The sequence below is a fragment of the Neodiprion pinetum genome, chromosome 5, assembly GCF_021155775.2.
Source record: "Neodiprion pinetum isolate iyNeoPine1 chromosome 5, iyNeoPine1.2, whole genome shotgun sequence".
Lineage (NCBI taxonomy): Eukaryota > Metazoa > Arthropoda > Insecta > Hymenoptera > Diprionidae > Neodiprion > Neodiprion pinetum.
The window spans coordinates 15,732,418-15,804,506 of NC_060236.1; the positions used below are offsets into that span (position 1 = coordinate 15,732,418).

The 72,089-nt window shown below is 38.9% G+C and overlaps 3 protein-coding genes across 5 annotated transcripts; 2 read left to right on the top strand and 1 right to left on the bottom strand.

The window, feature by feature from the left end:
- Positions 1-16,150: 16,150 nt before the first annotated feature.
- On the top strand, positions 16,151-19,503 carry LOC124219377 (peptidyl-prolyl cis-trans isomerase NIMA-interacting 4). Its single transcript, XM_046626835.1, has 3 exons — positions 16,151-16,322; positions 16,773-16,892; positions 19,261-19,503. The coding sequence occupies exons 1-3, from the start codon at positions 16,230-16,232 to the stop codon at positions 19,417-19,419; spliced, it is 372 nt and encodes a 123-aa protein (XP_046482791.1). The 5' UTR covers positions 16,151-16,229; the 3' UTR covers positions 19,420-19,503.
- A 2,797-nt stretch (positions 19,504-22,300) lies between these two features.
- LOC124219386 (uncharacterized) lies at positions 22,301-31,040 on the bottom strand. Of its 2 annotated transcripts, XM_046626853.2 has the most exons (13): positions 30,574-31,040; positions 29,216-29,343; positions 27,559-27,771; positions 26,803-26,907; positions 26,634-26,726; positions 26,460-26,567; positions 26,275-26,385; positions 25,503-25,674; positions 23,686-23,768; positions 23,395-23,611; positions 22,876-23,040; positions 22,518-22,640; positions 22,301-22,418 (listed from the first exon to the last, which is right to left on the bottom strand). In XM_046626853.2, the coding sequence occupies exons 1-13, from the start codon at positions 30,746-30,748 to the stop codon at positions 22,381-22,383; spliced, it is 1,731 nt and encodes a 576-aa protein (XP_046482809.1). In that variant the 5' UTR covers positions 30,749-31,040; the 3' UTR covers positions 22,301-22,380. The 2 variants fall into 2 exon arrangements, with proteins under 2 accessions (XP_046482809.1, XP_046482810.1); XM_046626854.2 differs by lacking the exon at positions 30,574-31,040 and having other exon boundaries at positions 22,302-22,640; positions 29,208-29,537.
- On the top strand, positions 30,848-38,765 carry LOC124219385 (uncharacterized). 2 transcript variants are annotated; one of them, XM_046626850.2, is made up of 3 exons: positions 30,848-31,059; positions 32,393-32,630; positions 35,550-38,765. In XM_046626850.2, exons 2-3 carry the CDS (start codon positions 32,474-32,476, stop codon positions 38,024-38,026), a joined length of 2,634 nt encoding a protein of 877 aa, XP_046482806.1. In that variant the 5' UTR covers positions 30,848-31,059; positions 32,393-32,473; the 3' UTR covers positions 38,027-38,765. The 2 variants fall into 2 exon arrangements, with proteins under 2 accessions (XP_046482806.1, XP_046482808.1); XM_046626852.2 differs by lacking the exon at positions 30,848-31,059 and adding an exon at positions 31,390-32,022.
- Positions 38,766-72,089: the final 33,324 nt, after the last annotated feature.

Consider the following 72,089-nt stretch of genomic DNA (forward strand, 5'->3'; position numbering starts at 1 on the left):
GCTGAAGCAAGCAGGCCTAAAAATGAGCCCGAAAAAATGCCATTTATTCCAAAGAGAAGTAGTCTTCCTCGGACACATCGTCTCAGCTCGGGGTGTGAAGACGGACCCGTCCTAAACTCGAGAAGGTTTCTGTTGAACCAATTGTCGAGTATAGTTGTCGTGACTATACGAGTAGAGAAAGCAGGAAGCGGGTAAAGAAACATACAAAATATATAGTACACGAATAGAAACTTTTTGTTAAAGTTTTATATATGTATTTATATAGTACGTGACTCCTGCTTGAGATTTCGAAAGCGACTAACTCGCCTCAGAAGGAGACCGAGGTACATGTGCGCGCGCAGGCGCTTACAGTCGAGCAGGATAGCCAACCTCAACAGTTTCTTCTTGGCCGACACCTAAAAATAAAGAGCAAGTACAAAGCTTTTTAGGTCTATGTACTGTAACGCTAAATTCTGTTACCCTCTGATGAGTACTTACTGTTGACACTTTGGCGCTATTCTCCACTTATTCTGAACATTAAACCATAACAAAATCAATTACGTTGGGCGCCAGACGCGTTAGCGTCAATTTTCAAACAATAATACCAATCAAGAAAAATAACACGAAACCATACGAAAAATAATTAGAGAACCCGTTGTATGGCTGGCTAGGCTCAGGTACTCACACGAATTGGTAGAGCGGCGGTATTCAAAGCAGCTAACAATAATTAGAGAATCAAAGAAAATAACGAAAGAAAGAATAACTCAAGTCAGGAAAAATGAACAGGTCAATCAGTCATATATTGTCGAGTAGGTTACAGGGTTAGAGCAGGCAAATGAACTGGTATCGATAGCGGTGGTTAATAAACTAAGCAATAGTTTTCGACAGTGAAAACTGAGCGTAGGTCGAATGAAGCGATGTAATGCAAGAGTTTACTTAAAAATACACGTCACTGGGCGACGTGATCTTACCCAAGTTGCAAATGACGCTACGAAAATTATTATTCTGTTAATTCAAAACGAGAGTGAGAACTTTATTGCAATCGGTAGAAAATAAAGTAACGATAGCTCGGTGGACAATAACGCGAGAATACGACGAATTTACCATAGATTCTAAGCAGTACGAAAGATTGACATTCATTAACAATTTATAAAATCAGTAGCGTAAACAATCGACTAGATATACGGTCAAGTACGATAGATAATTTTCGGTAGAGTTATTCATAAACGATAGAATCGATAATTTACAATAATTACGGATCCAAAGAATTAAACAACAAATTCTTAAACATAACTTTCGAGAGAATACAAAATCACCAAAAAATACAAAATCATGAGAGAGTGAGAAATTCGGAGGGTTCACAAAATAAAGAAATACACTAAATACATCGCACTACAAAAGAATCAAGAATGTACGAAAATTATTAATTACTGAAATCATGCAGTCACACGGTGGCTTACCGAAACTTTAAGCCATGGACCATGATTCGCACAAAATACGCAGAACTTAAATTATACAGAGAAAAGAATAACAAGCACAAATAATATAGAATTGCCAATAGCAATAGAAAAAAGGTGCGGCAATATTTAGAGGCTGATTCTACGCTCGGTTATACTCCAAAGAACTCGATATGCGGTACAATAGGCAGGAAATAAATATAAAATATAACAAGCAATAACAGAAATAGAATATAAGGCACACTATTACTACAAAAAATTATGAAACGAAAGAGAAAGCCAATAGGGCTCAAAATTCGATAGAGACTGCAGAAACAGACTAATAGAATTTCACAAATGATCAGAAAATTCATAAATACAAAAGAATTAATTATTCGGCAGTTACGAGGTCGCTCCGACACGAAAATTATTAATTACTGAAATCATGCAGTCAGACGGCAGCTTACCGCAACTCCAAGCTGTGGTCCATGATTCACACAAAATCGATAAATACCATAAGTAAAGAATAGAAATTATGAGCAACTACGTAACGATACAATACAAAGGCAGAAGCCTTACCTTAACAGACGATCTCAGGGACACGACACTGAGTCTAATTTAACAGAAACTTATAATGACCAAGAAAAAACAGGAAGGAAGAAAAGAACTTGAATTTATAGGAAGAATCTAACGGTAGAGCAAAACGATAGTAATAACGAAACGGTAGCGGGATGAAAAACGGTAGTACGATAGAAACGGTAGCGGTAGAGGAAGAAGTATCGAGAGCTTATATCGGGAGGATGCTTGAATACGTAGCTGTCACTCAGCGGGTCAAGCGTAGAATAGACGGAGGTCGGAGTTCGGCTCGCCAATCTCACCGCTGCCGTGAGGTGACTCTTCTTCCCGTTGATTTATTGGTTGACCCCCACCGCGAATAGGCCATCCCCCTGTGGCGAATATCGGTTACGGCATGGTCATGTGTTGTCGAAGATTACCGCTAGATGTGGCGTAATGTGCTGCTCGTGATTTCGTCATTGACACCAACTCGTATGATTTAATAGCTGCTTTAGTTTACTGTCCAAGTTGTCTATCATTGGGGACTTCTTTGACAGAGGCATACACAGGGTGCCTCTCGGTCAAAGTTACCGAGTGGAGAGTGACGCCTCACTGTTCACTTCCGCCGGCTTTATTGTATAGGCAGTGGCCGGCTGTCTATAGTATCAAGGAGATCATGCAGTCACACGATTGGCTTACCGCAACATTTAAACCGGGGACCTTGATTCACATGATTAGTCCTTGCTGATAGGAAGGCTGCGTTGATCCTCAGAACGAATGCTTTATCAATCTGGACGTAGTGGTCTGGGATCGGTCCGGCACCAGGCCAGTAAGTCGGAAGATGGCAGGCTACGGTCTGCCCTGTATGCCGTCCTTATGGCATCCCATAAAGCGGGTGGCTGGTTCCTTCTTGAGGAGTGCTGCCCTTGGCTGTCGAGAGGATTTTCATCTCCCTGTTCACCGGCAGTCAAGGTGATACGAGAGATTCGTGTGAATGCTACCACAGGTGTGTAGAAGTGCACCAAGGTAGTCAGTGTAGTTTTATTAGACCGTCAGTAGGCGAAGTCGTCGAGAGCTAGAAACGGTATATATCGGTAGCTGTAGATCCCTCGGTGACCAGAATCGTTGTCGTCGAAATACCTTATTTGCGTGCGCCGAAGCGCGAAGTACAGAATTTACAAAGAAAGAATTAGTTAGGAGTAGGTATTGCCCATTTTGTATCGAGTTCGGTTAGAGTACCCCGCTGAGGATGCGTTTTCTAGAGATAAACAACGCTTGTGTGCCCTTGTGACTGGCGACTCTAAAACGCGACGTTAAAGTATATATTACAGAAGGTTTGCAAAAGGTTTCGCTAGCATAGCTAAACCTCTCCACCACTTGACCGGAATCAAAATTCCTTTTGACTGGACCCCGGAATGTGAAGAAGCTTTTAAGAAACTAAAGGATAATCTTATTTCTTTGCCGATTTTAGCCTGTCTAGAGGTCGAACTTCCTTTTATTTTGGATACAGACGCCTCTCTTTCAGGAATAGGTGAGGTTCTGTTACAAATGCAGGGAGGTCGAGAGGGAGTGATTAGTTATTTAAGTAGAGTTCTGAGTGAAACCGAGAGAAATTATTGTGTCACTCGTAGAGAACTTTTAGCTGTTGTAAAGACCGTGGATCATTTTCATCATTATCTGTACGGCGGGAGATTTTTGATACGAACAGGCCATGCTTCCCTTAAGTGGTTACTTTCGTTCAAATCTCCCCAAGGTCAGGTAGTTAGATGGTTAGAGAGGCTCGGACAGTACGATTTTGATATTCGTCATCGAGCAGGAATTCAACAGGGAAACGCCGATGCTCTCTCCCGAAGACCCTGCGAAGAAATGTCAGAATGTGAACAATGTGCACGTCTAGCGAAGAACCAAAACCCTCCTCCTTTATTACGGAACGTTTCCCTTGAAAAAGACCTAGACGATTGGAGAAAATCTCAGCAAGAGGACAACACTCTAACTCAAATTAAGTCCTGGAAGGAAAAAGAGACGCGCCCGGACTGGCAATATATATCTTCAGCTGAACCAGACTTGAAAATTTATTGGGTTCAATGGGACTCTATCCTTTTAATTCACGAAATTTTATACCGAAAATGGGAATTTACAGACTTCAAAGAAATCAGGCGGCCACTTTTGGTTCCTAGGACTCGAGTTTCAGAGAATCTTGCTCTTCACCATGATTCTCCTACAGGCGGACACTTTGCCTCGAACAAAACTCTAGGCAGGATACGCAACTCCTACGTTTGGCCGCGTTGCCGGACGGACGTTGAAGATTGGTGTCGAAAATGTCGAATCTGTACGGCAAAGAAAGGGCCTCGAGCTAAAGGACATAGCTCTCTTCAGGTTTACAACGTGGGAGCTCCTTTCGCGAGAATAGCAATGAACATCCTCGGACCTCTCCCTACAGCCTATTTTGGAAATAAATATGCTTTAGTCATTGCAGATTATTTTACCAAGTGGCCCGAAGTGGTCCCACTTGCTAATCAAGAAGCCTCTACTGTAGCTCATGTGTTCGTTAGAGAGTTTGTCTGTACACACGGAGTTCCCCTAGAACTTCATACCGATCAGGGCCAAAATTTTAAGTCAACCTTAATGAAAGAGGTTACCCAGATTTTAGGGGTTAGAAAGACTTGTACGACTCCTTTGCATTCTCAATCTGATGGCATAGTAGAGCGTTCGAATAAAACCTTACTTCAATATTTGTCGTCCTTAGTAGAACAGAATCGAAGAGACTGGGACACCTGGATCCCTTTCTTCCTCTCATCTTACAGGTCTGCGATTCATGAGACAACAGAACAGACGCCAGCCATCATGCTTACAGGAAAAAATCTTCGACTTCCGTCAGATTTAGAAAAAGGTCCTGTTCCTGTGCAAAAACAGCACTAAACAGATTATGCCTCTCTTTTACAACGACGATTAGAAGGAATTCATAGTTTTGCTAAAAATAGAATTTCTATGATCTCGGATAAATTGAAAACTCCCTAAGATATTCGAGCCAGAGATTCAAAGTTGAATCCCGGAGATTCTGTCTGGCTCTTTCAACCTCGAAGACAGAAAGGACGATGTCCAAAATTACAAAGAAACTGGGAAGGCCCCTATTTAGTAATCAACCGGATAAATGATATTGTTTATAGAATCCAAAGATCTCCACATTCACGACAAAAAGTTGTACACCTGGACCGACTAGCTCCATTTGAAGCTCAAGAAGAGAATGGAATTTAGCACGTCGTTTTAGGTCAGGTCGTTTAGTGAGACTCCGAGTTTACACGATGTTAAAACTTTTTGAACAAAACCAAAACATCATCGGAGTTAACCTCTTTCTTTGAAATATTTTGATTATGTGTGACGGGCATTCACAACCTATTTTATTGCCTGTCAAAGAAATGAAGACGTCGATGATTAGCTTTTGTTTCTGTCGATATCTGTTTCCTTGTTTGTTTCCTTCTAGAAGTTTTCTTCTTCTGAATCGGATTTTCCAGAGGATGACTGGTGGCCTTGGTTTTGAAAAATTGCATGGAAATGATTGAGATAAGATCGTTTCTTTTCTCTCTTAAATGAATATTTAATCCAACTTATTCGTGCTGTTCCCAAATTCGCCTAGTGAATTTGGATTGATCTGCGACCACTCACATTTGTCCTCCCAAACTCTAGGGTGTGCTGTTTGTGGAAGAAGTCTTGGATCCAGTAACCCATTCTTTTTCCTGTTTCCTGATGCCAATTCACAGAAGAAATCAGCCTTTCCCGTCTGGTTTACCTTACCTAGTCCCAGAGTTTTCCCGGTTACGATTTCCCGCTTCGTCGTACTCGGCCGTGTCTGTTTCGACCTGTCCATCTTCCCTGAAGAGGAATGGCTGTCTTTCCGACGTCGATCCGGATGATCTTTGATTTCTTCAAATTCATGAAGATACATAACACTAACAACACTTACCATTATAAAACAAGGCACATCAAATTTTTGAAATTCAATTTAATGCTCAACTATCTGCTCAAGGTTTTCTGTGGTTTACCTTGAGACTGTGGGCAAATGCCAGATAGTAAAAAGGGAGTCTAAATTTTTAGAGCCACGCTAGATCACTTCTACAATCTAGTAGTCATCATAGATAAAAGAAGTGTACAACCTCTTATGTCTTTAAAAAGAATAAGGTTGCTGTGTCAACCAACATTATTGTAAAAACAGTCTTGTTTCAGACTTTAAACCAGAAACACGTTCTCTGCTATTAAAGCTTTTCCATAACATTTTATTTGCGTCTTCAATTTGACTCACTAAAAGAGCTCGCGAATCCATATTTATTTTACAACGTCTTAAAACGTTACACAAAAACATAAAATGGAATACTTATAATAATGATATTTCGTGATTTGATTGCATTATTAAATTTTCAAAAAGTACTATAATTTTTGGTTCGGTACTATAATCGTATGGCCCTGGTCACATAGTCCCCCACCAAAAAAGATGGGAACACTGATTATGCGTTTCTTTGCACTTCGGGCACAGACCGGAATCCTACACCTACCCACTTCTCTGTGCGGCGCATCTCGAGCGACGGTCACGTATATCGGATCGCGGAGCGCGGCCGAGTGTACACAAAGTAACAGTTTTACGGTATGAACCAGCCCTATTCGATTACTTTTGTACGGGGACGTAATACTTTATCTCTGGATCGATTTTGGCCATTCTTTCACGTAAGCACTCTTCTTTTGTTCAACATGAACATTTCTTCCGAAGGAGACAAGTATTATGCATGTACAGTTTTTTACTAAAACCGAATTAACTAAATGGTGCTAATTTTTATTTAATTCTTTCAAATATTTAACTTCGTCTGATAGCTTCATTCGATCCCAACTTCATACCGTTTCATTTTCAATCTTCTCGGGACTTGGTTTCTCGAAGCAAGTTTCGAAGTTCCCTATCATTTCGAACCACATTAGTTTAACAATGAGTAACTTCTAAAGCAAGGTTATGATTTTTGAGACGGGGGATTTCCCACATCATTCTCCCATTACCCCAAAGGTCTGCAAAATAATACAAAAATAGAAAAACGTGATTTTCAACCTATTGCTGGTGATATGTTAACGTGAGAATCTTGTCTCAGAAAAGGCCAATGGATTGTTGGAAACAAAACACTCTTGAAATTTCCGAAGGGTCTTACGACCTGCTCTCCATGTTTTTTCGACACAGATATCGTACTTCAAAACTTGCACGTGTCCAAACTTCTTATATCGACCTTTGACGCATTCATTCGAGCGATATACTGTTCAAACTGAAACCATCCGTATATAATCGATCAAGATTTGATAACAAAAAAAATCCGGAAAATCTATCTTTAAGTGATATCAGTCGTTAGTTTTTTGTATTCAATTTAAAATTGTGATTAATTAACATCACTTTTCAAAAAAGTTTCATGAATGTTTATTAAAATTAATTACTATTAATTTACTTTTCATTGGCGTCCCTTATTTGGGACTATTTATCAATGTAACTTTTTGTCTATGTTTATTTGGATTGCATGTTCCAACTATTGGAATGATACTGTAACTTTTGTCTCTCGGATTTTCAACATTTAACTAGTAATTAATTATCTACCGAATTGGTCAATAAATGATTTCGCTTGATGTTTATGCATAAGAATTTATAAATTTAACCTTCTCTACACTACAACGCTCAGTAAACTTTCAACTTTCGTCATTAACGACGAAATTGCTAGTTATATCATTATTAAAATACGGAGAAACTTCTTGTAACAAAAATTCTCGCTCCGACTGGTAATTTATGCACACTGCGTACATTTTGACAATATTTCTTGGTGAAAATAGGAGAAAAAATTATTTTGTTCTTGTTACAAGAAGTCTCGATGATAATAAGACGAGCCAAGATGGCGGCAGAGTAAAGTCACATTTTATTGCCGTGTGATAAATTCGTAGCTTGTGTAATTATTAGTGCGTCCACTAGCGTAAAATTGATTTCCAAGTGTGAATTTAATCCTTGTTATTATTCTGTAATATAAACATACACCTGGAACATTACATAACGAATTAATTCTATATTAGAAGTAGTAACACTACTGTGATACATCGTGTAGTTCCTTGTGCTGATACCGTTGCCTTGAGATAAATTCGTATCTTGTGTAACTATTAATGTGTCCACTAGCTTAAATCCGATCTCTAAGTGTGAAATTAAACCTTGTTATCAATCTGAAATATAAACATACATCTGGATCATTGCATAACTAATTAATTCTCCATAATTGTAACTCAATAAGTCAATAATAATAACTGTAATATCTCTACTATGATACGTCATTATAGTGGCTGATGCTGACACCCGTGGTCTACTTGTAGGTAACAGCAAAACATCCTACATGTTGTTATTGACTGGCTTTGTTTACAAACATCGAACATGTTTCGTATGTGCCGTGGCTGCTCTAGCACCATTGTCACTGACTGTGTTGATTGTCCTAAGTGTAATGCTACATATCACCCCAGTTGTGCGAAAGCAACCAGTGTTTTAACCCATGGTGCATTTCAAAGATGCTGCGGTGCAAAGAAAACGCTTTCATATGGAGATCTACGTACACTTATCAGAGAGGAAAACACGAAATTGCAAACAGACATCGCAGCTGCGTTAGATAAAGTACAAGGGAGTGTAGATTTTCTGCGTGAGTCTGCAGATGGTAGATTTAAGAAAATAGAAGAAGAGAATAAGAATCTTATTAACGAGGTTGAATCGCTAGAAGGCAAAGTTAAAATAAATACAGACAAGATCAGTACTATTGACGCATTTCCGCCAGGCAATGAGGAATCTGTCTTGGCAGAAGTTGAAGAAAGATTCTCCAGGCGTAACAATGTGATATTATACAATGTTCCTGAATCATCCGATGCTGAGTTAGAAGCCCGAACTAACCGAGATTCGGATTTCACCACTAGACTCTGCACTGCGCTTAACGTTGATTCATCCGTATATTCTCAATCTCGTATCGGTAAATATTCTCCAGCGCTTCAAAAACCGAGACCTCTGAAAATCACATTTGTTAACAATTGTTCCTCTGATATAATAATAATGAACTTCATGAAATACAAGAAAGCCAACCAGCTCCCTCCGGATCTGAACTTGAACAACATAGTAATAACGAAAGATCGGACTCAAATGCAGCAGGCTCAACACAAGGCTACTCGCGACGAACTTCAACGGCGTGTAGCGGAAGGGGAGACCAATCTTCGTCTGGTGACTCGGAATGGCAGAACGACAATCATCAACAAACAATCACATCTACAGTATCGAGCAGGGAACACTGCTCGATCCTAAACACTTCCTTCAAGCAGAGTTACATTTATTATCAAAATGTGTGATAGACGTGAGGCATTCAGGGGATCAGGTGGCGGTGTACTTATAGCCTGTAAGTCTATGATCACTTCATAACAGCACAATCTGGATGATTTAATTGAACTATTCCTACAAATTGATATAGTTAGTATATCTATTGCCCCTCACGGCCAACTCTATTGCGTCAACTCTCATTTAACTAAGCGAAAACAGTTAAATAAATAAATAACTTAATACACTAATAAACGCAAATTAAGCTATTTGAATCAATATCCAAATCTAATGTAATCAATATGTTATATCAAATATTTAAATTAGAAATTTTAGTTTATATAGAATCAACATACAACAACACTATATGTTAACTTTGTCTCTGTCGATGACTATCTAAATTGAGTAACCCTGTTATTGGCCCTTTGGGCTGTTGGGTTTTAATAAAGAAAATAAAATAAATAAAATAAAATAAAATAAATAAAATAAAATAATGTAGTTCACTTTCTTTAAAAAGTAAAATTCACAAATTATCCACTATCCCACAGGTAAAATTCAGGATTTTAAATTATTACACAATATTATTATTAGAGGTTACCGGAAGAGTACTGAAATTCTGGGTAAAATAGTATCGACTTTTTCGGGAATACATATACTTATTGTTAGACTCGAAATTCGTAATAATCAACGCGGGCTCTGCCACAAAAGTATAATGGAGCGGACAGATATGGGCAATTATAATCTAGGCTACTTAGGTAATAACCTTCTGAACAATCTTGTTTTGGGAATCGAATAGAGAATTGCATCAAGAAACGGTTTCTAACCATATTTACAGTGGCTCAGGTGTATGTTTATTGTGCATCTATTCAGATGAAAATATTTTTGTCTATGTGATGGAGTTGCATTAGTATTGCTGAATTTGGCTCATTGTCAAATAAATTTGCATAGTTGAAAAGTGTACGGACTTCTTACGGGGTTATATGAAAATTTCAGTCTGTTCCCGTTCGTTATTCCATATCCATAATAATATTCGACTCCGCATTGTCTGGGAACACACAGTGAGCGGTGGTAACATCAGTTCTTGTTGCCTTTACATACCGACCCCTTGTCGTATTGGGTTGCGCGTGTAAGAAAGGATGCAGAGGGCGCTGCTTGACGATGAATTTATTTCGCCAATTTTCCATTACGCAAAGTCCCATACGCTATGCACGTAACTCTGGCGCGGAGCGGCAGCGCTATCTCCCGAAATTTTATTTAAACGGTGGGGTGACAGAAACTAATATCCCATAAAGAAATACGTGTGTGTAACATATGGGACAACTTGTTTTATTAAATAACGTTTTTAGCTTTAATATTCGTATGCAATCTACATATAATGGTCGTTATCATTAGAAGCGGATTTCAGGAGGTTGTTTTAGATGTATTTCGAAAGAAAAGTGTATCGAAAGGGCAAAAATTATTAAATTCTTTTCACGTATCCGATGTACGGGACGAAATCTATGACGTAGGATATCGCCGAGTACTTGGTACTGTTTTAAGGGAAACGCCAGGGGCAGAAAGTAAAAAAAAACATGAAAATCGTTACCAAGTAACAATTGAGGTAAGGCATGGAAAAAAAAATAACCTTAAGGGGACCCGGTGGTCTAGAAATTTCAAAAAATCGATTTTTTTTTTTTCGATATTTCGAAAGTATAGTATCTTAAGAATATACTGTGAAATTTTCATGCGGAAATTCCCAATATTATAGCTTCTACAGCCCATTCCAAGTAGAGAGCGGTCCGCGCGCTCCTAACGGGTTCAGCACTCGGAGCGCGGCAGCTTCCCGACCCTTCTCCGCATTTTACCTTTACATTTGTAACCGAATACAATATAATCCTTTCGGAATACAAACGTTCCGAAAGGATCCTCTATGGTGTCGGAATCGCGGATTAACTGTAAGTATTCAAAATTTGCTCAATTTTTGAAAATATTTGTACCTCAAACTTTAAACTCATTTATCTCGAAACGAATTTTTTCGGCACTGCGGGGGTGAAAATAAAAAAACTATTCAACCGAATGACTTGAAATTTGGATATGTTGTTCACAACATGTATGGCTATCGTCGGAACTAGAATCATAATTTTATTTAAATAATTTCCTATTGTTTACACTAAAAAACTAGTGAAAAAAACCCGATTTTACGAACTTTTTTTTTCAACGCCCGCCATTTTGTCAATTTTCAATTTTTTCGATTTGTTCTAGTTCCGACCATAACTGCACTCTTTCTGATTAAGAATGTCTTTGAATTTTTTGTTTCTGATGAGTAGAAGTCTCGAAATCACCTCCGCAGTCCGGATCCGATTTTTCGAGAGGGTCATCTTTAGCGGCATTTTTATAATAATAAATATTGTTTTTAAAAAGAAAAAATTTTTTTTTTGTATGATTAATAAACGTAGTAATAAGCTCGAAGAGTTAGAACATCGTTTTTTTTATTTTTAATAGCAACAAAAAATCGTGAAAATAGGTGTCATTTTCGTGCGCTAGATCACCGGGTCCCCTTAAAAACAATTGGCGAGTTGCTTGTGCACATTAAACGCCAAAACTTAACGAGTATTGTATCGAAAAAAGCTTTTTGTATCGGTTTCTTTTCTTCGGTGGCTTTAGTTTATTTTCTGTAGCGATTGTTTTGTTTCTTTACTTTTAAGCTAAACGCCGACCGAACTGTCAGTAATACCGTATGCAGCAGTTGCAAAGGTGGAAAAGGGTATTGCAAACATACAGCTGCTGTTTGCATATTCGTTAACGCGGAGAACACGTGTTCAAAGACTGACGTGCCAATGATTTGGAATAGACCATCGGATGCGCAGCTTCAAAAATACGCTCATTTTCACAGCTTCTATAACCTACTGATTCGAACGGTCTCGCGCAGCAGGAACTACGTTCTGCGCGTACGATCCTATCATTTTGACGGAATTTATCAAAAAGAAGAGACCGTCGAATACGGCCAAGGCTATCAGTCTTTATAGGTATATCCCCAGTCAACGTATTCGATATGGAAATTTTACAATTCACGGTGTTGGACGAGCACTTTTTACACTGCCAGTCATGCCCGTAGACTCTTTTTTGTTCGCTGCTCAGTTTGAGGTGCGCGGCCAGCAGTGCAAACGGTGCTCACCCAACACCATGGGTCGTCAAATTTGTAGGATTATTGAACAGGTGAGAAACTATCCCAGAAGGTTTCTCTCTGCCTATCCAACTTTCCGTGGCGAAATTGTACATAACGATATAACGGAGCAGATACATATTTGTGCTGTTCGGCTTAATTTTTCTGTTTAGATGAAGCTTTCATATCATTAAATATAAATATAATTTATATGATTAGTTCTTATGTAAGATTAAATTTTGTATCTATAACCAATTACTTCATAAAATGAAAGTTGACCCTGCGGCTTATCGTTCGGGAATTCGGGTACATCGGAGCCAGGGAGATGTCAATAGAAGGAGCGGAACACGGAACTTGTTGTAGACACCTACGACAAGTATAATCGTAAAAATACTAAAGATGGCATTCGTTAGGACTCATGATTAATACTCGCACTGGAGAACCTTTTATTTCATATTTGTATATACGATTCCTGCAGACGCCGTAAACAGAATGTTATAATATGCAGATACCGGACGTATCCACCATTCCGTAAAAATACGACTGGATGAAATCACCGGTACGTGGATTCTAGTGACTTATCCGTTCATTTAGGACATAACATTAAGGTGCATGCTGAAATAAGCTCCCAGTACTGTCAGTAATCTTTCATTTTTTTTTTTTTGCGCTGTCGAATTCTTGAGGGTGCATTCCGATATTAGCTCCCAGTGTTGTGAACAGTCTTTCATTTCTTACGCTTCCGAGTTCGTGATTAACTTAGCCTCTGTCCAAGGGAGTTTTTAGTGCTGTGAGCCAGAGATCATCTCTGCTGTCAGCTAATGTCAGGTCTGAGCACTCCGGCTGTAAAACCGTGCTCGAAAATGAAGCCGATGTTATAAATTTTCGCCGCTAGCGCTAGTGACGGAGGAGCCTACTTAGTACGCATGCGCGGCAACTGTTTCTTTATTTACAATCCGTTAACCTCTTTCGACAGTCACTCAATTCGCGATTCGATTTTACGGGTTGAATTCAATTTACTATTGATGCACTTGTAATAACCTTTTTGTTATTATGAGTCTTAATTATGATCTGAATTAGAATAAATAACCCATTAAAACGTCATACAAATCTGCAAGTCTAGCACGCAAGCGCACGGAGAAACAGACGGCTGCCCCATATTCCTCTCTTTGTTGCACACCGGCCTCGGAGATTGTAGCGCTCCGGTCTTTGGTGCACAAATTGAGAAACACAGGCTTGAACACGGTGTGATGTCGGTACGATACCTGGTGAAAATTTCCAGATGTTACACACTGGAATCATTCACACAGCTACAGTTAGACTCACATCAGTAGTTTGGGTCACCAATTACCGATAAAGTATTGAAATACACCGGACAACGGTCATTCTATCGCTCTAATCGAACGAACCGAGGAAAGAGTAATTATTGGATGAAAGATTTAATTAGTTGTCTTACCATTTGAGAATAATCTGTATATGTTGAATTGCAGCGTAGATTGGTGAGAGGATTTAACGGAATAACTGATTTTAATATATTTGGATACTTTGATTAACTTGGATTTATTTTATAAGTTCGATATTTTAAGTCACGAACAACGGGGTTACTTAGATGTAAGATCTTAAATTAATGTGCCAAAATGGAGTTGAAAGCTCGATGGATTTTTGGAAAGAGTAACGTCGTAGGAAAAGTTTGAATGCATAAGGCAAAAGGATTTCACCGCGAGACTGTACCGGGAGAAGATAACGAATCTAGTGGTTGCAACCAAGAGGACGATCCGATGATCGGTCGCCGTTTTTATGGGTATCGATCACTGCGCAGAACAATCCTCTTCTTTAGCTTTTGTCAACTTCTGCGCACCATCCCCCTTTTTCTAGGAATTAAAATTATGGCACGACATCTTCGCCGCATGTTCGCCCGTGCTCTTAGCTCTTTAGCTATTACTATATTACAACCTTTTTACATATGGTATAACGCTGTGTTGGTGCGGTTGTATAGACGTAGGGTCATTGCGCTGTAATTTTCCACTCTGCGTGGGCTTTGATGTTGGGGCAGCAAGCCCCCCCTTGGCTACCGTGCTTCTTTCACCCTGTGGACGTTAGGACCTGGGCCGGTTTTAGCAGCTATTTCCTAATATGGTGATCTCAGTGCACGTGCGCTAAAGGTGACCCATGTTTCGTGGTGGACGTTAGTGCCGTGTGTATTTTCGGGATCACGATGCGCCGGGTTCTAGTTGTAGTTTACTTCTTAAATATTCTTACTATCCTGTTCGTTACAAGGTCTATATATTAAGATTACCATATCGGTTACTTGTCGTTTTGTTCGTTTTATAGCGTGTAAATATATAGAATTGCATATGTATCATAATTGATTACTATCGTTATTCGCCTGTAGTACAATAGCGATTGTTTATGAGACATAGTTGCTATTTGCTTAATATTATCAGGATTGCGCTGCTGCGAGTATTCTTAGGTGTTTGTGTTATAACAATCTCAACAGGTTTAGGGTATTTAACAATTTGATAATTCGTAGTTTCAGAGCAGGTTTACATGTATGCTTTCGTATATAATTCTCTTCTGTAATTATTAATTCTTATATTGATATAGATCGGCTTGGAAGGTATTAGAATGTTGTTCTCATGTTTGTTGGTTGCCTGTTACTGGGCGTTGCCACGTATACATCTTTGAGTTTATTTCTTGGTGTCGTACAATACTTGTAAGGAGCTAGGGATGTGTTTTCTTATGTTTTACCTCAAAACTGGTACAAGCTTTGTTCACTTAAAAGGGTTGATTGTTAGTGTATTGATATATTTATTGTAATTCTGTTTGGTTGTTTCGCCTTACAGCATCAATCCGTGAGTTGATTTACCTTCAATCGTTTCGTCGTTAGGTTTCCTAATGTGTTCTCCAGATAGGGCTCTGTATGGCTCCACATTAGAGATCTGCATTGCTTTCAAGACGCTGCACGTGTTGCCTACAATACGGCGTTACGGAGGAAAGTATAATTCATGCTGGATAATTGGTATTCACGGTTTTGAAGGTTTTGCAGTCTTTGGTTTTATGAATTGTTGCAGCAGTGCATCTGTCTTTACATTATATAGCTTATACACATATCCAAGGTATTACAGTCTTCTATACTCCAGGCAATATGGTATAGCGTAAGTTGCTGATAGTGTAGCTCTCAGCTCCGAATGCGCAAATGGCATTGTCGAGTGTTATATAATAATTGGATATAATGGTGATAGTTAATTATGGTGTTAATATGATAATGGTATATAATAACGTACAATAATATTATAGCTCTTTATAGTGCGAGAGTCTCGTAACATGGTTTTTAACCTCTGGTTAGTGAATTTCGTAGTTATTTTTATCTAAGGATATTCCAAATAGTTAGACAGCTGTTTCAATGCCTTATGGTTACAAGATTCGCGTACTTCCAGTTTGGTTAGATGATGAAAAAGACATGCAATAATAGTAGTCCATAAAACATACCGACGTTCTGGTCGGATGTTACAACGGTCACGCTGCGTTATATAGGAAGGGTCTTGGTGTGCCCAGACCCGTGTATACGACCGTGGTCGGAACACACCCTTGAGCAGCACTGCCTCTGCCTAGGGAATTTTCAGCGTCGTCAGTTAGTTTTGGAACGCACTCGTGTGCTCTATGCCTATGGTATCATCACATGCGAACAATGTATGTTTAAAGCAGTTTAGAGGTTATACTGGAGTGATATAGGTCTTGTATTAAGTTTTTGTTTTGTGGTGTGTAAATCATTATAATGCCTCCAAAAAAAAATGCTGCTGGAAAATCGAAGGGTGGAAATGAAGGCGAGAAGGGAGATAGCAATAAAAAAGGGGGGGCCGCAGTCAAAGTGATTATATTAACCAATTCACAATAAATGGCGCATTTTTTTTTTTTTTCGTTCGACTGACATCTAGACTAGTAATTCAATGAATCTTACAATCTCAAATGTTCACTTGAGAAGACTTACAAAACAAAATAATCATATAGTATAAAATAATCATATATTACAAAATAATCATGATAGTGAATTTCAATTACTAATGAACGTGAATATCACACAAGTGGATTTTCAATAGAAATGAATGTGCAAGCTATCTGATCGCTGGTTATGTATTCATGTCAGTCATTTGACGAAGGCTCTCAAATCACAAGATGTGCATAGATACCACAAATTTAATGATCATTCAAAATGAACTGCTGTATATTTGTATAGTATATCACTGTGTAATTAATTGTCGTGTGTATGTATAATATATTAATACCTATTTAATATATGCACCAATGAATATCATCCCAGGTAAGGCACATTCTCTGTGAAAAACAATCCAAGGTTCTAGAGGCAATGGACAAACTCAAAGCTGGCCAAAAATTTAACGAAGTAGCCGCTACCTACAGTGAAGACAAAGCTCGCTCTGGTGTAAGCATTAAATCCTTTTCATAAAAATATTTGAAATTTGTCACTTTTTTTCAAGAATGATTTTTTAGACAAACATCTTACCTATTTTACATTAGCATTGATTGAAATTCACTAAAACGTATAAATGAAACCAAAAGTATCACGCAAATTTTGCACATTCAACTCATTCAGACATTCAAAAACTTCAAGAAATGATTTAACAAAATAAAAGTTCTCTCATGTTAACGTCAGTAACTTCAACCTTATTTTATTAACTAGTTCTCTATTTAGCAAACCCACTTTTATCTGAAAGAAGTTCTTATCTTTCAAAATTATTTCAATTATCTGTAATAGATGTTTGAAATTACAGAATGGAAAGTTTCAAATTTATGGTTTGTTAGTTACCCAAGGTCCATTTCTGAACTTTTTATTAAAGGTCTAAGATCTGTGTGTCTACTTTCTTACCTATGAATGCAGCATGAATTATTAAACAGAAGCTGAATCATTGCCAAGAATTAATTTTGAGGTCTTGAGTCAAATATTATCATCTATCCCTTGATATCCTCTTCATTGACAGTGAAAAAGAATCCAAAGCTTAGATTTTCAGTGCAAAGAAGCAACTCTTGAAGTTTCACTCGTCATGACTCGTGAGTCTTTACTGGGTGCTGTGGTAAAAAAAATTCGATTTGGAATCAATATTAACATTCCAGTGGTGATGAAATATTAAAGAATTTTATTTAATCCCAAGGCTTTGTAGTTTACTACCCAAAGAATATTCAGTCAAGGTGGCAGTAGACAAGGAAAATTCAAACTAGGCAGGCAAGTTTGTTGGCCTCGAACAGTATTTTACACCTTAAAAAAAATTACGTCTATCTACAGAGACCACATACTTTTTTTATACGAGTGTCGAACTTCAATATTCAATGTGCTCTATGTTCCGAACGTTCATATGTTCGAGACTATAAATGGACTTACATCGTTGTTTTGTAGAGCTTTCTCGTTGGCTAGGGCTGTTTTATCAGGAATTGTTACAAGTAGGTAACTTTTTACCATAGTTAGCGAGACATTCTGTTAAGAATCAATTGTGCTATAGAAGTCGCTTGAATTTTCATTCAAATGAATACTCGGAACCTCAAGTAAATAATACTTGATAATTTTGTCCACAAATGTACAATAATACTGTATCGATCGTAAAGTCGTACTTTTGTAAGCCTAACAATAAGGTTCAACTGTATGGCCGAAAAAAGACTACCGAAAAGGCGGATACTTTACATATACGGTATACTCGATTAAAAAATGTTGTTTGCACCTCAGTCGTAAGATTTTATGGCCTAAGTAGGACAAATACCATTTTGAAGTTAGTCTCGCAAAGCTAGCTGACGTTCGCCGTACTACGACCAAAAGTGTCAGGAGAAGTCGAGTTTTATTTCTCACAATGAGCTCATAAGTTTTCATGAGTACTTAGATAGAAGGATAATCATCATATATTTGTTGACAGTTCCAAATATATAAGTGATATTCTAATAATTCTTCTCACATTAAGCTCGTTACTTTTTTAGGTACTAGTAGGCTTTCTATTGTGACACTAATGTTTCTATTTTGCTACTGTTTCGGAATATTGCCTTCACGTGCCTCTTTTCCTCAAGAACTGCAACTGCAGGCCACTATTTTAATGCTGAGTTAGTATTATATTCAGCGTAATTGAAAAATTAGGTCAATCAAATTATAGTCATAATAATAGTCATGAATTAGTATTACCATATTATTAAAATACTAAAGATAAGACTTGAGGTTGTTCACACTACAAAAAGACCAGATTAATGTCAAACTATTAACTATGGCTAAATTTACTAATTATAAGATGATTTACTAGTAGATAGACTGATAAACTAGCATTTGAATACCGATTTCTTCACTCTCCCATACTTCGAAATTTTTGTCTTCCATGGGAAATTTGTATAGTTGTGATATATTGGTTTATCGTTAGCCTAATTGTACATAATCATTAAGTATTTTTTCTATTCGTCGAACGGCAGCTACAATTGATTGAATTCATCCAATAAGTACAATTTTAAAGAAGTTTTTTCCGATACAAAAAATCACATTATGTGAAAAACGAGAGAATACACTTTTCTATAATATTCCATGCAATTGAGATATGAATGAACCAAACGTCAATCGAACCGAATAATTGATTGTCGATGTATAAATTCCCAAAATTCATTCACGTTTTCAGTCACCTGCTTGTGCATCTGTAATGTATAACCCTACACCAATGCTTGATGGTTGGTTAATTAGCAACTACGAATGATTTGAATTCCGTGTTTTTGAATTTGTGACCAAGAATTTTTTGTACCAGAAAAGTTCACTAATAATTGACTGAATTTAGGGAGATCTGGGCTGGATGACTCGCGGCTCTATGGTTGGGCCGTTTCAAGAGGCAGCCTTTGCATTGCCCATATCGAGTATTGGTACTCCAGTATACACTGACCCGCCGGTTAAAACGAAATTTGGTTACCACATAATCATGGTTGAAGGAAAAAAATAGCAAGATGTAAAATAACTTCCTTGTATACACTCAGCTTTCAATATTCATAAATAAAACGGTTTAATTTTTTCACTTATGAACGAACATTGCGTGATGAGTAAATCTTTAAACCCTTCAACATTTCCTGTAATTGAATCATAAAAGAAAGTCCTTCATACATCCCAACAGAATTTTTGAGTCATCATTCCTGAAAATTTCAAGAAACGTGTTTATTCCCGTTTTTTATAGGTATTGTGATAAGAATGTCACTGAACGTCGATGGAAAACATTTTGTCTTGGCAGCTGCACGATATATATCCATTTTCAAAGTATTGCCAAAGATCTTAGACTCACGATTTGATGCTGATAATGACACAGTAAATCAGAATAGAAAAATCCATTATTTATATTCTTAACAATGCAAGATAACTGTTGAATACAAAAAGAGAGCTCTTAGGGATTAAAATACGCTGATCAACTATGAGACCAGTCTCATCTGTCAATATACATAGATCGGAATATTGAAGAGTACACGACAAGCATATCAAAATTTAACTGCACATATATGCAAAATTCTGAAGAAGTGTCTCAAATTTCGAACATTCATTTGAACGGTACTTGAGACGACTGTTACATGTGATTTGAGAATCCATGGAATGACAAAACCGTGAAATGAATTCGTCTTTACACTCGTCCAGGATCCTTCCTTCACTTTATACCTGGCTGAATTGTTTTCTGGAAACACTTAAACATCAAAATATAATTTCAGAAACCCATACCCAGTCTTCACCCTCGTCGGAAACCATCCTTTGGCCCACCCCAAGCTACTACCTATCTTCTAACTCGTCGTTTATACCCTGCCGCTTTTTCACGGCAATTTCAGAAAAATCAAAGCATTCTTCGTGAGTACTAAATCTTTACCATCAGCCTAAATTATCCCACTACTAACCTTTAGATTCAGTTAATACTTTTTTATCGCGCAATAACAACCCTAAGACAAGTCCTATGATAGAAAGAGTTGCTATTACAGTTGTAACCTAAATTTCTCTACGCGATCACCAATCCGGAGTAACCGACGACCGCGAATCCAGATGTACAATAATTTGGCACCCGCGATGAGCCCTGGTCAAATGTTAAGACGTAATTAAAGTGGTTGAACGCCAGGTGCATTTTTGTACATCACTGCACAGATTTCTACTCGAACTTTACCTTTCTCGGTTTTATCGCTATGCATCTGCTCGTTCAGTATTGCGGTGAGGGGGTAGGTGATTTGAGGAGAGAGAGAGAGGGAAGGACGCGATTCGCTAATTTAAAACAAAAATGATATATTCTGTAAAGATCAGCGATACAGAAGACAAAAATAATAAAACAAAAAGCTTTCATAATGCTACAGCAATTCCAAAAGAAATCAAACAAAAATCATCTCGCCTTTCGCGAACTATCAGAATCGAAATAACAAAAACATGGCACTTAACCCATTAACGCCCGAAATGACACTTTTCATATAGTCATGTTTGACCGATTGCCAACAACGCTAGGACAATGGGATTTTAATAAAAATTGGTACCCGACTATTTTCAAGGGTGCTCTTTCAGAATATCGTGGTTAGAAGCCATGAAAATTAGATTTTCTATGGAAAATTTGCAATTAAAAAAAAAAACAGCGAAAATTTGGTGTAGTTTTTTTGAAAAACTATTTATATCGAACTGTTACGGGGTAGAATGCGTAGCCCTGGTTAAAATTCTATCAGAAACAGACAGAAGACGAATCCTGTCTGAATCGAGTGTGTTTTTGTCACGGTAATTTCAGACAGAAGCAGTTGGATATGCCCGTTCTTATACGCATCTATGTGCAACAGCAGACAGAATTCCTATCCACTCGTGTCCGATTCTATACGCATTTTGCTATTAAATGGACAGAATTTTTATCCGCATCTACCGGTTTTCTATACGCAGACGTTGTCCACCTGGAATAACGCGCAGATGGATTCTATCGGTTTCTAATGTACCTCTATCAGCACTGGTTTAAATACGGTCCACAGATGCATTCTGTCCGCATCTATGCGCTGCTGATGAACTATTTCATTCCGTCTATTTCTATCAATGTATCTACCCTGGTGTTGCCCATGATCACGTACGTATTGAGAAAATAGCAGTACCTTTGGAATGACAAATCAACCCTGAATTACTTTTTTGGTTGAAAATCAAAGTTTTCATCCCGTCAGTATTCAGATCATGGACAAAATGTGATTTATTGTTTTCATACAGTAATGTTCATATATGCCTACTGCCCACGTCCGGCTGACTTGTTACTGCGCAGAGACAAAAAACTGAGTCGTTTTTGGTCTTTGCGCAGGAATGGGTTAATCCAATCCCTACAAAAAATGTCGTATGAAGATATACGGTACTATCCCAATTTAGTATGGTTTTCGTATCCGTATTGTATGCGAACCTATCCGAATGTATCCGGTTCGTAGCGATTTGTATCTGGACCTATCGTAAACCTATACATTCCGATAGGTTCACATACAATGAGGATACAAAAACCATATTGAATTCGGATAGTACCTTATATCTTCATCCGACATTTTTTGTAGGGATGTGGGTAGGCATATCTGAACACTACTGCCCAGCATTTATACTAATATGCGCTATTATACATATACCAAAAACAAACTGCAAATCGATGTGAAATCAAACGTGTGACCTTGTCGTGATCGCGAGAAAGCTGAATATAGGTCCCACGGCAGGAGCAAGATCGATCACCCGATGACGTCTTTCATTTGTTTCAAGCCTGCAATATATTAACATCCACCTATGCACTGAAATAACATACATGTACATAATAAGCGGGAGTGAAGTATATACACCTAGAATGAGCCATACGTCGCAGAGATAATTTTTCTTTGAATTGTTTTTATTGCGAGAATACAAATATGACAAAATCATCCCGTGACTGTCTCTACGTGACTGACTCTCGCTCTTACTCGCTGAGTTCCTCATTCGGCGTGTGTTCCGCATCTAACAAGTATGTTGAAAAGCAGAAGTCTTCATAAGTGGCACGGTTTTCGTTTCCTACGAAGTTTACATATGTTAATCTGACGTTATAAACTGACAAACCTGTATTTTCTTCTTTATTGTCATGATCTTCAAGTATCCTAATAGGGGAGTTTCCGACATCGTCAGTAATGTTGGAGTTGGTGCCTATATCATCCCCCGCGTCTGATTTCTGATCATCCTCTTCTAGAGACAGATATAAATAATCAATATCACAGAAGCGCCAATATATGTCTATATATGTATAATAAGAATATGGTTAGTGGTAAACTCAAATGTCAACTGTAGGAAAGTGGAGATGGTTCGTACAAATGTACAACACCGATGAAATCTCATGATTATACATGCTAAGGCGATATGTAGCGCTATGGTTAAATGTATTTAATTACGTGCACTCTATCATGATCAAGTTTTAATTTACCGGGTACACTTGATGTCATCGATGATGTCGATGGCTTATCAGTCTTTTTCAGTTTGTTTAGGTCGGATATCTTCCTAGTGACGTAAAGGTTTACTTTTGATAATTCCATTTGCGTATTGAATTCAGAAGCCTTCTGTATGGCCAGTAAGCGGTGACGGTAGATATCTGTAAGAATTGGTTATATTGTGCGTAAGTTCGGAAAACGATTCGGAGGCGATTCAGTATATATGCCTGTCTGCGGGCCAAGAATGACGATATTACGAATACGCGAGCTGGCGTATAATCAGACTCATCATCATCGCGCTTGAATTGCGAAAAAGGATCACAAACAATGGTTTTGGGTAACAGATACTTAGATTGAATACGTATGCGCTATTATGCCAATAGGGTATTATCTCCGTTGTGGAATACAGGTATTCCTTACTGCATACTAACACAGTTACTTTTCCTACTCGGGTTTATCTCTGGGGATGTGTATGTATAGGCTTGATAATGTAGTCCAGATGATGAAAGACGTACCACTTATAGCGAGCATCTTTGTTTCATCCAATTTTGCTTTTGCCGGTTTGTCTTTGAATTTATTTGATTGTGTACCAGTGATACTGCTATTTTTCAGAACGTCGTATCCAAATACTGCTACGGCGATTTCCTTCACGAACATCTGATTCGACTTTGCCCTGTTGACGGCACCATTGTACGTACTATAGGGGATCCATACGTTATGTCCCAAATGAATCTGTGAAATGGTATATGGTCGACAATTAATTCATGTAAATACATTACCATTGCCTCGTCAGTGTGCAAACTTACCTTGTCGTTTGAAATATGTCCAGGTGGTGGTGCATTACAACCTTCCAAGTTACGTATGACTCCGTCATATTGTTCCGACATAACTGTGGACACGTATATACTACTCAGTGACTGATACTTATGATAATTCATTTCAGGTTTTGTTTCACGCTAAGGGGAAAATACCTCAAGATTCCAGTGACAAATTGATTATTTGGGATGAAATAGTTGAAATTAATGAATCAAACTCGAATTTATTTATTGCAATTGTAACCTAATTTTGAATAATTCCAATCATTCACTTGTTTTCGAACGATTCTCGATAATTCACTTCAACTAGAGTAAATATCTTATTGTTTTTGTGATTTTTATTCGTATTTCTGATCAGTCAAATGAGTTCGTTTCATTTAATCCAATTGTTTGTGTGATTTTGTTTTTTCTTATTTGATTTATTTCTTCGAGAATAATTATCGATAATATACTCATTGGGGTGAATATCTGAATATTTCAATCTTTCTTTGGTACTTTCTGTGTCTTCAAATGAGTTGACCTTATTTTTTTCAATTCAATTTCAATTTTCTTTCGGAGGTTCGATAATTCACGTACAGTTTTTTGATCTTGTTTAATTTTTTTTCTGTGTTAATTTTTATTATTTAATCAAGCCGCTGTAAATTCTCGTCAATTTATGGACCTATTCGTAATTCGAATCAACGAGTCACTTCCCCCTCGCGTTCAAACCAAGCAGCCGGTGGAGGGCATTCTTTGGATTACATGAAATCTGATCTGTGGTATCTTGAATATTGACAGCTATGAATGCGATGGTATCATCATGTTTCAAACAATTATTTCCCGAGAAATAGCCGAGCTAAAGATACTATACTTCCAAAATTGTATAGAAATCTACTTTCTTTTTTTTCAACGCTTCATAAACTTTGAGCACAATAAAAACTGATAAGCCGTCGTGAAAAGTAGGAAAATGAAAGTGATTCTTGTTCTCGATTGTTAGATACTTGTGCAATAGACGATCGACAGTTAGCTGATGCTTCTACAACCCGCCATATAAAAGGTAATGATTTCGGCAGGACTGACCATGTGCGGCCGCATATGTACCAATTTATAGTCGAAAAATAATGAAAACCTGCCTCTTCGAGACAGTTCAAATTGAACCGCTTTTAGCTTTCCTCCCACCAACATAGCTAAAAGCTGGTTTGAAAAACCCCTTTAACAAAATTCTCAATCAGAAAACGTAAGGTTATTGTATATTTCGAGCAATTTTCGTAGTTTCGCAAATTTGTTTTGCCACCGTGTCAGGATCCCCTCCCACCTCCCCTTCACTGGGAAATGGAGCATAACCCAAAATACCCCAGGAATTTCCGGAAACCCCCACCGATCTCTATAGTAACGATTACTCTGGTAACCAATCATCATAGTAACGATTACCATGGTACCCAATCATTATAGTAACGATTGCCATGGTAACCGTTACCATGGAAATCGGTTGCCACCATGGTAACGGTTACCATGGCAACCAATCTCTATAGTAACAATTGTCATGGCCCAGCGTAAAACCTCCTACCCTCCCCGCCCCTCTGAGCGTAACGGGCCCAGCGTGACGGACGCAGCGTAACGCGCCTGGCGTGGCGTTACACGTGACGCCCCCCACCCCAGCCCCCCACCTTCAGTAAAGAAGGTTTTTCAAACAGTCAATAATAATCGTAGTGCTGTGTAGGCTTAAGAACATTTTGAACGATCAATTACATAATCTACAATCGATTTACACTGCCTACCTTGGTCTGCATATCTGTCAAATCAATTGTCAATGAATAATGTATGCGTACCTTTGAATTCTTTGAAATACTGGATGACATCGCGCTGCAGTTCCATGTTCAGTGTTGTAAGTTCCTTCATCATTAAATTTTGACTGGCAATCGTAGTTTCATCTTTGGAACATTTCGCCTTTAGATTTTTAATCTGTTGCAAGAGGTCTGCATGACTAAGGTCATCACATCCCTGTAAAATTACCAATTCAATTACTATCATCACATATGTCATTCAGGTCCAATCCAACCATCAATTTCGTATGCATAACACAATTCAACAAAATATATATATATATATATATATATTTTTTTGATACGTCATTTGTTCGTTGCATCAGTCACGTAACTACATTGGAAAAGATTCACCAACTTGATTAACTACTGCGAGGTATACGTATGTATGATAGTTTTTTTTCAATATCAATGTATAGTCTACACATGGACAAAACGACGTACAGATTTGTAAAAGAATTTGTCTTGGATCTTTCTTGAGCGAATTTCTGCTGTACAATTTTAGGATTGGAAAATTTTTCATACATCGCAATAATTCTCGAACAATTTTGTGAAAAAGATGCAAGTTCCAAATAAAGTTTAGCAATTTAACACACAGTATTGAATGTCAGTGATGTCTGTGAAAGTAACTAATTTGAAATCACTATACAGACGGAATCATTATTCTGGGCTTCTTTCATATCATTACGCAGTCCGCAATGGAGCCCAAACTGCTCATCGGGAATATAACGGGTACCTAATAGAATTTCAGTTCGAAATATGCGATTGAACCAATTACCGAATTCATGTTTTTGCTGTCCAGGGTATTATCGGTCGTCTTTCGTGCCGCTGATGTATTACTGTCCTTCGCCGTCATACTACTGCTTCGATTTCCCTTCTTTTTAACAGCCTGCATTTTATAATTATGAAAATGAGCATTGATTCACCGTAACAATAAGTGTGTATGAGTTACTCTATATTTACAGACGAATCGGGCTTCTTTGCAGGTTTAACTATTTTTTCGACCATTGGTTTATCTAAGGCTTTGGGAGACTGAGCGGATTTTTTACCTACATCAAGACCACTATCCGGCTGCAAATAATGTACATAGCATATACAATTACATAATCAAACATGGCTTTCATTTGAAGCACTCACCGACTGCTTGTTTTTGCTAAGTTCTACATCGTCTGGTGTCATCGCATTAGGCTCCGTCAGAATAGAGCTTTGAGCCTCTCTCACTTTATCAGCCTACATATCGTAAATGTGAAAACGAGCATGTCATTTATCATCATAAAGTGCGTATGGGTTACTCTATAATATTTACCGATGAATTGGGCTTCTGTGGTTTGGTCATTTTCTCAGCCACTGGTTCACCGAAGGATTCGTGAGATCTTGTAGATTTTTTCCCTGAACCGCAGCCGTCTGCATCCTGTAAAACATACAAATATACAACGGCTGAACGGAATAGTGCATCGTGTGACAGTGTGGAGTAGGGTCGATTTCCGTCTAGTGTGTGAGGTTGGTAGTGCGCGCCGAAGGCGAGTGCTGCTTTCACACGAGCTGGCTATCGGCCAATCTACACGTGTTGTACATGCTATTTTTCATCATTCCTGCAATAGGGGAAAATAGGATTTTAGTAACCTGTGTGGCGCGCGTAATGCAAGTGCCTCATTTTCGCCTGAGGGTAGGAATAAGGCACTTTACGCACGCTACACGTACTTCGAAAATCATACTTTAGAAGCAGATGTTGCAAAAAATATGTAACGTTAGTTCTGCATCATTAGTGGGTTGAAATATTGAAAGACGTACCTATATTTGATACAGCCTAACCTTGTCTATCAAAGACAAAAATTGGGGACAGGCCAGTGGGCCGAACTTGATCATTAAATCCATGAAGCTACTTTCAAAAAATTTACAATAGAAACAATTATTGATCGAGATTGAATTTCATATCTCATCTAAGAATCTCAATTGCAATAAGTTCCACTGATAAAGCATAGTGTGATGACTTGTAACATTCGTGCTCAGAGATATATTCAAAACTGCAAAAAAAAAAAAACAAATCTTCAAAGTAACCTACCGTAGCTTTTCGTTTAATCGGGCCACTTTTTTTCATATTCTTTTTATCATTGTGGACTTCACCAGGTTCGATATTCTCCTGATCATCTTCAATAGTGTTCACTTCATTTCCTACAGGTGTCATCGTATCTTCTGCAACGTGTTTTTGTCGAAGTGCTTCTAATTTTTCATTCAACTTTAGTTTTATCTTCTGAGATTCATGACGCGATGGTGCCTTTATGAAATAAGCGTACAATCATGAAATCATTATCTATATGGGGTACTCCAGCCATAATCATCCAAGATTTGACTCGACGTTTTTTTATTATTCTTTTTTTATAATTTTACACGATGTAGTTCTATATCGTGTACATCAAAGAAGCATCTATGAATTTTTTCAGATTCTTAGTTGGAACCGGTTTTTCAGGATAAATATTACAGACGTCGATTAATATACAACCTTCGATCTTCCTGCAACGAAGCACAGGTATTCTACGTCGAAAAACTCAACCTTTGACGCCTAGACCATCGTGGACCATATATTCACTCTTTCTACGACTTTACCTACAATTCAGATCAAAAAATCGTTTTCCAGTGCCCATAAATATTGGTGTTAGTGATCAGAGTCTACACTATGACTTTTTCTGTTCGAAAATATCATATCTCATCCTACTGGGTTGCAAAAATTCATAAATTTTAATTTTTTTAATAATAAACTTTTTAAATCAGTATATTTCTAATAATAAACTTTTTATCAGTAATTTTCTGAACCTAATGGGATGAGATATGATATTTCCGAACAGGAAAAGCCATAATATAGACTATGATCACTAACACCAATATTTATGGGCACTGAAAAACGATTTTTTAATCTGAATTGTAGGTAAAGTCATAGAAAGAGTAAATGGTCTAGGCGTCAAAAATTGAGTTTTCTTTACACATGCATGCGAAATCCTCGTTTGCCCACCGCTAGGAGGCACCCAAAGCCCGGCCTTCGCGCACCGCGCGTGAGAATAATTTTTCCTACCATCAGGCGATGCGCAAAATACTTTGCCCACCGCAAGCGGTGGGCAAAATGTTTTGCGTACCGCCTAGCGGTAGGCAAAATTTTATTCTCACGCGCGGTGAGCTGAAGCCGGCTTTCGCTGCCCCCAAGCACTGCACAGCGCGGACTTTCGCATACATTCACAAAGAAAAATAGTGTTCGATACGCGAGGCCAAACTCGCTTCTTGCGCACTACTCGTCTGAAGGGCGCACGAAGCCTCGGCTTCGTGCTGCCTTCAGACTCGTACTGCGCAAAACGCTTGTTTGCCCTCTTGTATCGAAATATACTATTTTCGACGTGGAATACCCGTGCTTCGTTGCAAGAAGATCGAAGGATGTATACTAGTCGACGTTTGTAATATTTATACTGAGAAAACGGTTCAAAGTAAAAATCTAAAAGAATTAATTCATAGATGCCATGACATACACAACTCCTGCCATGACACTCCTTTGACATACACAATATAGACCTCCATCGTGTAAAACTATACAAAAATTATTAAAAAAAACGTTCAGTCCAATCTTGGGTGATTATGGCTGGAATGCCCCATATACACCTTTGTGTAGGTGCTGCAACATCTGGTAGTAAACAACAACAACATCGTCAGCTTCGTATCTATATGTACCTATATACCTTTTTCGCACGTTTAGCTAATGCGTCGGAGTCTTCTGAAGATATTTCCGAAGCTGACAAAATCAAATTCGAAGGAGGTGCAACTTGCCTTTTCTCTCCACTTTTCGCTCGTAATTTTTCAATAGTGTCTGAAAACAGAATAATCAAACGTGTTCAAAATAGCACACCATCCTATACATTATATTTTCACTCTGGTTTGTGATAATGATTTAAACATGAATTATCGTGAATTCTTCAAGTGACGATCATAAATAACTACTGGCAATCCAAATTTGTTCCATGTAACGTTGGATCATTGTTCGGATGTCGAAAAAATGCGAACTTGTTAAGCATTGAGCAAGCCCGCTAAATATTGCTTTTGAAAAAAATAAACTTGATTTTTATGACAAAAAAAATGACTTTCCACTGTCTAATAATTTCTTGATAATTCATTGCGAAAGTATGTAATGATTTCGTTGGTCAGTTTTCGAGTACATCGAAATCCTGAATCAAGGGATCAACTGAAATAACCGACGGAATAACCAGAATAACAAACCTTCGAAGTGAAAAATCTAATTTACAATAAAAAATTGATGAAAAAAAGTATAATTTCATGACATATAATGTGAAATGACAAAGGAAAGTTAGAATAAAACAAGAATGATTTGAAATACATGAATTAATTTCTATTATTTCAGCATTGAAAAAAAAACATGTTCAGCTGACTGGTGCATGTCGAATCATAAGTTATTTCCCCCTTTTAGAGAGGTGTCAAAAGTCTGAAAAATTGTGTCAATGCTCCTAGCTCATCCCCAAATCGGCGGTATGAATTTTATCATCAAACACGAATATTTACTGTCGAAAATAAATAGACAATTCATGCGCACCGCCGTCTTTGACGCTCAGGGCGGCGGTGTCCTTTGATACTTTCTTTCAAATGTTAATATACGCGTATATATGATGGGAATTAGGATAATATATCGCTCATATAAACATTTGAGGGCCTGTCGTATAGTTCTGCGAACAGTGAGGATTTATCGATTATATTAACATTTTTTTAACTTCACTCGAAGTTGTATTTTTCTCATTTTATAGCGATAAAAAAAAATATACCATAATTGTAAATACTTGCATAATAAGTAACGGAATGTATGAATTATCAAACGTCCGGAATATAAAAAAAATGAATGAATTTCGGTTTTCTTTGTGTATAATTATTTAATATATATAGGTCTAATTGGTAATTCAATTAAAAAATCTCACTACAAAACATCCGTTCGGCATATGTAGTATTATTCTCAGACCGATGATATGGCTCGCGTATTAGAATATATAACCCGATAGCTGATAAATAATGGTGTTATTTATTATACACTTACCGTCAACACAGAGTATGATAGCCTGGCAGTATGAGCCTGCAGGTCCACACTTGATATTATAATACTTTCGATGATCGATGTTATCGGCATCAAAGTGATTAATTTTTGTCACGGGAACAATGTTTTTCATATCGTGACGTGAACATTGCACTTTGAACTTCACCAACGCGAACATTATCCCCAGTAGCTCCGCGCTACGTGTTGATATTGAACAAACACTGTATGCCGGTGTAATAACTTAGAAATTGTCTCGTGTTATTATATTCACCCGTCAGTTCAAAATATACACGTGGTCGTGAAGCTCGTGTGAACTACCGCGCGCGCAACTGCACACAGCCCGTGAGCCTTATGAGGCGAGGAGGGGGTATGCCGGCGTTCAGGCCCATCCACGCGTGCTACAACGAGAACGCGTCAACTCGCTAACTAGCGAGCTATCGCGTACACAGTGGTTGGCGTGAGTGGAACTGGCGTGACTACTATATACAGGTAATAACAAGTGATTATTCTAAGGTTCGGATGCTAAATAGCAGGGATGTAAATGTAATAAGGATGAAAAACAATAACGAATGATTGAAATATTCAGATATTATTTGGGCGCTTCACGAATTATCAACCATTGTCTGGGCTCGAAAAATTCGATTTGCGTAAATTTTTTTCCTTACTTTCTGTGACTCGAGTAAATTAGTAAATTCAACAAGTTTCAATCCGATATAGGACGTCGTATGCTGCATGTTCAGGCGAGGAATATGCTAACCAGTTCTTTAGACAAAATTGCTATGCGTATTTTTATCGTATATTTAGCGTGACAATAAAAATTTGAAGAAATATATTTTCTGTGTGAAAAACTCTCAGCTTTCCGGAACTATTTTCTATCTTTCATTTACTCTGCTCAAACGACCTCCAAAACACGTTTTTTGTCAAAGAATAACGATTTCTATTGCCCCGCAATGTTGTATCATTCTTTTGAATTTTTATTCTAACAGCTGAGATTTTTTTACTCATGAACACAAATTTTCAGAATGGAAAGGCTACGCGGTCGCGCGCGTTAGGTACGATTGATTTATAAAGACAATTGTAATAAAGAGAATTTTATTTACCGTTCTTTATTAATTAATCGTAGCTCACGCGCGACTACTATATTATACAGCCTTCCCACTCTGAAAATTTGTTTCTTTTATGACTGGAAAAATCTCAACTGTCAGAATAAAAATTCGAAACAATGACAAGACATTGCGGCGCAAAAGAAATCGCTGTTTCTGTTTTGTCAAAAATCGTGATTCTTGATTGGTTATGGCAGAGTCAATGTGAACTAAAAAATGGATCCGAAAAGCGGAGAGTTTTTCACACATAAGTTTTTTTTTTCAATTTTCATTGTGACTCGAAATCTGCGATAAGAATGCGCATACAAATTTTGTCCAAAAAAATTGGATATCGCATTCCTCGTGAAAGGTACGTCCTATTGGACTGAAGCTTGTTGAATCTACTAATTTACTTGATGGGTCACAGAATAAGAGGAAAATAATTATGAGGCAAATCGCATTAATTTTTCGGGCCGAAAAATTGGTTGATGATTGCGGTGGAATGTCCCATTCACTCATAAATGGAATTGAATTATCGAGAATAGAAAAACTAGTGTATCAAATAGTATCAATTGCATTAAAAGATTTATCAAGTGAATTATTATGAATATGATTTCGATCTGCAACTATAAATTTGTATAACACACTTAAATTATGATTTATCATTTCCTATCGCGGAATTTTCCGTGCGGATTAGTGAATGACTGCGTGAATATCCTTTGATTATCATGTATTTTCAGTGTGACAGTAATTAACTCCGATAATCTGGAATAAATACCAGTGAATCATCGAGATAAAATTAAAGGATATTTATTTCCAACATGGAAAATGAAAGAGCAGCAGATCCTAAGCCACGTAAACGTTACAAACTGTTCTTGGATCCAGAGTACCAACCACATTGGGTTTCTACGAGGACTCATTCATTTTGGGTTGCTGATGCAACTGTTCCGCCACCAGAAACCGACGTCGACGCATCAGGTATTGGTCCAACCAAAGACCGTTTAATTGGTACAAATGTGGAGTATGCAATTTTTTTTTTAACACACGCCAATACCACGCGCCTATAATTTATCCTATACCAGGTTGCAAGCGGAACATCTATAGGCTATTTCTGTTGGAAAAGGTGGAAGATCTTTTTTTTGCGTCATCTATGCTCACGCTATAATTATAGTTACAATGAGCCGTAAAAATTTATTAACGTCGAAATTCGTACATTTGTCTTGGATGATGCATATGAGTTTATACTACTTCACCTTAGGGATTTTTATTATTACAGTTAATAATTTATGAACTCGTGAGTTCGAAAAGTATATTGCTTAGAATTTGAAGGATATTACTGTATATCCAGCTCGCCTAGAATGCTTGAAACATTTTTGTTTTATGTGAGAAAAAAATCACGATATATCGGTTTTTAAATTCTTGGAAATAAAATTCAAGTTAGAATATGGGACATAGGACACGTTTTAGGGTCAGCTTGTAATTGTTTCATATTTTCTTCGGTTCTCAATCTTTGACGTCCCTGTACTTAGCAGAGCAATGTTGGAGAAACCGAATATAATTGGTACCATAATTAGGTGCTTTTTAGGTGCTAATTAGGTGCCCGATTCAAAATTTGGTGCTTGATTTTTTAATTAGGAAAAATCGATTTTTGCCGCGCGCTGCCAGCGGGACGTCAGGCTAGCAGAGCACCCCACGTAACTCGACAAGTACCGGGGTTAGGGAGAAGTACTCTCCGTAGGAATTAAGTGCTTTTTAAGTGCTACTCGGGTAGACTATCTAGAATTTACGGGATCAATTTTTCGATCAGTAAAAATCGATTTTTGCCGCGCGCTGCCAGCCGGACGTGAGGCTAGCAGAGCGCCGCATGTAACTCGACAAGTACCGGGATTAGGGAGAAGTATTCTCCGTAGGAATTAGGAACTTTTCAAGTGCTACTCGGGCATGCTATACGGAACTTCCGGCATCGACGTCTCGATGTACTTTGATACATGGTAAACGTTGTATATCAACACATACATTCTAAAATCACGAGATACGCTGTATACGTATTATATCAAAATACCAGCAAAATTTTTCAATTCTTTCCGCATCTCGTTTTTACGACGGCAAAAGTTATTCGATTCCAACCAAGTAAATAACCCTTCGTCTGCACACACCCGCCACGACCCTCCGCCACGACCTTTCGACTGCATATAGGGTCAATCTGACTCTAACCGTTTTTCAACCGATTGTATCGTACTAAATGAACCGACTGCGTATTTTGATGACGGGACGCCATTAGAACAGAGTAGGAATCGGACACTTTGATGACTATGCGGTCATTTTGGTGACTGTCACGAATGTGTATTTGTATGAATCGGATATTTTGATGACTGGGATTTTTTGGCGTGATCCTGAAAATTCAAAAATTCGAAAATTTTGTTGCCAATTTCTGCCCAAGGCGAAACCACAATTGCATAGCTGTGGCTGTTGTGATAGCCTTCCTTTCCCATGGACTCGCGCGCGAAGCGCGCGAGGCCAGTTGCTCATCAAATTTACAACAAACCTCGTAACTAGGCACCCAAAAAGGTCCGTCATCAGTATATATGATACATGTAAATATATAAATACGCATTATTAATTTTTTTTTGCACATACACTTTTTGTAATAAATTGTTCTTATTTATGGCCCAAGCGTTGATTTTTGAGAATACTAAAATCGAAGTGCCCAAAAATAGGTAAAATACAATTGTATGTGCAAAAAAAAAAATAATAATGCGTATTTATATATTTACATGTATCGTATATACTGATGACGGACCTTTTTGGGTGCCTAGGTACGAGGTTTGTTGTAAATTTGCTGAGCAACTGGCGTCGCGCGCTTCGCGCGCGAGTCCAGGGGAAAGGAAAACTATCACAACAGCCACAGCTATGCAATTGTGGTTTCGCCTTGGGCAGAAATTGGCAACAAAATTTTCGAATTTTCAGGATCACGCCAAAAAATCCCAGTCATCAAAATAACCGATTCATACAAATACACATTCGTGACAGTCACCAAAATTAACGCATAGTCATCAAATTGTCCGATTCCTACTCTGTTCTAATGGCATCCCGTCACCAAAATACGCAGTCGGTTCATTTAGTACGATACAATTGGTTGGAAAACGGTTGGGGTCAGATTGACCCTATATGCAGTCGGAGGGTCGTGGCGGAGGTGTGCAGACGGAAGGTTATTTACTTGGTTGGAATCGAATAACTTTTGCCGTGGTAAAAACGAGATGTGGAAAGAATTGAAAAATATTGCTGGTATTTTGATATACATACATACAGCGTACCTCGTGATTTTAGAATGTATGTGTTAATAAACAACGTTTACGATGTATGAAAGTACATCAAGACGTCGTTCCCGGAAGTTCCGTATAGCATGCCCGAGTAGCACTTAAAGAGCACTCAATTCCTACGGAGAGTACTTCTCCCTTACCCCGGTATTTGTCGAGTTACGTGGGGTGCTCTGCTATCCTGACGGCCCGCTGGCAGCGCGCGGCAAAAATCGATTATTCCTAATTAAAAAATCAATCCCGGAAATTCTGGATAGTGTACCCGAGTAGCACTTAAAAAGCACTTAATTCGTACGAAGTGTACTTCTCCCTAACCCCGGTACTTGTCGAGTTACGTGGGGTGCTTTGCTAGCATGACGTCCCGCTAGCAGCGCGCGGCAATAATCGATTTTTTCTCATTAAAAAATCAAGCACCAAATTCTTGAATCGGGCACCTAATTAGCACCTAAAAAGCACCTAATTATGGTACCAATTATATTCGGTTTCTCCAACATTGCTCTGCTGAGTACAGGGACGTCAATCTTTGTACGTTATTATATTACTTGTGCCAAAGTTATTGTTAGTCAATTAATGTTTTCAGATCAAAATTCTGTGGGATCGGGCGAGAATATGTTGTTAAATACCGAGGATGATACGTCACATTGTGTTTCCGATTCTAATCAATCATCTGCTGCATCTTCGATGGAGCCTGATCTAAGCAATGACTGCTGTGGAAATATGTCACATGAGGAGAATGATGATGTCTGTGTGTCGGATGAAGAGCACTTGACAGATCCCGATGTAGAAAATTCTGATGACTCACAATCAGACGATTCCCACGATTCGCACGACAATTTACAAAATTTTGACGATTCTGAAACTTCGGAAAAAGATGAACCTCACGAACGAGTCGGGCGAGAAGACGGTGTGAATGACGACGATATTATGTTTGATCAATCTGTTCTGTCCGTGTCGGATGTTATGGAAATGGTCATGGCATATTGTATGCGTTTTTCTGTATCCCATGAGGCCCGAAAAGCACTGGTGGATATGATACAATGTTTGGCCGGACCAAGGTATGAGAATTGGTCAATTAGCAAATTCCAAATCAAAAAGAAGTACGAGCCGCCTGAAGATGTTATGACTTACACTTTTTTTTGCTCTTCATGCAAAATACCTATTTTGGGACCAATCACAAAAAGGGAATTTGAAAATAATTCAGTTACTTGCGAAGAGTGCCTTCAGCTACAAAATCTGACGATGCAATCGCCGAATAGGTTCATTTACATTGATTTGAAGTACCAATTTAAGCAACTCTTGAGTAGTCGAAAGATCCGTGAGAGCCTAATGGAAAACTTAATAACACGAGACGCTGCGCTCGCTCGTGCACCACCGACCGTAATGACAGACATTTATGACAGCGAGCTGTATAGAGCGGCAATTGGGGAATATTTTCAGAATGCTGATCATGTCCTCACGTACAACTTCAATACAGATGGAATGCCGATTTTTAATAGCTCCAATAGAAGCAGTTGGCCATTGCTATTAATTGTGAATGAATTACCTCCCCATCTGCGATTTAAGCACGTCCTTCTAGCTGGATTATGGGTTGGAAATAAGGAACCCAGTCCTACCATGATGAACACTTTTCTCCAACAGTTCGTTTCACAGGCAAATCACCTAACCGAACGAGGCCTCAAATTGAAAAATGACATGGGCCGAAAGACAACTTTCAAAATAATACCACTGTGTTGCGTTTGTGACTCCGTGGCAAGACCTATTGTCCAGTGCAGGTTACAATATAACGGATATCGCAGCTGTAGTTGGTGCTATGCTCATGGGAATTATGTACGTGGAGCTGTGCGCTATTTATTCGGCGAAGTAGACGCAGACGGGAGAACACACGAGTCTCATAAAGAGGATGTAGAAAATGCCACACGACTTCGGAAACCTGTGAATGGCGTCAAAGGAGCTAGCATTTTGTTACAGTTGCTCCTATTTAATATGGTGTGGGGATTTCCCTTTGAATACATGCACGCCATATTACTCGGTGTAATAAAACTTCTGTGGGATATTTGGACAACTCCCGGGAGTCCAATTTATCTGGCCCCAGCCATTCAAAATCAAATCAACGATAGATTGATGCGAATGACTCCTACACACGAAATTCATCGATTGCCGAGAAAATTATCGAAAAGAGGCAAGTGGAAAGCTTCTGAATGGCAGTCATGGTTATTATTCTACAGCCTCCCTTGTTTAGACGGTCTCATACCAGACGCTGCTTTGGAACACCTATCACTTTTAGTAGACAGTTCGTTCATACTTCTGCAAAACAAAATTTCCGAAGCAGATTTAAATAAGTGCGAACTGAATCTCACGAAATTCGTAGCTGAATTTGAAATTTTATACGGAAAAGAATATGTGACATTCAATGTACATAGCTTACTGCATGTGGTGAAATCCGTGAAATCGTCAGGACCGTTGTGGACGACTTCTGCTTTCAGTTTTGAGAGTACCAATTACAGACTAAAACAACAAGTCAATGGACCGAAAGGGGTTGACGATCAAATCGCAATGGGATACCTCAATAAAAATATGTTCCAATGGAAATTGGGGGAAAACATGGAACTCTCGGAAGAAAGCCAGAATTACTGCAAGCGTCTCTTTGCCGGCCGTCCTCACACTTCGAATTGCACAATAACACCTGACAATGTAGTTTTGCTTGGCAAACCTGTCGTACATGATAACGGGGAAGTCATATACGCTCGGTGTATATTCAAAAATACCCCTTTTCACAGCGCACGATATCGGCCGAACAAAAAAACTAACGATTCCGTAGTGCAATTGGTCACAACGGATATAGTTCAAATAACTGGATTTGTACTCGTTGATGGTCGGACCTATATCGATGCACAGAATATTGATGTGGTTGTAGAATTGCACGTACCGCACATTGTGAGAGTAAGGCGAAGCGATGAATATCGAAGAATCCCCATGGACGATATCCAAGAGAAACTGCTATTTCTGAGCGTCAACAATTTGACATATATTTGCAAATCTCCTTGCATCATAGATTAAGATAAACTATGTACAAAAAAAATTTACAGCTATATAGCATAGACAGGGTTTATAAACTTGTCAGACAATATTTACTCTTTGCAGGGCTGATGTTAAAATTTGTTCAAGATGTTTAAAATCCTACCATAAGTTAAAATTTGTGTACACTGATTATTATAGTACAATACAATTATAATAAAGACTGAATTGACGAAGGACAAAATAAATGTAAAAAAATACTGTATATCCGCTTTGCTTAAAATTATATCATTTAATAATGATTTATTTTTTTATACAAGTGACCGGAATGCGAAACTGAAGTTATCAAGAAAAGTAATTTTTCTTAAATTCTGAAATATCGTTCTGGTTTCTACAGAAGAAAACTTTGGCTAACAAAACTATTTTTCCTTGACTATAGTTGGGTGAAAGAAACCGAAATCCGACATGTAAAACCCAGACTCAAATTCCCCGTTTACCGGTATTATATTTTAGAGTGAAAATTACGAAATTGAAATGCTGCAATTAAAAACGCATCGTGTCGATAATACATGAAAACCGGACAGACAGGCTATCTATCGGATGCAGATAGAGGCCGATAGAATTTGTATACGCGATTGCGGACAGAAGAGGGTTATTCGTTGTCGGTAGCGAATGCGGATAGAAGCCGATAGAATTTGTATACGCGATTGCGGATAGATCCAGATGAATTCGCACGCTGCTCAGCGCTGCGTACACATTCGGACAGACGGGCTGTCTGTAATTGCCAACAGAAGCGGATGGCTTGTTGTAAAGAGCGAATGAGGATAGAGGCTGATAGAATTTGTATATGAAATTGCGGATAGACGCCGTCAAGCAGTTAGAAGTCCAATAAATACCGTCTGAAATTCATAGTCATGCGTACATGAAACTGATAGATGCAGACAGAAATTCAATGTTGGATCACTTGTGCGGATAAAGCTGACAGAATCCCGTCAAGTTCTTATACATTTCAGTTACATATTCTATTGGTTTCTGATGGAATTTTAACCAGGGAGGCTCCGATGAGCGGTAATCGGAGCTTACTCCACGCCCAGCCAAGGTGTTATTTGGCTATTATAGGATCCGTTCACGTCGACTATGCACTCGCACGCTACTACTCCCAATGCAGGAAGTGAATGGAATAGGAAGAGATCGGTTTTAAGGGAAGGTAAACGATTTGAAGTATATGATTGTTTATTATTATCAAGTAGTTAATGCAAAAGAGTCGGTCGAGGGAAAAAGGTGTGGTTTTGGTTTAGAAGGATAGGTGTCTTGCTTGAGCGCTAGGATGGATCTGCAGAGTTTAGCGGGATGTAGAAGGCAAGCTAGCCGCGAGTTAGAGAAGAATCTGCTGACTCGCGGACGATAAGGGCAGACTACAGAGCGAGGGGCTGCTCACTCGCTTATTCCATGGTTCATCGATTTCCGAAAGGAATCGATTTCTTGTGATTTCGATTGCGATTTTCGTAACGCCTGAATCGATGAGATTACTCGCGATTTCATATGATTTTTCCTAACTTCTAACATTACGAATGATACCTAAACTTCAAGAATCACCGATCTCTAGATTGAAAATGAGAAATAAATATTGATTAATTATTATAGATAGAAATTAATTGATATATGGTTCAGGATACGTGGATACTCATTCAATAACATAGATTATTTGAGATATTAGAAGAATTTTTTTATTTTCTTAAAAATATTGTCATGAACACTTAAACTTTTTTCATTTATAATAGGAGATGACATAGTCAGGTGATATTGCTTAAGGTGCCGCTGGCCTGGATCTAAAAGTTGTAATCGATCAAAGCGCCCTCTGCGTAAGTTTCCTCGGTTCCAAACCATTCGAAGGTGGTACTCTCCACCGGGGAGTAGCGCAACACAATATTAGACAAAACACGGTTGGAAAAGGCCTGAATCTGAGTCGGTAACCATACCAACAGGATTGACTCGAATTTTGCATGCAAATGATGACGTCATGCGTGTAGCGATTGCATCACGACCGAACTGATTATTTTGATAGTTTTACGGTGAATATAGCAAATTCAATTTATTGTACCGTGAAACACCCTTGCATATGGGACATTCTTTGACGAATCGGACAGATTTAGATAAAAATCGACCGACACAATTTTGATGTAGCTTAAAATTTTTTCACGGGTTCTATATTGAAAAAATAGGGATACGTATTCGAGGATTTTTTATTTTACATATTTCGTAACATAGAGGGGATCGAAAATTTGATAATTTGGTGTTTTCTGGCATAGAGAACTAATTTTCAAAAATTCATAACGCCGGTTCTGTTTGAGCTGAAAAGTTCGTTTTTCAACCCAAAGCTAATGAATTTTAATGCAACAATTGTTTCATTTACGATTATTCCGAAATTTATATTGTTACAAATAATTAATAGTTTAAATCGATTTTTAGCAATTGCCTTCACCTCGTAGCGAGTTCTCAGTACGACCATCGTATTCTACGTCAAATTATTTATCAATAACGCTTTCTATTTGATGGAGAAATTATTATTACTGTAGGAAAAAATTAATTTATCCAGCGCGGCACATCACATCGGCGCGCGGGTTCCATTGCACGCCTCGTTATCTTGCCTCGTATCGTTTTCTTCTGTAATATAAATGATTACTGTATATTCTCAATTGAATAATAATATTCAATAGCAAGTAAGACTTTATGAAAAATACAACAAAAAAATAATCAAATACAAAATATTATTGTGTTAAATAAAAAATCAATTTATTAAGATTTCAATACATTATTTTTAGTTAATAAGTACCTCATCCTGCAATACGTCGTACAATATTTACATTTATTCTTGAAAATTTGTATGATTCCAACCTCTCCTAAAGAATTGGAAGCAAAGCAACTCTAATTGTGTCAAAAAAAAAAAACGGTTGTACAAATTTTTAAACGAAAAATACTATACATATTAAAATTGAATGTAAATATTGTGAGACGTAATGCAGAACGAGGTGTTTATTAACTAATAATAATGTATTAAAATCTTGGTAAATTAATTTTTTATTTACCACAATAATATTTTTTATTTTATTATTTTTTTGTTAAATTTTTTATAAAGTCTTATATGCTAATAAATAATATTATTCAATTAAAAATATAGAGTAATCATCTATATTACAGAGGAAAACGATACGAGGCAAGATTATGAGGCGTGCAATGGAACCCACGCGCCGATGTCACGTGCCGCGCTAGATAAATTCTTTTCCTCCAGTAATAATAATTTCTCCATCAATTAAAAATACGTTATGGTTAAAATATTTGACGTAGAATACGATGGTTGTGCTAAGAACTCGCTACGAGGTTGAGGTAATTGTTAAAAATCGATTGAAACATATTAATTGTTTATAACAGTATAAACTTCGGAATAATCGTTAATGAAAGAATTGTTGTAATAAAGTTTGTTTTATTAGCTTTGAGATGAAAAAAAACAAACTTTCCAGCTCAAATTGAACCGGCGTTATGAATTTTTGAAAGTGAGTCTTCCAAGCCAAAAAATACAAAATTATCAAACTTTCGATCCCCTCTATTTTACGAAATATGTGAAATAAAAAATCCTGGAATACGTATCCCTATTTTTTCGATATAGAACCCGTCAAAAAATAATTTCAGCTAAATCACAAATGTGTCGGTCACAAAGGTGTTCGGTTGTAAACGAATGTCCCGTATACATTAAAACATATCACGCAATATTAGTTTTATACGAGTACAGCACGAAGTATTTTCAAAATGATTTCATAAATATCACCATTCACCATTTGTAGATATTTGGAAATATGTTCGAAAAATATGATTGAAACAAAATTGAAACGTTTTATGAAGTTACGCCATCGGTCGCCCCCCCCCCCCCCCCCCCAACTCCGCTTCTCCCTGTCGCAAACTTGAATGGACATGTTTATTTTCCGTCCGTGCATTACATTGAATTCGATTATTCACTCAGTCTACGGATAGTGAATGTGCGCGAGAAAAAAAAAATCTTTGTGTCGTCAGACGACTGTGCTCGAACATTTTGTATTTCGAAAATAAAGAGTATTTCTCATTCTTCTTCAGAGGTTTTCTATGAGGTACATACATGAATATCTCTGGTGAGTATTTATACATATATATATATATACATTATACAGTTGTATAAAACGTGCACCCCGACTTACGTTTTTTTCGACTTACGCCGTCAATGCCGGAACGATCCATAGCGTTACTCTTTCACATTCAATAAACTAAAGGGAGCATTATAATATAAACGAGTGGTATTGAATTTCAAAAAAGGAGGGATAGTACTTGGAATCCGAAGAAGTTGATTCCTTCGAGAGTTCCAAATTTCTGTGAAATCTTATAGGATTGCAGTGAATCCGTAGAAAATTGTGACGTCTTCGAATGATTTTTTATGGTTTTTTGTAGCAATTTTCAGTAGGGCGCATGATTGACCGTGACGGACTTTGATGTACAGCAGTAACACATACCCTGACTTTTCGTAGGTCGTATACGATGCAGGAACCAACCCAAAACTCACTAGCGTATCCGTAGCGTATACCATCTACGAGAAGTCACGGTATATAGTTTTATAACGATTTCTACCAAATAAGTAACTTTCAGGTAACTCGTCTAATGTAAAAAAAAAATTTGGTAGCATCATTCAGAACTAGGCGTAATTGACAAATGAAACGAAGCAAATTTTAGTATGAAATCCTTATTTGTTGAGAATTAAAAACAAAAAAAATTGGCAAGCAAATCTTCATCAGAGTTTTAACAAGGATCGGCCCTGTAAGATATTTGCCACGAATCTTGAACCATTGTATGCAGTAATTGTATGTATGTACAGTGACATAGATTTTTTGCGGGATGTATTTCTAGTATTGTTAAACACATCCGGTTCAGAAACAATTTCGCGTATATATTAGGGTAATCTTTAAAACAGGCTCGGACGATTGTCAACCGGCCCACCCCCTCCCCCCCTCTCCCAAATTTTCTATAAATAAATAAATAATGGTCTGTTCAAGAGCACAATTTTTTATCTCAACCCTAAACCCTCACGCCTATACTTGCGTGTTTCCTGCAATTTCGGTATTTATTTTACTGCCGCATCTATTCTTTCGGTCAATAATCTGTAAGTATGACAATTTTGCGGACATCGATGCTACTATTAGATGAGGATATCCGGAGCGTATATGGGGCATTCTATGTAAATTATTCGCCATTTATATCTGCCTTTTCGACGAACAGGAATTAATGGACAGGTATTTTCGTTTTTGTTAATGATTTTCTATGAAATCGATGAAAAAAGTCAGATTTAAGTGGTACGTACTCGATGTAGAATGCCCCAAAACCCTTCAATAAAATAAAATAGAATAATTTTCTTTGCGGAACTACGACTCAAAACGAGAAAAGAAACAGTATGTTATTTTAATATCGGGTTTTGGAAAAGCCATGAGCATTTAAAAAAAAATTATGTGATATTTTGATAAATTTATGGTGTTTGGATGGGTTGAGACAAACATCTAAAATATTTCAGAAAGACTGCTTTTGGCAGGTACAAGAAAGTGTAAAATTTTCAATAGAATCAAAATTGGTCGGGGTCACGGGTTGGTCGGTTTCGCATGGAATGCCCCGTTCACGTACAGTCGGGCTACGTGCGATTACGAATAGTTACGGCGATTGTAAACTGATGTTACCATTTCCAAACGATGCCTTATAATATGCACGAATTTCAAAATCTAACGGTTATTCTGAGTGAGTTCCACCTGAAAGCCTATGCTCTCGTCGGCACTGCAGATTGTTGCTTTAACAGAAACATAGGACGTGTGCGTATTACCATGTCGTTTTACCACTTGGTACCGCTTCGGTCGACTGCAGCGCATCTGGAGGTTCAACGTTGAACTAAATTACAGACTTCTCGTGCATCAGAACGGGCTCCTGTCACCTGAAAATCGCCCGCACAAATCGTGCCATATTTACAGAAAACTGACTGGTGCTATAGGTTTTCCCGGATTACGTGTGTGTTTTTGTACGTCGGTATCTCCCTGGCAAAAGTGAAAGAAATTCTGATATCGTACAAGCGGTCAATATTCAACAAGTCGCTAGCCCGATCGGCCATGTTTGACGCGACGTGATTTTATTGAGTTCATCATCATTTTTATTAGACGTTATCAGTGATCTGCGATAGTAGTGACTGAGATACAGACGTACAATTTTATTCAAGCTATGTTTTGAAAATTTTCCCAGTCAGATTCGTACCCCCGTTTTATCAGGATTTGTGCGGGCGATTTCCCCGCTTCTGACGTCACGAAATATACCAAGAGAATAATCTTGAAAGTTAACACTCGGCACCACTCACGTTCTTCGTCTGTTTTTCGCAGGCTGGCCATCCCATATTTAATTTTAACCTGCAAAAAGCCGAAAAATGATTGCATCGACGACGACGACGATTATGTTTTCATTTAATGTATGGGGCATTCTCTGTCAACTCGTCCATGAATAATAATTTGAATTTTTATGGGTGATCACACCTAATGTGATAAGCTTTAAGGACTTTTTTCGATTTTCGACCTTTCGCAGTTTGAAATTAAATATCGGATGGCCAGCCTGCGAAAAACAGACGAAGAACGTGAGTGGTGCCGAGTCGGCGGTGACCGAGTGTTAACATTCAAGATATTCTCTTGGTATATAGGACATGCCAGGTCAGCGGCACCTTAATATTTATATAACTGTGGACATCCATCGGCAGGAACTAAGACTTTTTCTAACGTTAAATCATACCATTCGCACAGCACTCCAATTTCTTTGGTATTGTTTGATAAATTTACATAAGACCTGGAGTACTCGTGGCTTTTTAACGTCTTTCCTTCTATATAAGCGAAACTTAAAATCAATCCGACAAAACACTTACAACTCTTAATCCTTAATCTTTAAATTGTCCACGACAAAAAATCTGTCGGAATGTTATTCAATTTCCGTAATTAATAAAAAACACACACACACACACAATCTATTATGGTATTTCGATACAAAAACAACAGTGAAGGTCAACGTCTTTTTCTTGAATTTATTTTGTATCAAATATTAAATTCGACAACAAAGTAGAAATATTTTGGTACTTACCATTAATATTCACTCAACACGGATTATTAGAATGAAGAGGTATTTATCGGTTATTTATTATAAAAAGATATGCGAAGATATGCTTATTACACCACGAGAGCCTCGAAGAGATCACTGTCACGAGCAAACGTTAACTGGTGCGGTACGAGTGAAATCTCTGAAATACGATTGAAGCGTGCAAGATGCGTGTTTGATCACGTTTTTAGTTTTTTCGCCAGAATACATATATTTGTCGGGGTGAAGCCTCGGAAAGGCGGAGAGGATGTAGGATTTGCATTTCGTCGATTGCTCATTGTAAAAAGCGCGATGATCCCAACACGTCAGGTCAATTCGCTTGCTTTTCCGTGACTGTCGATTTCATCCAAGCGTTGTTATAAACAGACCATTTGTTTGTTCTATATTCAAAGCATGTTGAATAACGCTTGACGCTTGATACGACGGACTCATTCAAAGTTCAAGTTTCGAATTCACTTAATGATGTATCCTCTTTATTTTTTTCCGACATATTTATACATAAACGTTGGACAAAGGCTTGTTTGCATGGACAGGGGATTAGCGATTCCCAGCGATTCCGAAAATTTCGTGATTTCTTGGCGATTCCGTACGATTTCCTGTATATTTGGAAAAATCATGAGAAAATGAGGAATCGTGCGACTCGCAGTATTTCCAGCGATTCCTAGCGATTGCCTATCCGATTTTTTATAAAGTGGTTCAATGATTTCCTAAGTGAGCAGCCCCTCGCTACAACTAAGAGTGTGGGAAAGGAATATGAAGTCTGGAGGACGTAACAGAACCTTTATAATACTCAAATCAGACTTTTTCTGCAAAAATCGTGAAATTTTCATCTGTACTTCAAAAACCTATTGGTTAGGAATTTTTTTTTTTTATCAATTGTTTGCAAAATAGCGGCGCGAAAAGGGTGAAATTTTACGTAACAATCAAATAATGGTTTCTTGCTTGATTTCTCGAGCTAATTGTTATATCTTGGGTTCAACTTTGGATATAACCTTGATTCAGTGTTTGAATTTTGAAAATTAAAATTGGCGGATTCAAGATGGCGGATGAAATCATTGAAAAAACGTTATTTGGCGCAAAAACTTTGTCCCTAGGGTTTTTAGGGTCGCTGATTACGAATCTGAGGTCAGTTTTGAAAAAATACAAAATGGCGGATTCAATATGGCTGACAAAAAATTAAAATTACATGATTCTGCCCAAAAATATGTGATGAAAATATGTGATTATGTACCGAATATATTATGTAAAGTGCAAATAATTGAAAAAAAATTCATACCCATATATATCAATACCAATAATAATATATCCACAATTTCAAATTTCTGAAAACTGACTTCAGATGCGTAATTAGAATCAGAGATCCGCAAACCCTAAAGAGCAAGTTTTTGTGCAGAATTATCTAATGTCTATTTTTTGTCCGCCATATTTCATCAACTCTTATGAGTTTCCTATACCTAAACTCATATTTGTAATTAGAGGCCCCAAAAACCCCTGAGAGCAATTTTTTGGCGCAGGATCGTGTAATTTTGATTTTTGGTCCGCCATATTGAATCCGCTATTTTGTATTTTTTCAAAACTGACCTTAGATTCGTAATCAACGACCCCAAAAACCCTAGGGACAAAGTTTTTGCGCCAAATAACGTTTTTTTAATGATTTCAGACGCCATTTTTAATTTTCAAAATTTCCATAATTTTCGAAATTCAAACACTGAATCAAGGTTATAGCCAAAGTTGAACCCAAGATATAACAATTAGCTCGAGAAATTAAGCAAGAAACCATTATTTGATTTTTACGTAAAATTTGACCCTTTTCGAGCCACTATTTCGCAAATAAGTGATAAAAAAAAATTCCTAACCAATAGGCTTTTAAAGTACAAATAAAAATTCCACGATTTTTGCAGAAAAGAGTCTGATTTGAGTATTATAAAGGTTCGATATAAATAGTTTTTCAAAAAAACTACACCGAAATTTCGCTGGTTTTTTTTTTTAATTGCAAATTTTCCATAGAAAATCCAATTTTAATGGCTCCTAACCCTGATATTCTGAAAGAACACCCTTGAAAATAGTCGGGTACCAATTTTTATTAAAATCCCATTGTCCTAGCGTTGTTGGCAGTTGGTCAAACATGACTATATGAAAAATGTCATTTCGGGCGTTAATGGGTTAATCTAGTCTAGCCTACTGAGCGTAATTGCTCACAAAACAAATCCTAATCCTAATTATTATAATCAAAGGCGATAATCACTATAAACTGCAAAATTCTTATTAACTAGCGTTCTAAAACGAGAAACTAACTAACTAATTCTCCGGACTCAAGACAACTGTGTGCAACTTGTCCGAATTAACAAACAATTTATTAGGGCTCAAAATTTTCTACAAGACTGCGCATCATGTCAATGCATGTTCCTACCACAGGCGAATATTGTATGGCTATTAATATTATTACATTGCGTGTTCGGAAAACTCTTAAACGAGTTTTTAACTCGGATATACTATTGAATGTCCTGTATCATTATATTCCATGTGACATGCGTCGTATTTTCAATTCGGCTGCGGTTAATATTCCAAACTGCATTGTATTTTGAATGCTCTGTTTGTTAAGAATAGGTTAATATACAAATATTGTAACTTTCAGTTAAAACTGTATCATTACAATGCATGATTGGGAAATTTCTCGGCGGGTTTTGATTTCCACTATCGTGTGTATTTATAACTTTGCAGTAATATATGAAAATTGATGTGCGAGTAGAAATTTATCTATACAAGGGTATGAGCGGTTATTTCATATACCTTATTTGCAAATGTCATATGACTTTATATTGGGATTTTTTTTGAAAATTTTGAATAAAATATCTGTTTTCAACAGTGAACTTCCTCACGACTTTAAAACGCATCACAAATCCGTAATTGTAAATTTTCTGTAACTTATCACTTGGTGTAATTCTACAATATTTATCTTGCCAGCGGAAAACCGCTCTACTAACAAACCAACGAACTCAACATAACTGTAATAAAACTAACGTAATCGTATTTCTTACCAATTATAGCGCAACTACACGTTACTAAACTAATTCTCGTCGGCGTACCGACCCGGGTACCGAACAGACGGCATTCTCCATGATAACCCGACTCGGAGCTTGGACAGAACCGCCCGTAATCCTTAAACTACTGACTCACTCAACACATTCGTAATCGTAATTGCATAAAACAAAGCGTAATCATCAACTTCCATCACATCGAACCTAGCTCTATCAGAATCCAAAATCATATCCAATAAAGCAAAATCAAATTCATAAACCGTACTAACAAAACGTAATCGTAATCGTAATCCGAATCATGATCTAACGTAAGCTAACCTTAACTAATCGTATTCGCAACGCGTCCTAAATTCGTAATTTAACTTAATATCGGAACTAACACATTTAATTTAATATCGAAATCAACACAAACTCTATTCCGAATTCTTACACATACTTATGCTCGACACTACTCCAAAAATTACACGGAAATTCTGCAAACGCGACTCGACCCAGTACGAACTTACAAAAAAATGAATTCTATACAAGATCGTGATTCTAACTGTAATTTTTTGCAAATAACAAATTAACTCGAATTGGAAACGTGCAACTTAGGCTACAGATATCAAGCAACGAGAACGGCAAACGAATCTCGAGCAATGCTCGTAATCGTAATTCAAACATGGCTATCCGTTACGTCGGTAAGTCGTGATTAATTTTCTTTCGAAAGTTTATCGCGAGGAATAAAACAACGCTTATCGTCTCACAACCATCAAACGAAGGACCCCAATTTCATGAAGCGATAATTCGGCGACATCTTAACCTCAAATTGTCCGACTCTCAAGAAAAGGACAACTCAAATCTATGTTGATAGATTGTGTGTTGACAAGTGTTCACTTGTCGTAACAAATGCCAGAACTAGAGTAATTTCAAATCTATTGACCTGCCTCAACGCGGTTCTCTTTGCGCCACCTCATACGTGACGTCACGCGTACAATTCGCAACAATCTATTGTAAAATCAATTTTGCCTATTGCGCAATTTGATGCGCACCAGACAGAACGTTTCGACGCAGAGCTTATTGATAGATCGTAAATTCGTCGTTTGCGTAAGTCCTCGGCGATTCTGTTCCAAAGGGACGTGAGGTGTTCTCTCGTCGCGAGTCGAGCTGTCCAATTTCGCGATTATTAGACTCCCTAGCTGCGGGGATATGCATTGGCTCCCCCTCCGTATCCTCGACATCCTTCCTTCGAAATTGTCACAGACTCCTTGCTTGATGCCTTCGAAACTGGAAAAACAAAAAGTTGGAAATAAATGTGGATAAAACTAGTTATTTAGATATATAGATAATTGAATTTGACTTACATTTATATTTTATAATTACAAGATAGCGATGCAAGACACGTGCGAGGATACGTAATACAAAAGTATTTGTCCATTCGTGAAGGATTCACGTCCATAAAAAATAATGCACATAAGTGAACAACGGATTGTGCTTCGAAAATTATTTGAAGATTGACATCATAGTATGTAGCACCACCATTCGGTGTTCGCACCTTAGCACCTGTCGCATCCAAATGCAATATAGCTGGCTGAGTTTGGTTGATAATTTTCAATTGTTTTTTTGTACACATTAATTCCCCAAAAGCACTTTTGGTGAGAAAACCTTGCGCTAAGTACAAGTAAAGTGGAAACTACCAACAAAAACATATATGCAGTATATATGCTGTATATGCAATGTATACAGTACATATATGCTGCAATGCCGCTGATTTTTTATTGTACATGGTTTTGGATAAGAAATGACGTCCCACGTCGCAAAATAATTCCGTCAATATCTTCGCTATTTTCGAAATCGATATTTTTGAACGAAGAAGAGCGTCGCAAACTCTATGCGTGAAGTTGTTCGAAATAGTCAACAAGCCATGTGAAAGAATCGACGAATCTTGATATCAAGCGTTGACGGAGGAGATATGTTTTTAAGTAAATAAAAACCACTAAAAGGCCGTTTTTGCAACACCTGCATAGAAAGTTCATTTTTATGCACCATTTACAAGCACCGAAAGTAGTCTTTTATAAACATGTGCGGGAAAAACTTTCGCGCATTGCTAGGGGTGTGAGAAAAAAACCTTTGCACATTGCCGGCGGTATAAGATAAACCTTCGCACATGGCTAGCGGTGTGCGAAAAACACGGTCGCGCTTTTATCCACAGTTGCGCCTTTCGCAAACAGCTGCACCAGCGCCACCGACGGAATAGTTTGTCACTCTTTGTAAATGGTGCATAAAAATGGACTTTCCATTACAGGTGTAGCAAAAAATAGAGTTCGATACACGTGCGAAAGTTGACAATGCCTATCTCGCGTGAATGCGCCACACTCGCCCTTCAATTCGTCTACGGGCTCGTGCTGCGCCTTCACGCTTGTCCGGGCATTGCCACCTTCGCGCACTAGTATCGAAAAACACTATTTCCGTACAAGTAAGCTGATCAATGTGTTCTATTAGATCTACTGTCGTGAGATATACATCTTGAAGTAGCGAAAGTAGTAGAAAGTAGGAGTGAGACGGGAAAGTCAAACAACATTTCTTGTAATGAGGTTTGTATACACATATAATTTACAAATTTTTTTTTACTTTTCCGTCGTACTCCTACTACTTCCAATACTTCTAGATCTACATGTCATGACAGTAGAAGTCATAAAACATGAAATTGAGGTTGCTAGTACGAAAAACGGGCTTATAGTGGTTTTTATTTACTTAAAAATAGATCTCTTCCTTCAATACTTGATATCAAGATTCGCCGATTTTTTAACATGTCCTCTTGACTATTTCGAACAACTTTACCCATGGATTTTGCGACATTCTTCTTCATTCGAAAATATCAATTTCGGAAACAGCGAAGATTTTGAGGGAATTATCTTTGGACACAGGACATCATTTCTTATCCAAAATCATGTACAAATAAAAATCAGCGGCTTTGTAGCATACCGAGAGAATATCTTGAAAGTTTGCACTCCGTCACCGCCGACTCGACACTACTCAAGTTTTTCGTCTGTTTCTCGCAGGCTGGCCATCCCATCTTTAATTTTCAACTGTCAAAGGTCGTAAAATAATTGCATCGACGACGACGATGATTATGTTTTCATTTCACTTATGGGGCATTCCTTGTCAATACATTATCGTCGTCGTTGTCGATGCAATCATTTTACGGCCTTTGATAGTTTAAAATTAAAGATGGGATAGCCAGCCTGCGAGAAACAGACGAAAAACTTGAGTGGTGTTGAGTCGGCAGTGACCGAGTGGAAACTTTCAAGATATTCTCTCGGTATATGTATCGTAGGGCTAGAATTTCACTTGCGGGTCCCCTCAAATAAGTACTAGCAACAATACCCTTACTGCCAAGTACATAACTACTGCGCAAAAATAAGAAATCAACACTGAAAATATAGAATTAAGGACGAAATGAAGAATTCGGGATTAGATTTATTTAGCGAAGAAGCGAATGAAGTATGAACCACGGGGCACGTTGATTGGTACGCCCTAGTTGATTAGATGCGCCTTTGGCAAATATAGAAGTTCGCTACCATCGAACCTCTGAGAAAATATATTTGATAAAGCGACTGTATCTCGCCATTTCCGCGAGTTTTTCACCTGGTTGGCCAAATACCTGTTTCGTTTGGCATATTCGATCCACACCAATGCTTTCTGTACCACAAGTTCGAAGAATACTATTTAATTTTCTAAAACCCAGCTCAAAAAATCACCGAAACATTTGCCTATGTGTTTCTCAGAAATATGTGCGAATGCTTGCGTACATCGGTTGAACTAATGAGCTGTAAAACGGTAAATTGAATGCCGTGTTATAGAGGTAGTTTACGTGTAGTTGCACAAAGATGATGTATAGGTAGAAATAGTCACGGTCTGGTGCATATAAGAAACAATACTGTTAAAACTTTCAAGTTATTTTTCTAAAAAGGCCCGTCAAGTATCACTAACTCCGAATTCTTCATTCCGTCCCTAATTCTGTATTTTCAGCGTTGATTTCGTATCCTTAGTAAGAATTTTGATTTCACTATTTTTTTTTTGTAGAAAGGGTACTGCTGCTGCTACTTATTTCAATACACATTGTCATTTTGGTGGTTTCTAAGTTGCAAAGTGAATTTTTGTTGGTAGTTTCCACTTTTACGTATTCGGTGCGAGGTTTTTGCACAGTAGGAGATTCTAGGGGATTGCACTACTTTCAGTAGACATCGGTAAATTCGACATGCGGCGAATTATTTTAGAACAAAATCATTGTTATTCTAAGATAATTTTATCGCAGCATCCAATTTGTTCGAGGGCGTGATATATCAATGCAAGTTTAACCGATCACGTAAGCGTAAACTGAGCTTCGCAAAACTACTAGCTGTACGTCTAACCTCATCGATAAGCTTCGCAAATTATCAAACTAATTTTAATTAGTGTAATAATTATCACTAATTTGTATATTTTTACTTACATGACGAACATCATTTTTATTTTTTTTATTTTTATTCATTACGAATTGCATTAGTGTCCAAAAATGTTCTCAGCGCTGTGATTAGATTTATGTTGTTTTTATTGTATCAAAACAGTTCTTTCTATAAAATTTATGAATTTGTTGTTGGGTTTTTCACAGATACAAATAGATTGCACTTCGGATATACGAGAAAGAAACAGATTTATTTAGAGAACATAAGGATGCGTTTTGATTACAAAAAGGATGATAGAGGGGGGAAAAAGGCGCAGGACCAAGGGAAAGCAAGGGGGTGCTAAAGGAGCTGAGAGAGGCGCTGAGATCGCGCGCGGTAAAAACAAATTATCTCCAACACTCCCGCTTTTGTTTTACAGTTTGAGCGTTAGGTCTTCTTGGCTTCTTTGCCGGAGATGATCCTTCGTCTGGATCCCGAGGGCTTCTCGGTGGTATTCGTACAGCTGCCGCGGCAGCGGTTTCGTGAAGATGTCGGCATGTTGTTCCTTCGAGGCAGTATACTCCAAAGCGAAGTCTTTTTCAGCGAATCGCTCTCGGACGTAGTGAAATCGTACGTCGATATGCTTGACCCTTTTGTGGAACACTGGGTTTTTAATGAGGCTTATCGCACTTTGGTTGTCGAGGAGCAGCTTCGTCGGAACGTCCTCCACGTTCAGAAGCTCCTTGACAAGCCTCTTCATCCAGACTATCTCCTTCGCCGCCTGACAGGCAGCCATGTATTCGGCGTCGGTGGTCGAGGTTGCTACGGCCTGCTGTCTCTGCGTGTTCCAGGATACGATTCCCGAAGCGAAGATCAGAGCATATCCGGTAGTCGAACGTCGAGTCTGGAGATCTCCCGCGTAGTCAGAGTCGCTGTATGCAAGCAGCTTTTTCGTCTGGTTGCGCTTGAAGTGAAGTCCGTGATTTATCGTGCTTTTGAGGTATTTTAGGATTCTTTTGACGGCCTTCCAGTGCACCGTTGACGGATTCTCCAGGAATCTGCTCGCCCGATTCACTGCGAATGTTATATCGGGCCTCGTGGCAATCGACAGGTACATGAGACTCCCGACTGCCTCGCGATACGGCGCCGTGGTCGTGTCGTGCGTGTCTCCCGCTGGCACGAGCGAGGACAATTCCTGGTTTGGATCGGCCGGGATGCTCACCGGATTAGCCTCTTCTACTCGGAATCGTTCCAGGACTCGTCTTGCGTACGTCTCCTGGTGAAGAAAGATGGATCCATCGGTCTCTCGTTTGATGTGAATCCCCAGGAAAAGATTCGCCTCGTTGTGCGTGATTTCGAACTCCGTCTCGAGCTCGGCGAGAAGCTTGTCGATTAGAGATCGCTCCTTCGCGACGATCAATCCATCGTCGATATATATTGCCAGAATCAGCGTTTCCTTTTTATTCTGGCTTACGAACACGCACGCGTCGGCGTCTGTGGCTTTCAAGTTGAACTTCTTCAGAAAGTTGGTGAACCGGCGGTTCCAACACCTGGACGACTGCTTCAGTCCGTACAGGCTTCGTTTCAACTTGCAGACTTTCCCCGTCGCGTCGTCGTACCCCTCCGGCTGCCGCATGTAGACGGTCTCGTCGATATCTCCGTATAGAAAAGCGGTTTTAACGTCGAATTGTTTTATCTGCATGCTCTCGGACGCGGCGACGGCGAGGATGGCGCGAATTGAGTCGAAACGAACGACTGGGCTGTGCGTCTCGTGATAGTCGATGCCCTCGATCTGTCGAAATCCTCGGGCCACCAGTCTCGCCTTGTGTCGCTTGACGTTCCCGTTTGTGTCTCGCTTCATTTTGTACGTCCACTTGCAGTCGATTATCCTCGCGTTAGCCGGCGTGTTGACGAGTTCCCAGACGCGGTTCTTCGTGAGAGACTCGAACTCCTCATCCATCGCTCGCTTCCACTGCTTGGACCGGTCACTTTGTACAGCTTCTCGGTACGAGAGGGGCTCCTGGCTCTCTGCTAGGAACAGAAGATTCATGATATCGCGATATCGTTCAGGAAGTCTCAGAGCTCCTCTGTCTCGGATTCCGTATGCTTCGATCGCCGGACGAGCTTCCTCGTTGTTACCCGCGGCTTCTTCCGCGGCTGCTTCGGGCTCTTCGACGACGGCCGGTGCGTCCTGCGCTAGCTCTTCTTCGACTTCTCGCTGCCGAGCTCCCGCCGGCTCTTCTACGTTCTCTTCCGGCTCGACCTCGGTGTCCGAATCTTCGTGCTCGCTCACAGATCGCTCCTCTCCGAGCCAAACCTCCTCGTCGTCGCGTTCGCTCGCGGCGACGGTTTGCTCGAATCTTCCCGAGAAAACGACGTCTCTCACCGTCTCGACCTTTCCCTTGTCCGGAAACCATACGCGGTATCCTTTCGTCTCGTCTGCGTAGCCGAGGAAGAAACCTTGTCGCGCTTTTGCGTCCAAAGTTTTTCGTTTTTCTTTCGGGATGTGGGCGAAAACCTCTTCGCCGAAAATGTGCAAATCTTTTAGGTCCGCCTTTCGCTGAAACCAGAGCTCCGATGGCGTGATTCCCTTGATGCTGCTCGTTCCCGTTCGGTTCAAGGTTTCACACGCCGTGTTGATCGCTTCGGCCCAAAACTCGGCTTTAAATCCACCGGCGAGCATCAACGTGCGGCCCGCCTCTTTCAGCGTGCGGTTATCCCTCTCGGCTGACCCGTTTTGGCGTGTATGCTACCGTGCGCTGGTGTCTCACGCCGAGTCTGTTGGTGAGCTGCTTCATTTCGCTGTTGATGAACTCTAGTCCATTATCGGTACGAAGCACTCGTACTCCGTTCGGACATTGTTTCTCGCTCTTCTTGAGGAAATTTTCCACGCATTCCGTTGTCTCGGCTTTGCTCTCGATGAAGTACAGGGTGCGGAAGTGCGAGTAATCATCCTTCAATAGCAGATAGTATCGCGAGCTACCGAGCGATCTCGTCGGCATAGGCCCGCAGAGATCCGCGTGTACGAGCTCGCCGATTTCCTTCGTTTTCGAGTCACTCACCGTAAAGGGAAGACGGTGCATTTTTCCGACGGTGCATGCCTCGCAGAATGGATTTTTCTTCTCGTTTATCGGTATCTGGAACTTTTGGAGAATTTGTCTCACGTGTCTGAAGTTTTGGTGCGCCAGCTTTTCGTGCCAGTTCTTCAGTGTGTCCGTCGCGGTCGCAAACGCTTGCGGCGGGTCGCGTCTCCATCTCGACGACTTCGGCTCGGCGATATCGAACTGCAGTACGTACATTTTTCCTTGTCGAACTCCGGTTGCGATGGTGTGACCGTTTTTCGTCAGCTCGCAGGCGGCGTTCGTCGACTGCATCTCGAGACCTTTATCTAAGGCTGCTCCGACTGAAAACAGATTATATTTCAGCTTGGGCACGTACAGCACTTCGACAAGGTGGTTTTCATTCCAATCTTTGCCGTCGAACATACTAACGTTGATGCTGCCTTTGCCGTGTGCTTCGATGCACCCTCCGTCGCCTATGCGAACTGGCGTGGGCGAGTCGAAGGCTTCGTAGGTCGTGTACCAATCCTTTCGGTTGGACATATCATCGCTAGCTCCAGAGTCAAGGAGCCAGCCTGCGTCTCGCACTGGTTGTTGAATTTCAGAAGAAAAAGCTTCGCTTACCAGACTTTCGCCGTGCAGTTTCTTTCCCGAGGAGTTGTCGCGACTCGCTGATCCTTCGTGGCCGTCGCCTCCCTTTCGCTGACGGCAATCTCTCGTAAAGTGCCCAGCCTCGCCGCACACGAAATACTTACCGCTCGTCGAGGGTCCTTTCGACGCTCCGCCTCGACCGCCTCGACCTCCTCGACCTCCTCGACCGCCTCTGCCTCGCCTCGGATTTCCTCGCTGCGCGTCAGTCGAGAGTGCGTTTCCATTCTTGTTTTCTTGCGACGAGTGCCTCGATTCCTCCGTCGTGAGGCGCGCTTTTAGATTTTCGAGGGTTCGTTCTCCCGCTGCCGCAGACTCCCACGCACTGACGAAGTGTCGATAGCTGGCGGGCAAAGTCATGAGGACTTTAGTTATAACCATGGAGTCTGATATTACCTCGCCCATGAGTTTCAGCCTGTGTGCGATGTCCTCGAGTTTGGCGATGTGTGTCGCTACGTCGTCAGATGATTTCTTCGTCGCGTTGTACCAACTTTGCTGCAGCATGTGTACGCTCGCTTCCGATTTCTGCTCGTAAATCGACGTGAGTTTGAGCCACATTTCCGCAGCCGACGTGCAGTTAATTATGTGAAGCGTTGGCTGCTCTCCGATGGTCGTTACGATTATTCTCTGTGCCGCTGCGTCCGATTTCTCCCATTTCTCCACGCTTTTCGCTCGCGCAGTCCGTTCGGCCTCGCTTGCGCCTGCTGCAAGAATTCCCGGTTTTTCGTCCGTACCCAACGTGACGTTCAACGCTCCTTGCGCGTTGAGAAGGACTCTGATGTTGAATTTCCAGATACCCCAGTTCTCGATGTTCTTTAGCTTCGTGATTCTCGATAATTCGCTCTCCATTGTCGCTGTTATATTTTTCACTGTTGCACGAGGCGGGGAGATAACCTCAATGTTCGCGTTTTTTTTGTTTTGAGAATCGTGCTCTTCACGCTTGTCACTAAACTGTTTTCACTAACCTCTTTCTCGCACTATTTGCCTGGGCCCATAACCTGTTGGGTTTTTCACAGATACAAATAGATTGCACTTCGGATATACGAGAAAGAAACAGATTTATTTAGAGAACATAAAGATGCATTTTGATTACAAAAAGGATGATAGAGAGGGGAAAAAGGCGCAGGACCAAGGGAAAGCAAGGGGGTGCTAGAGGAGCTGAGAGAGGCGCTGAGATCGCGCGCGGTAAAAACAAATTATCTCCAACATTTGTACTTTTTATATTGCTGACTTCGCTCGTATGAAGCTTTATGTTAATTGGCAGGAGACACTTTCGTGTCTCTTGATAAATCAATTGTTTTCACATGAACGATTCAAACGAAAACGATGCAGACTTACTTATTAATATGAAAGCCGCAAGCAAAAGTACCTGCAGCAGAATGCCTATATTCGTTTTAATTAAAAAAGGCATTTTTGGAGTATGGAGTCTAACCTTAACAACACAATTTAATTGCATTCACTGTTCTGATATCCTATTCTCCAGACTTGAGTGTAAATTATCCAGGAATTTAATTGCAATATAGTTTTGACTGAGCATTTAATCATGTAAATAATCTATATTTCATAGAAAAAAGCTGACTGACTCACAGAATATAACTACTCTGGCCTGATATCGATGAAATTATTGTCAGATATTTAAGGATGCTGAATCTTTCAAAACACTAGTATCACATAATGATGTATTTAATTGTAGTATTATTCTATGTAATGGCTATATTTAGTAAGCATTTTGCGTCTTTATATATGGAAATATTGTCTTCTGCAATAAATCTTTCAATTATAGTGGTTGCTGACTTTGCTATGCCATTGCAGAAGAACATCTCTGCGAATATAAAGTTTATCACTATGATAGCAATTGTGTACAGGAAAAGAGTATGTATGGTAATTAGACATCGAAGACCGGTAAAAGGGGTGAATTCTATAGGTACTATTTAAAAAAAATTTATTCACGTTAATTAAGAAGTAAAAAATCTTCAAAATTAGACTAACAATGGCAAACCTACACAGTGGTCGTGACGGGGTGGTACGTTTCAAGTGAATAATAATCGATAATGATAAATATCAAAAAATATAACCCACTTATGATGAAACATGTTCAACTCCCAACTCTAGTGATGCCAAAGTATAGACGGGCTAAGTTAGTGGTTGGTAGTATCGTGGAAGTTGGTTCATTGCAACGAAACATGGAGAGAGAGTGTTAACTTTCAGCAAACCTACAAGTCATTTTTTGTTTTGCCACGTTTTGCCAAACTGTAATATTTGTTTGTTCTAATGGATCAGTGACACGATAGGAATGGTCCAAATGATGGTCAAACATATAAAACAACAAACAAATGAGGAAAAGGTTCTGCTTTATCACTAATAATTTCTCCAACATGCGCTAGTGAATGAAGGTGATATCCCTGCTGACGCTATCCGACAGAGATGTGTCTGATCTGTGTCTGAATCGACACATTTCAGACACAATTTCCGAAGCGGTGCAGAATACGCTAGACAAGGACAGAAGATCGTATACAGATCCTACCCGGACCTGTCGTGAACGAAGTCGGCACGCGGCTCGACGCTCGAAATTTTTTAAAGTCCAAATCATCGAATCTGTCGGAACGTGTCCGGTTTCACTCCCGCGCCCCTATAATTCTCAATTTTTTAGTCCAAATCGTCGAGTCTGTCGGAACGTGTCCGGTTTCCACTCCGGCGCCCCTATTATTCTCAAGTTTTTAGTCCAAATCGTCCAGTCTGTCGGAACGTGTCCGGTTTTCGTTCCCGCGTCTCGATTATTTTCAACTTTTTAGTCCAGATCGTCCAGTCTGTCGGAACGTGTCCGGTTTCCGTTACCGCGGCTCGACAACCCTAAATTTTTCCAAGTCCAAATTATTGAGTCTGTCGGAACGTGTCCGGTTTCAGTCTCCGCGTATCGACGACTACAATTTTCCAAGTCCGAATTATCGAGTCTGTCGGAACGTGTCGGGTGGGTGCAAGGTGGATTGAGGGAATAGGTCGTTTATTAACACATATCATAATTAAACAAATCAGATCATACGTTTATTATCGTTATACTAGGCTTGTTACAATAAGTATCGGTGTCATTCATTAAATCAACATATGTCTATGCACAAGAACCAAGTGGTATATAATAATGTTTGAAGAAACAATAAACAACAGTCAATATATAACGACACCGCACACACTCCTGTCGCCAATACCAAACGTAAACGTATACACGCTGGAATCGTCTGTGTGAATGCCTTTGTCAGCAGCTGCCTCCTTCGAATCAATTGTAACCGTCCGCACAAATTTTCACTTTCATTTCGCTTTGTTTGCGCTGTATGGATACGCCGACGTACCGCTCAACCGCCATTTTGTGCCCATACCGGGAGCGGTACATACACACTGCAGGCTCTGGCCACGGTACGCAAGTAGCCCGTTTGAGGCGTGGCGATCGAAACACGAGCGGCTGCGTCTAGACATACTTCGCGTCGTGCGTCGGCGGCAGTGGCTAGTTACATATGTAATAAATGTACTCTTGTGGTATTTAATGTTCTTTATTTATGGTAAATACTTTATAAAATGTGGAGGACGCTTTTGTCGTGTTCGGCCTGCAGCCATCTTTATTTGTCTGCCTCTAGGCGTCACCGCTAGGTGGCGTATAAGCTCGATCGTGACATCTTCTCTTTTTTTTTTTTTTTTTAAAACAATATAAATGATTTGTAGTATAAGAATACGGATACAATGTTTAATTAATATAATCCTTGAGATAGCCGGGTCGGATAATTGCACGTCCACTACGAGTAGTTGCTCAAGGCGGTGGAGCGTGTTTTTTCGGTGCTTCGGGATTTGCTGCAATCTCAGTAGGAAGCTGTTGTTCTACTTCACGAGTTTCGCCGAAGGTGTTCTCGTTTTCGCGATTCATCTCCTCATTGTGAGGGAGTTCGTCGAAATAGTCTGGAGGGTGTTTGACTCGAAAGTTTGCGTTTTGGTCTCGATTGAGGTACTTTCTGTTTCGCATTAGGATTGTTCCAGACTCTTTCATAACTTCGTACGTGCGCGCTTTGTCGGTTTTATGAATAACTAATCCGGGTTCCCAAGCCTTGTCTTTATTTTGTATTCTTACAGTTTCGCCTGTCGATAGTTCTGGGAGATTTCGTGATCGTTTATCGTGGAAGTATTTTTGTGATGTTTGTTTTTCGACTAGCTTGGCTCTGATCGGTTCGTTTTCGGGACGTCGATGCTCTAAGAAATCAGGTAGCACTCCGCGTACGTTTCTGTTAAACATTAATCTATTGGGAGACTCGATACAATTGGAGATAGGTGTGTTACGGAGCTCCAGCAACGCTAAATACTGATCCTTCCTATCCTCTTTCGCTTTTTTCAGCATTTTTTTCACCGTTTGTACAAAACGTTCGACTAGCCCGTTACTTCTCGGATAAGTAGGGCTCGAGTTGTGTGTTCGAAACCCCAAGCTTTAGCAAATTCCTTGAATTTGTGGCTACTAAACTGCGGTCCGTTGTCGGATCTGACTATCTTTGGTATTCCGTGTCTCGCGAACAGAGATTTTATCATTACTATCGTCGTGTCGCTCGATTCATTTGTCAGTAATCCTATCTCTACATACTTAGAATAATAATCGACCATTATTAGGTACGGTTGTCCTTGCAAATAGAATGAGTCGACGGCTATTTTCTCCCAGACATTACTCGGTACTTCGCTCGAAATTAATGTTTCGTTCTGGTGACTTTTTTGGAATTTTTGGCAAACTGCACAATCCATGATCGTGTCTTGAATTTGTTTGTTCATTCCCGGCCAGAAAACGATATCGCGAGCTCTGCTCTTAGTCTTTTCGATGCCCATGTGATTGTAGTGTAGCTTGCTGAGGACGTCTTTACGCATTCGACTACTACACAGTTATTCTTGAATACTAACCCATCTGACTCGAAAAGTTCTGGATGGTAAGTGTGGTACGGTTTGGCAATCTCAGGTACGTATTTGATTTCTTTCGGCCAAGTCGTTCGGATCAGTTTAATTACTGTTTGTAACTCGTTATCACTTTCAGTTTCAGCTACGAACTCTAGCTTTTTCTTGTCGCTCATGCTTTCGGACAACACGGTATTCAAGATGTGCGTGTTTATATCATCGTCGTCGTTCGTCTTTGTCAAATGCGCGCGCGAAAGGCTGTCTGCGATTAACAAATCTTTGCCGGGTTTGTAGGTGATCTCGGCATCGTACGGTTGTAACCGCAAACGCATTTTTTAGAACCTTAAAGGAATGTCTGCTATCGGTTTTTTCGAGATGGGTACCAGAGGCTTATGATCGCTCTCTACAAATATAGGCTTTCCTATTATATATTGGCGAAATCGCTCACACCCATACACAATCGCGTACATTTCTTTTTCGATTTGTGCCCAGGCTTTTTGGCACGTCGTGAACGCTTTTGAAGCATAAGCTATCGGTAGGTTATTTTGCAAGAGGAGTGCTCCTACTCCTGTTCCACTCGCGTCTACGCTTAGCTTGCAATCGGCATTTGTGTCATAATACTATAACACGGGATTGCTTGTTAGTCTCTCTTTGATCTTTTTAAACGCGACTCCGTGTTCTTCTAACCAATGAAATTCCACTCCTTTTTTTATCAGTTCTCTGAGTGGGGCTGTTACGTCGGATAAATTCGGGATGAATTTGACTACGTATGTTATCATGCCTAACAATCTTTCGACCCCTTTTGTGTCAGTCGGTTTTTTCATTTCCGTGACGGCTTGAATTCTATCAGCATCTATTCTGATACCTTGGTTTGTGAAAACGTGACCCAAAAACTTTACGTCACTTTTACCGATTTTACATTTCCCGAGATTGAACTTGACTCCGTTTTCACGAGCTTTCGTGAAAACTTGCTGCAAGATTTTGTTATGCTCGTCTTTGTTTTGTGCCCAGATTATAATATCATCGATATAAACTTCGACATTCGTAACGTCACTAAAAATCTGTTTGTATAGTCTGTGGAAGATCTTGGGAGCCGTTTTAATACCGTAAGGCACGCGTAGGAAGCAATATCTACCAAAAGGTGTTTGGAAAGTGGTAAGTTTTGAACTCGCTTTCGATAACTCAACCTGCCAAAAAGCCTTGGACGCGTCTAGAACTGTAAAAATCTTCGCGTTTGTCATCTTTCAAGCTATTTCTTCGAAAGTCGGTAATCTGTAATGTTCTCTGAGCAGGCACGAGTTCAGGTACTGGCGGTCTAAGCAAACTCGAAGCGAATTATCCGGTTTTTTCACAAGTACAACCGGATTCTCGAACTCTGTTGGCTCGTCTATTCGTCTGATAATTTTGTCCCGTTCCATGCTCTCAAGTTCAGATCGATAAGCCTCTAATACTTTGACAGGTACCTTCCTGCAAGGTTCGATGTTCCCTATATATCCTGGCTTCATTTTGAAATCGTAAACGTACCTGAGTTTGTCGATGCCTTCGAACAGGTCTTCATTTTCCTGAATTAAATCCTTTGTTCCCTGAGCCTTATTTAAACTTATATTTGCTACTCGGGTTAACAGTTTCAACTTTATGATGCTCGGTAACCCCATGAGCGGTGTCGTTTTTCACAATCAACTACGTAGATTACAAGATTTTCTTTTTTACCTTCAACTTCGCACGCCAATTCTACTTTACCTACGACCGTGAGTTTAGATCCGTCGAAGTTTGACAATTTTTGGTCGGTAGCTTCGAACTGTTTTTTCGGACCAACTTTCCGATACTCGTTTAATCCGATTACATTTGCTCCGACACCCGTGTCTAATTTGAACGATATTGCTTTCCCGGTTTCAGCGAATACTATTTTCTCGTACCAATCCGAAGTTGCACGATCATTACCTGTTACATTTTCTAAGAAAATTGTATCTGAATCTTCGGTTACCGCGTCTATCTTTTGACGGCTTCGACATACCTGTGCGAAGTGATTGTACCCATTGCACGCTTTACATTATTTATTGAAGGCTGGACATCTATTCGCTTGATGTCGATACCCGTGACGTTTACAAGACGATTGATTCTGCTGCTGCTGATTTGGCTGTCCGTTGTTCTGCTGCTGCGTATAGTTTTGTTGTCGTCTGGGTGGCTGGCCTTCGCTGCTACTCTGCTGTTGGTACTGCTGCTGTTGTCTCTGCTGCCCTCTGCCTCTGTTGCCACGCGGCTGGTTGCGTCCTCTGCTGGACGGTTGCTGTTTTTCTTTTTGTTTTGTTTGGACGACATCTATTTTCTCGGTCGTTTTTAATATTTCAATTCGCTGATTGGCTAGCTCTGCTGCTCTACACAACTGCGTACACCTGTCGAAACTCAGGTTTTCTTCTCGGAGGAGCGAATCCTTTAGCTGTGTGTTTCTTATGCCACTGATGATGCGATCTTTGATCAGGCTATCTTTCAAGGCCCCAAACGAACAATCTTGACTCAACTTTTTCAGGTCCGTCAAGAAATCCTCGAACGATTCATCCGGTTTTTGGTTTCGCTGGAAAAACACATGTCGGCACACACTTTCATTCTTCTTTGGCACACAAAAGTTTTCGAATGCTTCCACGACTTTGTCGCACTTCTTTGCGTCCGCTACACTGAGCTCAAACGTGTCGTATTTTTCTTGTGCCTCTTCTCCGATGGCGTGAAGCAAGATGGCTATTTTCAGTTCAACGGCTTTGTTATTCGATTCCGTGGCTAGCAGGTATATACCGAACTTTTTGAACCACTTCTTCCAGTTTTCTGAAATATTCCCACTAAATGAGAGAGGTTCTGGCGGCTTCAGGTTGAGCGAGTGCTGTGCCATGTTTCCTTCGTCACTTTCTCTTCCAGCAAGTGCTTCGTCGACTGAGCGATTCTCGTTCGTCGATTCTTCTAGGGTTACCGTGACGTCTGAGGCGTCTTCGAAATCACTAGTAGTGTCGAGTCCAGACTGCGCCATGTAATAAATGTACTCTTGTGGTGTTTAATGTTCTTTATTTATGGTAAATACTTTATAAAATGTGGAGGACGCTTTTGTCGTGTTCGGCCTGCAGCCATCTTTATTTGTCTGCCTCTAGGCGTCACCGCTAGGTGGCGTATAAGCTCGATCGTGACAACATACAGCGGTGATTTTGCAGTAGAAAATTGCGAGTGTTTGTAGAAAAACTTGATCAATCGTTCTGTAAACCGGTGCGGGCGGGTTATTTACAGTGTATTTTACATGCTGGCAGCACGCCGGCCGTTGCAAAGGCTTATTATCGAGATTCGTACAGTACGGCGTGGCGTGATATAGCGCGTGGGGAACGCGGCGGTTATTATCTTGGTTTCGGTGTGATTTGTGATTGAACATACAACAAATGGTTTGGATTGTTAACAAGCTAAGAGGTGTATGCGCGCAATACGATAAAGTATATCAGCAATTTCACAAGGATTGCTGAGATAAATTAGGATTCGTTTTCGGGTACGCGCGGCGTGGGTACATCACAAGATGGCCGACGATGATCAGTCAACAAGGACGGTACAAAAGGCGGTCGAGCGTGCCGTTACAGGCGTTGTGGCGTTATTCAGAACAACCCTGGACGTGTCGGTACAGGAAATACGCGAAAGTGTCGCCGAAGATTATAAACAGTGTCCGTGTTTAAGACTTTTTCAAGTGATGATTTTGATACGAGTTTAATGATTAAAGTTCAACATATTTGATATTATTCGTAACGTCGAGTTGTTTGTTGTTTGAAATGCCTGCATAGAGTAAAAAAAATCCGACACAATTTGTCGGATCTCTGTCGGATACGACACAATACGACACAGATCCGCAACAAAATGTCGTATCCGACAGAGATCCGACAGATTGCGTCGGATTTTTTTTACAGGGTGTACGGCGATACTTTTAGTTTAATGTGAAATGTTGCAAATAATATGGTAATCGAAAGACAGCTGATAATGATATTGGAGAAATATACTATGTTATTGTACTTCTAATCAGATCTTTATAATTACGTTCAGTATTAATATCCGTACAAATTAACCTTATATGACGTTTTATATATTACTATTTTTATCTAAGTGTTGAAAGATGAATGTTTCACATGTAACGATTCGGAGTGAGGTTTATGGTGTTTTGTTAAATATATACGTGACTTCGTACATGTGATAATACTGTAATGAGCTATTTTGAGTCGTAATGTTATGGACCATCCGTGTTTGTAATAATTATACTGATATAGTACTGTTGTTGTTAAGACTGATATATGCAAAGATTATTGTGCAGCTATATTGACATTCGGGGAATGTGTGATCTTGATAAATATTTTTTTGATAATGTAGTAACTATTGTCATTGAGACTGATATGTGTTAAGATTATTGTACAGCTGTATCGATGTATGAGGAATGTATTATTTTAATAAATATTATGTATACCCGCAATATTATAACCTACTTGTGTACCATATCCCACCCCATTTCCAGATTCGCACCGGATACAATCCGACTGCAGGGCGGTAACGTATCCGACAGAACCCGATAGGATACGACCACGTAGGTATTGGGAAATCTGCCGGGGGCGTGGCTTCTCCTTGCGGCAGAAGCAGTAACTATTCTAAAACGCATTTTTAAATCAGCTTTCGTGTTCTTATGTGAAAGCGTGTATTTATTTACAGTTATTAAACTCGAATTTTCAAAAAAAATTCAATAAAATATGAAAATTTCAATACAAGAAATTTGTGAGTTTGCAAATACTCAGCCTAGTCATAAAAATTTTATTGGTGGTGAAGATATACTTGATGCGGGACATCTAATGAAATGTGGCCTACAGCAATCAGATACTAGTTGTGATAATAAGTATAAAATAATTGCATTCTGTCTCCAAACGTCTCGTTTGAAAGATCCACCGCATGAAATTGTGGGTGCAATATCACAACATTGGCTGCAATGAAAAATAAAATTTAATGTTTATTGTTTTTTATTTTTTCTGACAAATATTACACTACAAAAAATTTCATTTCATATTGATGATAAACAAATAATTATGAAATGAAATTCTACAGGTAATTACTTACATGTTGGTATGAAGTCATTTTTGGTGAAATGTAATGAAAACACTTTTTTTGACTGTGTAACCTCATTCCCAATTTTCAATGCTTTTATCCAAGCTAATCGACGATCAATTACTTCATCTTCACCAAATTTATTTTTGATTACTACAAAACTAGAATTTGCCGAAGGAAAAGTGTAAAATCGAACTGTATTGTTTTTACTAGACTTGCTATTACACCCATACACGCAGCAGAAAGTTTTATTTTTATTTTCTCGTGGTGGAAACTCCATGATTAAATTTTTTGATCAAATATTGAAATTTAAGATGTTTTTAAGTAATAACTAAGCTTATAGATAATAATTGATTACCTAATATTTAAAAAAAAGTTTAACACTTTTAAACTACATTTCTCACATATTATATTTGGTATCAGCAATTTAAGCTTGACCTGCATAGAGTAGTTTATATTTGATCCGTCAGGTAGCGTATCTGAGTGGATGATTTCCCAATACCACCGTATCCCGTACACGATCCGACAGGAATGGCCGGCACACGATCCGGATGCGTCATTTTACCGAACAGAATCCGACACGATCCCGCGCTTAATAATTTACTGGCAAATTCCGTACACGATCCGACAGGAATCGCGGTACACGACCAGGACGATCCGGATGTGTCATTTTGTCGAACGGAATCCGACACGATCCCGCGCTAGTAAAATTCCTGGCCTTATTCCGTATACGGTCCGACAGGAATCGCGGTACACGATCCGGATGCGTGACTTTCACGAATGAAATCCGACACGATCCCGGGCGAAATAAATTTCTGGCGTATTCTGAACAGAGTCCGACAGAAGCCAAAAATGAGAAATTTTGCAGAAAAAACCCGAACAGAACCGTTTACGGCGGTAACACCGGTACGACACGGATTGTACACAAAAGGTTGTCTGCGAGGAATAGGATTCAGCCGCAAAAGCCGTACACAGTCCGACAGCCAGAGCTTTGTCGGAAATTTTTTGTAGGGATATTAAATATGGAATATGTTAGTGTATCCATGTGAAACTGTGAGATTCGGAGCTATTGACTGAGTTTGTTTTTGATTGCATCATTCGATAATTAGAAAATACACTAAGTAGCGGCGTAATACGTATAAACTTTATAGATTGCATTGTGTAGCAGAGAAATTTTCAATCTATATGATAATAAATTAGTAAACAGAAATTGTAGAAATAACAGGGCAAGATGTGATACTTGCTTGCCAATCGGTGAGCCAGGTCAAGGTACAAGTGTATCTGAATGCTGATACGAACATTATACACGACTGTACAATTTCACGCCACTATTAGATACAGTCTTCCAACCAGTACTTTCATCACTGTGTTAGATTTTACGACTATGCCAAACCCAGGTGAGCCAGTGAAATACATTTGCTACATGATATACACATCTGATTACGTTAAATAATATATCTGAAGGTTCATATTCTGTACACATAAAATGTTTTTCTAGACTAACATCAACGAGCTTAAACACTTAATCAAAACTACAGCACAAGGAAGCTGTGGAATTTTACACACTCGCGTCTAAGAATTAGAATATTTTTATCACCACTCCCTAAATATATTCACAATTGGACATCGCGGTTAGGTTCGATGTGATACAACTTCTTTTTGAATTGCATGAAAAACAACCTCGCTACTGCAGAAGGCTCTGAAACTTTTATTCTATTACATATGTCAGTGTAGTCTTCGTTCGAGTCGATCATATAGGAACTCATAACTTTTCATATTTTGGTACTTTCTAATCTTACCTCTTATCATTATCACATTGCATATTAATTTGTGACTGCTGAAATGAAAATTTATCTCATGAAGCATGCTGTTCTGCGACATACAAATTTTCTTACAAAGCTACAAATAATTGTCTGGTGGTCACACTTATTAGTAAAATCATTTTTTGATGATCATCTGATATGAGACTCTTTTTCGAGTGAAATATAACTCATAAATTTTTCACACGTACGTTTTAGAGCACGTTCAAATGTTTTCTTATGCATTATCCTGATTATTTAAATAACTATACTCTCATAACCCTAAAAGTGAAGGCACCATCGTTCAAGAAAGCAAATAGTTCTATGAAAGAAAGCTATATTTCTAGCATTTTTTATGTCATAATATTATTATGCATAAAAAAATTAATTTAAATGATGTTCACTGATCTAGTGTGTCTCCCTGAGGAAAGTGCGCACTATATGCGCGTGCATCAAGTCGTTTGAATCTTATTGGCTGACAATTACCACCTGACTGAGCAGCCGACGTAATGCCAATCGCGACTGTCAGGAACTCAGAAGAGGTTATGTTCGCAAGGGAAGCGCGAAGTTTTAGTAAAGTATTTTGTTAATAATGACTTTCGGATTACAGTGATAAATTGACCGTCGAAGGAATCCGACGATTTGATTGACACGATTAACGTGTGTCTGATTTATTTTACTTCGGATCAGCTCCGAATCGGAAAACTGTTTTTCATAAGAACGCTGCCAGCAGTTGCCCACAAGTAAAGGCAGAGATGAGTAGGGAGATCTCCAACGCTCGGCTTTTCGTGATACCAGCTAGGTTGGAGCGTCGACGTGACACCTAGGCGGCCACGCACCGAAGGTGGCCCATTTCCGACCTGACACCTAGGCGGCCATGCACCGAAGGTGGCCCACAATCGTGCATATATAGATATACTCGGTCGCTCGAGCAAGCGGTTGCCAATCGCATCCTTGTCCCCGCTCGCACAGATATTTCCAGGAATGCAAGAATTGGGGTTTTTTTGTTTCAATTATGAATGTCAGCGAATAAAAGTATCTCCAGATTTGATAAATTTTGGATTCAATTAGCGGACGCTGAACCAAAATAATTAACCATTCCCAGCCCCAATACTTTTTTTTTTTTAATAAATATTATTTTTTTATTGATGTGAAAATATGTGACGCCTGGTGTTCTCGAATATTTGTACACGCAGTCTATGGAAAAATATACGAAGCCAGCTCAATAAAATTTATGCAAAATGTGCAATGGGCAAGTGGTTGGAGGAAATTTTTTTTTTCTCGAACTGAATCTTCCAGAGAACCATCAGCGAATTCGAAGCAAGCTCCATAAACATACCGAGCAAACGCGCGATCACGGACGTAGCTGTGGTGTGGCTGAGTGGATACCACATGAGGATGAATTTTCAATCACAGGTTCTTGCGCGAAGTTTTCCTGTATTTAAGTTAATTACTGCTGCCTCTGCTATAATACTGTATTCAAGTCTTAAACAAAACACTAAAAAACAAGTTAACCACTTAATGTAAAACAAAATGTTAGATTGAGTTTAAAATTTAAGCCGGAGTTACATAAACTAAGATAATTATAAATGCAATATTGTAAATATTGAGCATTTATTGTTCAGCTAAATAAATATGGTTTCCTCCTCAAAAAAAAAAAAAAAAACATGAGGATGGAGTGATGCGGAACACGGGTTCGATCGCAGTTCACTCTTTTTTTTTTTATTTTTAAATTCAATCACGGCTTTTTTTTTGTATTTTCGGAGAGAAAAAACAAATCAAAGAAAGAAAATTTCGAGAGCCGGTCGATTTTTTCCTTCTTTCCTTTTGCTTTTTTTTTACTGAACCCACCTTTTTTGTAGTGGGGGTAACCCAGAAGAGAACAAATAATTGAAACAATAAAATTCCGAGAGCGAATCGATTTGTTCCCCGTTTTTGGCGCCTCTTTTTTGACAAGGAAAAGTTTTGACAGTAATGGAAAATAGAGATTACTAAACGCAAATGTATTGTTTTTTAATAACACCGGCCCACAAAAAAAAAAGTAGCCTGTACTTTTGACCGGACCTACCTATCTTTATGTATTTTGACGCGCTGAATCCGAATCTGAAGTCAGTTTTGCCCGTACACCCTCAAAATTTTGAGTAAATTGCAAAAAACCATAAAAATCGCCAAAAATTAGCATTTTTGGTAAGAAAAAAATTTATGGAACAATAGACCAAGTATGATTTTTATGCATTTTGGTCCGCTAAACCCAAATCTGAAGTTTATTCAACCATAAGCCTTTTAAAATTTAATTGGGCCGGTGTTATTAAAAAACAATACATTTGTTTTTAGTAATCTCTATTTTCCATTACTGTCAAAACTTTTCCTTATTAAAAAAAAACGCCCATTTTATATCAGTCTTGACGAGCATTTCTTAAGAAGTTTGAGAGATGCGAGATCGGAACGACAAAATTATTTCAGTAGCAACAATGTATGGACCCCTCTCCTTTTCTGATATTGGCAGCCAGTTAAGAGGCTTCACAGTGTTCAGTTTAGTGCCAGCAGCTCTCGAGGTAGCAAGATGGTAAGTGAATTACATAATTATTTTACATGTATGGAAAAACCGGCAGGTTTGACGATCGTCTATATACTTTACAGATTAAGAAGAGAAAAAAAGGGAAGGACCTGTAGTCGTATTTTATACTTTATTTAATTTTCCTTGAATTGTCAGACGTTTTTATTTTTGATTGTATAGGAAGAAGATGTGTGGGGAATTCCATTCTAGTGCCCAAGAATATAGTACACATTTTCGATCGTTTTTTCTTTTTGGAAAACATTTTCCTCAATTTCCAAATTTCCTTAATTTTTTGGTATTCAAATCGATTCTTAACAATTTTGCGCACAGGTGGGATTTCTTTAATTATTTTTTCCCTAATCCTGAGGATATTTCCTATCTGAGACCACTGTCAATAGGCGAGATTCCGAATATCATAAAATTACCTTTTTTTCTAATTAAAAAGAAAATCACATAAGGCCACTAAGAACACGAAATGAAAATCTGAAAAAATTAGAGATGTTTTTTTATATTCTAAGCCATTAACGTAAATAATCCGTTTAACGACCATCCTGATAGATATACATTGTATATAGGGCATTCCGCGTCAAATTTGCAACCCATGTACCTCACCCTCTTCGATTTTGATAATTCTTTAGTATGATGTTAAAACCACGGTTTCAATCAACTTGAAACAGTGTCCGAATTTTTCGCAGATTTCTTTAGCCACCACTGAAATAGAAAAAAATTGTAAAACCAATTCCGAAAAAGCTTCTTTTAAAATTCTGAAGAAATTCACACCAATTTTATAATTAAGAATATTATTTGTAAGTACGACACGATAACGTGATCTCAACATCTACTACTTTTCTAGCAAGCCTTTTTTAATAAGGAAAAGTTTTGACAGTAATGGAAAATAGAGATTACTAAAAACAAATGTATTGTTTTTTAATAACACCGGCCCAATTAAATTTTAAAAGGCTTATGGTTGAATAAACTTCAGATTTGGGTTTAGCGGACCAAAATGCATAAAAATCATACTTGGTCTATTGTTCCATAAATTTTTTTCTTACCAAAAATGCTAATTTTTGGCGATTTTTATGGTTTTTTGCAATTTACTCAAAATTTTGAGGGTGTACGGGCAAAACTGACTTCAGATTCGGATTCAGCGCGTCAAAATACATAAAGATAGGTAGGTCCGGTCAAAAGTACAGGCCACTTTTTTTTTTGTGGGCCGGTGTTATTAAAAAACAATACATTTGCGTTTAGTAATCTCTATTTTCCATTACTGTCAAAACTTTTCCTTGTCAAAAAAGAGGCGCCAAAAACGGGGAACAAATCGATTCGCTCTCGGAATTTTATTGTTTCAATTATTTGTTCTCTTCCGGGTTACCCCCACTACAAAAAAGGTGGGTTCGGTAAA

Bases quoted from the DNA above. Each gene is read 5' to 3' on its own strand.
- LOC124219377 (XM_046626835.1), top strand. From the start codon at position 16,230: ATGCCTCCAAAAAAAAATGCTGCTGGAAAATCGAAGGGTGGAAATGAA. The intron at 16,323-16,772 runs GTGATTATATTA...ATATCATCCCAG, and splicing joins AAGGGGGGGCCGCAGTCAAA to GTAAGGCACATTCTCTGTGA. The intron at 16,893-19,260 runs GTAAGCATTAAA...GACTGAATTTAG, and splicing joins AAGACAAAGCTCGCTCTGGT to GGAGATCTGGGCTGGATGAC.
- LOC124219386 (XM_046626853.2), bottom strand. From the start codon at position 30,748: ATGTTCGCGTTGGTGAAGTTCAAAGTGCAATGTTCACGTCACGATATG. The intron at 27,772-29,215 runs GTATATAGGTAC...TATTTCATAAAG, and splicing joins TAGCTAAACGTGCGAAAAAG to GCACCATCGCGTCATGAATC. The intron at 22,419-22,517 runs GTTTGTCAGTTT...CATACTTGTTAG, and splicing joins CAATAAAGAAGAAAATACAG to ATGCGGAACACACGCCGAAT.
- LOC124219385 (XM_046626850.2), top strand. From the start codon at position 32,474: ATGGAAAATGAAAGAGCAGCAGATCCTAAGCCACGTAAACGTTACAAA. The intron at 32,631-35,549 runs GTATTGGTCCAA...TAATGTTTTCAG, and splicing joins AACCGACGTCGACGCATCAG to ATCAAAATTCTGTGGGATCG.